Source organism: Kogia breviceps, chromosome 5, assembly GCF_026419965.1.
Source record: "Kogia breviceps isolate mKogBre1 chromosome 5, mKogBre1 haplotype 1, whole genome shotgun sequence".
Lineage (NCBI taxonomy): Eukaryota > Metazoa > Chordata > Mammalia > Artiodactyla > Physeteridae > Kogia > Kogia breviceps.
The window spans coordinates 132,064,007-132,124,954 of record NC_081314.1 but is presented as its reverse complement, the minus strand read 5'-3'; the positions used below and the strand labels follow the sequence as shown (position 1 = coordinate 132,124,954).

Sequence of the window (60,948 nt, the reverse complement as noted above, 5' to 3'; positions counted from 1 at the left end):
GCCAGATGGACAAATAGAAAGTTTCCTGGAATCATTACTACTTCCTTGAGAAGCTGACAAGAATCATCCCCTCTGCTATTACTTCATAATTGACAAGCACCACCAAGTCCTTATATACTGCAGCAGCTGGAACTGTTCTGTTCTGGCTATCACTTCCAGACCACCAGAATTTCCTGTCTAGCTAACTGCAGATACTCCAACAGTTCATACTATGAACCTTAAAATAATGCACCTATGCATTTTCACAATGAAGATTTTGTTCGTGATGGCAACATTTTCACAACAGTATAACAAACTGTTTTATACTGCCTAAGTCTGTCTTAACCAAATATTGATACAATTTGACAATATTACTGTTATCAGTGAAATGTTTTTGGATACTATTGTTGCTGTTTTTTATTAATTTAGAAAATATTGGGGGGCCATAATTTGCATGGACAGTTTTTCTTCAAAAAATTTCTTCAAGAACAATTTTTAACTTTGCATAAGAGACTGGGAATGAAGGAGATGGGGTAGATATTGAGGAGGGCAAGATTACTTTTGAGAAGCTCTTGACTCTGCTGAGAACTTTACAGGCAAAAGGAAGCTGTCTTGCTGTAGCAAGGGGGTGATATCTGTCTCTGAACATCTGGAGGGTCCAGGAGAATCTGGGAGTTCAAGATTCTCAGGCTCATCCAGCCAAATGTCTCCATCTCACGTCGCAGGTTCCACACTTTTTCTGAGGACCCTGATTTGGAATAAGGCAGCTGTACGATTACGTATTTTCAGATTTTTCAGCACAGTCTGTTCTCTGGCTGCAGAAGATAAAGGTGACTTTCATGACAGGCCTTGAAACAAAGAGTTAGAAAAATATAGAGCTTCTCTTTTTAATTTTTTTCCCAAGATTTCCAAAGCCAGGGTCAATAAACTTTTTTGTAAAGGACCAGATAATAAATATTTTGGACTTGTGTGCTCAACTCTGCCTGGTAGCACAATGATACTCAATACATAAACAAATGTTCCAGTAAAAATTTATTCACAAAAACAGATGGTCAAGCCCTCAGGCCGCAGTTCACCAAACCCTGCTCTGAAGCAACTATCAAAGCCGTCCAACTACACACTTTTTAAATTGCTCTTTTCCTCATTCTGTTTAAGTGTCACTGCTGCTACATAAACCTGCACCTCATCCCATAGCAAGAGTCTTCACAATTGTAATGCCACTGCCTGCTGTGGGCTGTTCCACCTACTGACCACCAGCAAAGGGACCCTCATCGCTGTGTGATCAGTGAGTGGTCCCACCTAAAGGATCCTCTGATATTCATTGTTTTAGACTCAGTTGAGCCCAGGAAGCAGAGCCTGAGAAAAAAGAAAGAAAAAAAAAAACTTATGTGCAGACAGCCTTGAGGTTTTAGGCAATAGAAGGAGCAGATAAGTAAATTTAGGAACAAGAGAAGGGGTCTGATAGAGGTTCCTTAAAAAACTAAAAATAGAATTACCGTATGACCCAGCAAGCCCACTCCTGGGCATATACTCAGAGAAAACCATAATTCACAAATATACATACACCACAATGGTCATTGCAACACCATTTACAATAGCTAGGTCATGGAAGCAACCTAAATGTCCATCGACAGACAAATGGATAAAGAAGATATTGTACATATTTACAATGGAATATTACTCAGCCATAAAAAAGGAATGAAACTGGGTCATTTGTAGAGACATGAATGGACCTAGACACTGTCATACAGAGTGAAGTAAGTCAGAAGGAGAAAAACAAATATTGTATATTAACTCATATATGTGGACTCTAGAAAAGTGGTACAGAAGAACCAGTTTGCAAGGCAGATATAGAGGCACAGATGTAGAGAACAAACGTATGGACACCAAGGTGGAAAAGTGGGGTGGGGGGGATGAATTGGGAGATTGGGATTGACATATGTACACTAACATGTATAAAATAGATAACTAATAAGAACCTGCTCTATAGCACAGGGAACTCTACTTCACTGTACAGTAGAAACTAACACAACATTGTAAAACAACTATACCCCAATAAAAAAATTATAAAAAAAGAGAGGGGGGCTTCCCTGGTGGCGCAGTGGTTGAGAATCCGCCTGCCGATGCAGGAGACACGGGTTCGTGCCCTGGTCCGGGAAGATCCCACATGCCGCGGAGCGGCTGGGCCCGTGAGCCATGGCCGCTAGGCCTGCGCGTCCGGAGCCTGTGCTCCGCAACGGGAGAGGCCACAACAGTGAGAGGCCCGCATACCGCAAAAAAAAAAAAAAAAAGAGAGGGGGCCTGGCAAGAGTAATACAGAGAAAGGAGGAGCCAATGCCAGGGTGCGTTCTCAAGCTGGTCCTTGTTAGGGAAAATTGGGGCTTGATTCTATCAAGATTCTCAGAACAGACATGTATCACAGTCCTCTCTACTGTTTCCGAAGGAACAGAAAAGGACCCATTTAATCACTGACTCTTATTCTCGTCAAGGGCTGTCACATGGCTGTTAATCAACTCTACTGAGCTTCCCAGTACCCTTTTTTTTTTTTTTTTTTGCGGTACGCGGGCCTCTCACTGCTGTGGCCTCTCCCGTTGCAGAGCACAGGCTCCGGATGCGCAGGCTCAGCGGCCATGGCTCACGGGCCCAGCAGCTCCGCGGCATGTGGGATCCTCCCGGACCGGGGCACAAACCCGTGTCCCCTGCATCGGCAGGCGGACTCTCAACCACTGCACCACCAGGGAAGCCCCCCAGTTACTTTTGAAGGATTGTGTTCTGCAGCTTCAAGGAGCCCCAGATGAGGAAGCATTCAAAATACAGCGTGTGACTGAAGGAAATTACTATGAGTCTATGCCTGCCTGAGAATGTTTAGAACACCAAAGGCCAGAGAAAATGTGAAGAGGGCAGCAAGGTGTTGACACAGGTGTACAGAATTGTCCACCCATTGGAGTAAGTTGGTTTATACACTGATCAGATGCAAAAACAATGGCAAAAAGGCAAAATCTATACAAAACTCAACAACTTTAGTTTGGAGACAAATCATTAACTGATAACCATGGAAAGCCATCTTGCATATCCTTTTTTTTTTTTTTTTTTTTTTTTTTTTGTGGTACGCGGGCCTCTCACTGTTGTGGCCTCTCCCGTTGCGGAGCACAGGCTCCGGACGCGCAGGCTCAGCGGCCATGGCTCACGGGCCCAGCCGCTCCGCGGCATGTGGGATCTTCCCAGACCGGGGCACGAACCCGTGTCCCCTGCATCGGCAGGCGGACCCTCAACCACTGCGCCACCAGGGAAGCCCGCATATCCTTTTTTTAATCTGTTGGCCTGCACTTTTGAAACTCTTTGGCTGAGTTCTTCTTACCCTGTTTTTTCTCCTACATCCCCAATGATCTTTGACTTCGCTTTATTGTTCTACATCATTCCACCACAAACATCCTCAAACTGCATTCGCCAGCCATTTCTCTGCGTTCGTGTGCCACTCAACAATCAAGGTGATCTTACTAAATGGAGACTAACCTGCCTCATTCATTTAAAAGTGTGTGCCCGGGGCTTCCCTGGTGGCGCAGTGGTTGAGAGTCCGCCTGCCGATGCGGGGGACGCGGGTTCGTGCCCCGGTCCGGGAGGATCCCACGTGCCGCGGAGCGGCTGGGCCCGTGAGCCACGGCCGCTGCGCCTGCGCGTCCGGAGCCTGTGCTCCGCAACGGGAGAGGCCACAACAGTGAGAGGCCCTAGTACCTCAAAAAAAAAAAAAAAAATGTGTGCCCACCTCCTGCTCATCTCTGAATTGAGTGTTCCGTGGCAATGAGACAAAACTCTTGGTCAGAGTTCAGTACCTGCAGTCTCACCGATCTCTTTGACATTCCTTCCCCACCACTTCCAAAATCTCCCATAATCCTTAGTCCCATTTTCCACTGATAATTCTATGCCAATCATGTCTCTAATTCTTGCAACAATGTTTCAGGTCAAGGATTGTTATCTCTTTTTTTTTAACTGAAGTATAGTTGATTTACAGGACTGTGTCAGTTTCAGGTGTACAGCAAAGTGATTCCTTTATATTTTATTTCCAGGTTCTTTTCCATTATAGGTTATTACAAGATATTGAATATAGCTCCCTGTGCTATACAGCAGGGGTCCCCAGTCCCCGGGCCACGGATGAGTACTGGTCCGTGGCCTGTTAGGAACTGGGCCGCGCAGCAGGAGGTGAGTGTTGGGTGAGGGAGCAAAGCTTCATCTGTGTTTACAGCCACTCTCCGTCGCTCGCGTTACTGCCTGAGTTCCACCTCCTGTCAGCAGTATGGTGAGATGTATAATTACTTCATTATCTATTACAACATAATAATAATAGAAATAAGGTGCACAATAAATGTAATGCACTTGAATCATCCTGAAACCATCCCCCCCGCCATCTGTGGAAAAATTGTCTTCCACGAAACCGGTCCCTGGTGCCAAAGATGTTGGGGACCCCTGCTATACAGTAAAACCTTGCTGCTTATCTAATTTTTTTTCAGGATAACAGAAATAGAATTTATTAGATGGCTTGTTTCATGAATATATAAGAATGTGCTATATTCTTATATTTCAATTGTGATTTTTTTTTTAATTTTTATTTTATTTATTTTTTAACTTTTTATTTTATATTGGAGTATAGTTGATTAACAATGTTGCGTTCGTTTCAGGTGTACAGCAAAGTGATTCCATTATATATTTTTCAGGTTCTTTTCCATTATAAGTTATTACAAGATATTGAATATAGTTCTCTGTGCTACATAGTAAAACCTTGTTGCTTATCTATTTTACGTATAGTAGTTTGTATCTGTTAATCCCGAACTAATTTATCTCTCCCCCAACCATTTTCCCTTTTGGTAGCCAGAAGTTTGTTTTCTACGTTTATGAGTCTGTTTCTATTTCATATACAGATTCACTTGTATTATTTTTTAGATTCCACATATAAGTGACATCATAGGATATTTGGCTTTCACTGTCTGACAACTTCACTAAGTATAATATTCTCTAGATCTATCCATGTTGCTGCAAATGGCAATATTTCATTCTTTTTTATGGCTGAGTAACATTCCAGTGTGTGTATATACATATACACACACAAACACCCCGCATCTTCTTAAGCCAATCGTCTGTTGATGAGCACCTGGGTTGTTCCCATGTCTTGGCTATTGTCAATAGTGTTGCTATGAACACTGGGTTGTTTTTACACATCAGGACGCTGAGGCTCAGGGAAAACAATGCCCTGAAGCCACAAGATAAGTATGTGGCCACGTGAGAATGCAGATTTTCAGTGTGGACTTGCCTCCCAGCTATCAGTGTATTAAGTGCAGGGGATAGGAAGGCTTCCCACACTTGGACATCATGCTTCTCTAGAACAATTTCCAAATCTCATGTTCTCAACAGCCTATTACTTAGAGAGACTGCCTAGGTCACAGCTTTGCAACAGATACTGCATGAATACACTAGTCTGCCATCAACTGGTTGCAGGTGTGCTGAGATAGCTCTCTCCTCCGCTCACAGGATGGCCTGAGAGCCATCTGGGATGAGAAATTTCCCTGAGCCAGTATTCTGGACAGCAGGAATCCTTATCCGTTGACCCAAGTAAGAGGTGCAAATATAGTTTTCTATGGGTGAGAAAGATTAAGAAGCATGACCCTGGATTCTGAAGATATGCAAATGTAGAGATTCTGAGCTCTCCATTCTAATTGTCCTAGTGGATTGTCAATGAAGTGCAAAACATAGTAACTCAGTCATTCCCTATCCATAAGATACAAAGGAGTTTTGTGAAGTCTTAAATTCTTCGTGTAGGGAGGAAGCTTAGAAATCATCAGATACTGCTCTTTACCATTTGCAATAGTCACTTCCAAAATATCTGGAAAATTGACTTCCACCCTCTGTTCAGACAGCTGCATTATGGAGGGAGGGGAGGCGGGGGGAGGACCAGTTCCTCTCTCAATCAACTAATCAATATGTTGTGAGCTGAGTGGGGGAAATTTTGTTTCAAATTTCTTCTTCTGTGGTCTCATGTGCCTCCTAACTAAAAGTGTCCACTTCCAATTTTAGACTTTATTAAACTAAAGATATTGTGTTAATTCATTTTAAGTTATCCCCAGAATACGGTTTTAAATTCACATGACTCTAGGAAGTCACTTTTATTGGGAGCAGCCAAACATTTACAAGTACAAGAACTCAAGAGCCATTTTAAATTTTATCTTTTGTCACCACCTGGTGGTAGAACATTTTCTCACGTCTCTTTTTTTTTTTTTTGCCCTTTAAGTTTTCTTTGGTTGGTGGTGGAAAATTTCTTAACCAAGAAAATGAGTTAACTTTAGCATTGATAGTCAAGTATTAAACTTTAGCATTGAAGTCAAGTATTGATGCAGACTAAGCATGTAAACACTTAATAAATATATTTAATGAATGAATTCTAATTTGTTTTAGTGAATTGTAATGTCTATGATTTTTTTCATTTGAATTACATAAAGCTCTCATATGATGAATCAAAGTGATCCACAGTATTAGCTTCGAGGTAGTTTTCTTTCTTTTCTTAAGTTTAATTGATTTTTGGTTTAAGCTAATAGAGCTACATGAATGGAAAAAGTCGGCTAAGGCATTTTATTATTATTTTAAGAATGCAAATACACCTAAATTACGTTTAAAAGATATTTTCTATGACACAAAAGTTAAGATTTGGTAAAAATTTATGAAATATGATTGAAAAAGTGTAAAACCTTTGCAAATTCCTGAAGAACTACTGTATTACGGGAAAACTACGAAAGAACAAAACCTGAGCTCTACATCATTTGCTGTAGACCATCGCCACCTCGTGGATTGAGAAAGAAGTACTTTAGGCTGTGAATCTTTTAAGGTGGAATTTTTTATTGATAGAAGACTCCCACACGGAATTTAAATTAAATGCAGTAATTGGAAACAACATCAATAACAAGTCTGAAAACAATTAGATAATTAATTAGACCTACCAGACAATTAGATAATTAAAATTCCAAAAAGAATTTGATTAAAAAATGAGTCAGAGTCATTTCTTAGCCCCCAATTTGGCTATACCATCTTAGGCAATAACAACCACTTTGAGGTTCACTTCCACATCTGCCAAGCAAAGGAAGTGGATTGGACAGACTCTTGAAAACGCAGGACTTTGGGATCATAGCAACTGCAAGTCCAAATGCAATATACATTCATTTTTCTGTTTTCAATATTTGTTATAGTTCCGGGTTTACAACCTGCCTGAAAGAGATGTTTTCTATTTTCTCATTGAAAATCAAATAAAATATCCATTTGTCCATCATTTTAGGCCATATGTCCCCAGAAGAAGCACTAATGCTAAACAGCTTTCCTATGTCTAATTGGTAAATCCTATGGCATGAAAATATGAATAAATAGCATTACATGTTTATGAAATAGGTACATTAATCATTTCTGTACACAACGTTTACACTAAAACAATGTTAACAGCTCATGTATATGACCAGATTCTCTCATTTCATGGCTACTTGTTGAATACTTAATCTGGTATAGAATTCTCGAGAATAATCAATCCAGTATTGTGCCTTTAAAATGTGTGAAACTTTTCCTTTGCTCTGTTAACAGGGGACAAGAAAGCTTTTAAAAGGTCAAACTGCTTGTTGTAAGAATATTTTTATGTCAAATATTTTAACTTTTATTAGGTCATCTCTACAAATAATAAAAATTGTTAAGGTCAGTATATTAAAACATATCAAGATTTACATTTATATAAACTTACATGTAGTCTAGAAAAAGAAAATCAGAAATATGGCAGAGTTTAGAGCAGCATGAGATCTTTTGGATGCATGTTTAAATCAAAGAGCAATCATTTTATAAGTGTGAGAGTGTGAAACTTATTTACAAGGACCCAATATTTCATGTCACTTTTACTAGTGCCATGCACAAATTCTGCTCTGTTGGTCTTGTTTCTACAGCAAGTTAATTTTTCAATTCACTATTTTCTTTATAATATACATATATGTTATGTGTTGTGTGTTACCACAAATGCATAAAGAGTGCCAATCTTTAAAAAAAAAAAAAGAAAAAAGTAAGTAGATTAAATGTTCTTCTGAGCATGGATGAAGTTTTTCAAGCTTAGTAATTGGCAACTCCTACATCCATGCCTCTGTTGAAGTGATTAAAAAAGAATCATTTCCCAGAACTACAGGTGCACAACAGATTGGAATCATTATGCAAAAGAACAGAAATCTGGAGAGAAACCCAGTGAATAAAAAAAGCCATGTTCCTGGCCACTTTTGCCTTTAGCTCTCTGTTTTTTTCAGCTCTATTTGGATATACAACATGAAATACGTAAAAATTATAATAGAGTAGAAGTAAGCCATTCAAGATTAGCAATGTATGCCATGAATTAAACAAACTCCAATCAGAATGCACTGGAGGCGGAAATGAACTAAAGGCCAAACTTGCATTGATACATTTTAAAAGCTAAAGTTTATGTAGGGGGGTTGACAGATTGGAATGCATTACATGAGTTTTTAGAAAACTACACATTTTCTGCTGGTCTTTTGAATTTCCCAACCTGTACCAATTCAAGAGAATCACATTTTCCCTTATGGATGTGTTAAGCCTCTCAGACCCTGGGCCACCTCAAGTGTTTGAAATCTCCATCTCAAAGCCAGTCTGAGGCTCCAACTGCTGGTCACCGTGTGTTGTTTCCAGAGCCCTCTTCTGAGCAAGAGATGTGAAAATTTATTGATGGCTTTGTCATCATGTTTCCATAGTCAAGATCTTGTAAGTGTAAAGTGACTTTTCCTCAGATGTTCCCCTAAGAATCTCATCTTTCATCTAGCTGGAGAGAAAAAACAAATGAAATGAAAAAAAAACATTAAAAAAATACTGTAAGGGGGGGTGGAATGTATGTTTTAAAAAGGTCTGGAAATCAAACTGAGGAGTAGGGATATTTGGGAAATGAAACCTGTGAAGCAAAGAGGAATAAATCTTAGTTCAAAGAACAACAGAATGAGTTAGGCTAGACAGTATAGACATGAATGGGGCCACTCATTAATGTGTATGTCAATACTAAATTTGAAGGAATAATGGAATGGGGTGAGAGACTGGGTGAAAGGGGGTGTGCAGAAACAGGGTCAAATAGTTAGAAGGTGGGAGAATGGACGAGCAAAGAAAAAAACTGGTCATTGAGTTACTTTAACCTGCTGTTAAAATATATGTAATTTCTGGGTTACTCCTTCAGCATTTGTCATTGTCTATGACAATGACCTTAGGAAAGGACAATTACGCTTAAGAAAGCATCCACGCCTCAGTGTATGGGGACCAGGGGTTGCTTTAAACGATTTGCTTCCCTGTGCCATTCTTTCTCATTTGTTCTTTCCTAAAGAGTGGGAAGCAAAGATTTTGTTTTTGTTTTTCCAGTAGGCGATCTAGAACTCCGAGAGAAAAGAGGAAGTTGGAAAGCTTTTCTGAAAGCAAAAGTTGTAAGAAGGACGCGTTGGAGGCCTTGCAGGGGACGCTTTTGGCTAGGACAGAATGAAGTTGGGAAGATCTGGGGAGGCGTAATGAAAGGGACGAGATCAAACTTGGTGAAAACTGAGGGGCGGGAGCGGCCGAGGCAGGAGACAGGGCCGGGCGAGGGAGTGGGAGCGCGCGGGTGTGAGGGACACGGGTCTCTGCCCCGGGTTTGGGCCGGTCGTTCTCACCATTGTCCCCGTGGCTTTCCGCCTGGGGAAACATTATGAAACATTTCCTTCCTCTGTGTCATTGAACCCCTCCCTCTTTTTCGATGGAAATGCTGCTCAGCTTTTGCTTAGGGACCTATCTAGGTGGAAAGGCTCCACTTTTCTCGCTTTCCTAACGCGGAGGCAGCCTTTTCCCTTCCTCGGGGAAGAGGAGGGAGGGGTCGGGGAAGGAAACCGACTGCCTCATTTCCCCACTGCACACTTTCGAGTCCCAGCGATGCGGCCGTTCCCTGGGTGGAAAAGTGGGGTTCCTTGACGTTTGTGCCAAACCTGGCCTACGTCCTGCAGCTGCTAGTAGGTGGAAGAAGGCAAACTGGGCGGGAGTTGATGATTTCTCGAACGAAGAGAATGGCGCAGTTCCCTCCCTAAGGCTCTGGGGAATTGAACCGCGCGTTCCAGATCACCTATTCCGGAAGTGTGAACCCGGGTTCCCCCTGAGAAGTCTCTAAGGCTGGGGCCGGAGGGGGTCGGCGGGGGGGGGTGGTGGGGGGAGAGAGATGATGGTGGAAGGGGGAAGGGCGAAGGTTTAAAATGCAAACCCATTTTAAAGTCAATGGCCTGGAAAGTGTCTCCTGGCTTCCTCACGCAGGCACGCTTTCTAGGGGACGCGCTGGCCCTCTCAAGCTTTCCCGAGAAAAGTTGGGGCGAAGAGAGACCACGCTGCAGCAAACCGGCCTGTGGCAGGCCAGGGAGATGGAGAGGTGGAGTGGGGTATTTTTCTAGAAAGGGGAGCCCTGGCTCATCTCCCAGACTGAAGAGGCGGGAGCTGGCGGGGGTGGGATGCGGTGAGAGAGGGGGCCGGCGCAGGGACAGCCCCCGGGCAGGGAAATCTTGGAGAAAGGACTCCGCTCTCCACCCCGACCGTCCCTTCTGGAAACTGCAGCCCCACGCGCGAACTGCGCTCCCGCAAGAGAGGGGCGGCGGGTAGGGACGGTAGTCCGGGAAGACGGCGGGGGGAAAGCGCGGTGGCAGGGAGTACCTTCTCCCAGCAGCAGCCCCAGACGTACAAAGTGCTGATCAGACCGCCCCTCCTGCGCCTTCCGCCCCCAGACTGACGACCCAGTGGCGCCGAGCCAGAGAGGAGGCCGCCCCCTCCCCCGCCCAGGCCCGCGGCGCAGAGCGCGGTTTCGCTCCGACTGAGTTCAGGGGGCGGCGTCCCGCGGATAGAAAGGCGGCCAAGAGGGAGGAGAAAGGGGGTAAGGGGGGGTGGGCGGAGACACATTCAAAGACTATAAAAAGGCGGCCCGGGCTGCCCCGTTCTTGCACTCGCTGGAAAGCGGCTCAGAGCCTGGGGCCTTTGCATAGCCAGGGCGCGCACTGGGGCCGAGAGGACAGAGCCCTGCGCAGAGCGAGGTGCACAGCGACCGAGGCGGAGACCGAAGGGGGGAGCTCCAGGCGCCGATCCTCGTGTGGCCCGTCGCCCCTCTCCCGGAGGCGTCCCAGGGCGCTCCGTGTCTCCGCACCAGCCACCCCGCCGGAGCCTGCTGCGCGGTGCCTCCAGCTCTTCGCTAACAGAAAAACTTCCCGCGCGCCGGCAGAACTGCAGCGCCTCCTCTCTAGTGACTCCGGGAGCCCCATCTGCGGCTGGCTCTGCGCGCACTTTCCAAGAATCATAGTAATTGTTAATTTTAACAATCCCGAGGCAGGCCAGCGAGGCTCTGCTCTCCGGACCCGAACAATAGCCCCTTCGCTCAGTGCGCGGCGGCGCGCGGTGCCTCCCGGGACTCGGGTGCCGCGAGCGGTCCCCGCGGGGTTCGGAAGGCGCACGGCAGGAGGCGACATGGGGAACACGGCGCGACGGTCTCGCGGCTCGCAGCCTGCGCCCGTGCTGCGGCGGTTGCTGCTCATCGCGGCCTCGGCGCTGCTGGTCGTGCCGGGCGTGCGCGGGCGCCCCACCGAGGAGGACGAGGAGCTGGTGCTGCTGGCACCGGAGCGCGACCCAGGACACACGACCACGCACCTCCGCCTGGACGCCTTCGGCCGGCAGCTGCTGCTGGAGCTGCAGCCGGACCGTGGCTTCCTGGCCCCCGGCTTCACGCTCCAGACGGTGGGGCGCAGACCCGGGCCCGACGCGTCGCGTTCTGATCCCGTTGGCGACCTGGCGCACTGCTTCTACTCTGGCACGGTGAACGGCGACCCCAGCTCCGCCGCCGCTCTCAGCCTCTGCGAGGGCGTGCGCGGCGCCTTCTACCTGCAGGGCGAGGAGTACTTCATCCAGCCCGCGCCCGCCGCCGCAGCCGAGGAGGAGCCTCCGGCGCGGCCCCAGTTCCATCTCTTGCGGCGGAGGCGGCGGGGTGGCGGCGGCGCCAGGTGCGGGGTCCTGGACGACGAAACGCAGCTCGCGGGGGGAGCGGGGTCGGAGGGCGAGCACGGCACGGAGCAGGGGCCGCCGCGGGACCGAGCGACACAGCGCACGGGACAGCCAACAGGTATCAGTCCCAGAAGAGTGGCTCTCACTTGTCTCTCCATTCATCTCCCTCTCCCTACCTTCTCTGTGCTGCGCGACTTGAGGGTAGAGTCCTGTTCGCAGGCGAGAGAGCCTGTGTCTGCGGGCAGGACGGAGACGTGGTGTGGAGGGAATGCGGCTTAAGATTTGGGTTGGTGAATTAACCAAAGCCTGCTGGAGCAGTTAATTCCATTTGCCCTAATAATGAATGATCGAGAGAGGACAGACGTTATCAATGATTTTTCTGCTAAGGAGAAGCGTTCCGATCCGGAAGGGAGAGCTGCTAACCCAATGCCTCCCACTTTAGTTGAATGTGAGCTTGTGCGACTTCTTTCCACCTTGTTAATTTCTTTTTAACACTTGTGCATGTGTCCTTTGGTCGAGGGGCAGCTTCGCGCTTAGTTTTGTAACCGCTGCCTCTTCGCGCACCCTGAGCCCAGAGGAGGGCAGAGACTTGGGGCGGAGGAGGGATAGTGACCTCAGAATGAGCAGCCCGCGAGCCTGGACAGCTGCGCTACGATCCCTGTTCTGCTGGCCTCTGTTCCCTTCCCCCCTTCAAGAGTCTGACCCCGACCGGCTGGCGGTGGCGGGGCCCCTCTGCAGAACCTGCTTGGGAGGTCTCTGCCCAGCTCGCCCCGCCTCTCCGCGCCTCCCACCAGCCTCCCACTTTGCGCTCCCTCTCGCGGCCATAATTCTGCTCGGAAGCACTGTTGAAAGTTAGTCACCGGTGATTCTTCCTGCTCCGCCTTCCCCTGTTTCTCTCTGTTGTGTGCAGTGCTTCCTGTCTAGTTCTTTTCATTCTGTCACTCACTGGGGTGCCTTGTTTCTTTTTTTTAACTTTCTCACGTGGCTTGTAAAATGCTCCTCTTCTCCCCTGTACGTCCGCTCCTTGAAGAGGTTACGTAGTCAGAGCCCAGCGTAGAACTTCCCTGGGGGCCGGGTCTCAAGTCAGGAGTCAGAGGGCTCATTTCGAAACAATCAGCCGCGGCCCCGCGGTCCGAAGCAGGAACTTATTTCCTTGGGGCGGTGGAAGTGGGGCAGTAGACTGCTTGGCAGGCTGGGTGGTCCTTGTGCCCGGATTTGGCAAGAGCACAGCACCGCAGGGACCCGTGGAACGAGCGAGCAGCGGAGCAGTGCAGGCTGAGATTCCTTCAGGCCCGGCCCCTCGGCAGAGGCCACAGCCCTGCCCTGGGCCTTCCACGTGGAGCCCGATGATCTCATTCAGGATTTGATTCCTGGCCTGTGAAAGAGTGACTCAGGGGCTCTGCCTGCGCCCCTTGCTCCAAGATTTTACTACAGCTGGGGAGAATGATTGCAAACGCTGCCCTTTTCAGATTGTATGATCTCAGAGAGGACAAAAGAAATCCTGCTTAAAAAAAAAAAAAAAAAAAAAAAAAAAAAAGCCTGACAACCCTCAGAGGAGCACATGGCCTTTTTAAAATTTACAGTCAAGGAGAAAACTTTAAAAATAACATTTCCAGTGAAAAGAAATGCAAATATTTTTGTTATTGTTGCTCCGGGTGTATTTTTGTATTATTTTCTTTGACTGGTTAGGCTTTCTTTATATACTCCGGGAAGGTAACTATCCTTGGCTAGCCTGCCCCTGAACAAACTATCTTCCTTGTGTCTTTACAGGAACCAGAAGCCTAAGAAAGAAGCGATTTGTGTCCAGCCCCCGCTATGTGGAAACTATGCTTGTGGCCGACCAGTCCATGGCAGAGTTCCACGGCAGTGGGCTAAAGCACTACCTTCTCACCTTGTTCTCGGTGGCGGCCCGGTTGTACAAACACGCCAGCATTCGGAATTCAGTTAGCCTGGTGGTAGTGAAGATCCTGGTCATCTATGAGGAACAGAAGGGACCAGAAGTGACTTCCAACGCCGCCCTCACTCTGCGGAACTTCTGCAACTGGCAAAAGCAGCACAACCCGCCCAGTGACCGGGATGTAGAGCACTATGACACGGCGATTCTTTTCACCAGACAGGTGAGAGGGAGACATTGGCAATTATGAGAGTATTCTTGCGGGAATCAGTTTTGTAATAAGCAAACGTAGGTAAGGCATTTTACCAATATTTTTGCACTTATATTTCTTAATTGGCTAGCATGATTAATCTTCCTTATTTCTTTTAATATCTTAATATCTCCAGTTTCACAGTCTTTTCTGAATAGCATTAGGGAAAATCTTCAAGTCACACAAAGTACTCCTAAAAGAACTACTCAACAGCAATGAATGTCGATACCCTAAAGCACACGTGAAGTTGCACCCTGCCGAAGAGTTAGATCACAAGGTTCGTGCTCTGTCTCTGTTATTAAGCACATACCTTTGCTCCTTGTAGGACCTGTGTGGCGCCCAGACATGCGATACTCTTGGGATGGCAGATGTTGGAACTGTATGCGATCCCAGCAGAAGCTGCTCGGTCATAGAAGATGACGGCTTACAAGCTGCCTTCACCACAGCCCACGAATTAGGTAAGTCTGTTTTAGAGTGACAGTTAGCCCAATTCATGAATTCAAATGGATAAACTATGTATTAATTTAAGAGGGAGAGTCTGCAGGTTATATTGCTATTTGAGGTGCCAGAGCTCCCTAGAAACTGCAGAAAACATGTTTCCACTCTTCTCAACATGGTCGTTTTTATTAGAATTCAAAATAAGATAGTAGGAGCTATGGACACATTTGGAAATGTACATGTTTGTTTACACTCTGTGAAAAGTAGACATTGTCTCTAAAATAGATTATCTCCAAAACACATTTCTTCCCCTAGAAATATCACTTTGAGACAAATGAATCCCTGTTGGGGGAAACAAAGTGCTGCAAATGACCTGTGTTTTAATGTGGGTTTCGGATGTCTTCTTAGGCCATGTGTTTAACATGCCACATGATGATGCAAAGCAATGTGCTGGCATTAATGGTGTCAACCGGGATTCCCACATGATGGCGTCAATGCTTTCCAATCTGGACCGCAGCCAGCCCTGGTCTCCTTGCAGTGCTTACATGATTACATCATTTCTGGATAACGGTCATGGTAAGGTGCTCAGCTACTCTTTCTAGATGTTATCCAACCATCCACATGTAGGATACTAGTGAAACCAGCTCGCTCTTTCTTTTCTGTTCTTTTTATTTTCCCTCCTTCAGAATGACTTTCATTGTCAACCGCATGCATTTTTAGATCTTAACTTCCAGTAAAAGATAGGGCTTCGGGTCAGGTAAGCTCCCAGAATACATTAACTTGAGTTTTTAGCAGAACAATGATCTCCTGTCATTGTTAATGCAGAAATATCCCATTGAGAATAATATCTTAATGATAATTTAAATCTTTCTGGCATTTCCCCCTCAAACTCTTCAGCTTTCAAATCACTTTGCTATATATTATCACTTTTGGTAAGTATTTTCTGAAACTGATCTACCCCCTGCATGCTTTAATTTGCTATTTCTTAATAGTCATTGGCATTTTTCCTTGCAGGCGAATGTTTGATGGACAAGCCCCAGAGCCCCATACAGCTCCCCTCTGATCTCCCTGGGACCTTGTACGATGCCAACCGGCAGTGCCAGTTTACATTTGGAGAGGAGTCCAAACACTGCCCGGACGCGGCCAGCACGTGCACGACCCTCTGGTGCACGGGCACCTCTGGCGGATTGCTGGTGTGCCAGACCAAACACTTCCCCTGGGCCGACGGCACCAGCTGTGGAGAAGGGAAATGGTGTGTCAACGGCAAGTGCGTGAACAAGACTGACAAGCATTTTGATGTGAGTTTTCCACGGCAACACACGCTCCTTTAAAATTCAGAATTGAAAGAGACCAAGTGATGCTAAAACATTAGATACCACGTTAAGCGTCCCTACCCGTGGGCTCTTGCAGGGATACAGGATAGAGTCGTATTATTGATTCTTTGTCCCATGTCTTTCTCGTCTGTTTCCTGAAAAGGTCTCCGTAGAGGTGTCTAACGCTGATCATTTGTGTCTCCATTTAGACTCCTATTCACGGAAGCTGGGGGCCGTGGGGGCCCTGGGGAGACTGTTCAAGAACGTGTGGTGGAGGAGTTCAGTATACGATGAGGGAGTGCGACAACCCGGTCCCGAAGAACGGAGGGAAGTACTGCGAGGGCAAGCGTGTGCGCTACAGGTCCTGCAACATTGAGGACTGTCCGGAGAATAATGGTGAGCAGAGAGAAGGTGAAAAGCATGCACTGCGCACGGGTGGTTGAAGACCGGAAACGGATAACATCATCGTCTCCTTCTCTTTCCAGGAAAAACCTTTAGAGAGGAACAGTGTGAGGCACACAATGAATTCTCCAAAGCTTCCTTTGGGAGTGGGCCCGCGGTGGAGTGGATACCCAAGTACGCAGGAGTCTCACCCAAGGACAGGTGCAAGCTCATCTGTCAAGCCAAAGGCATTGGCTACTTCTTCGTTTTGCAGCCCAAGGTAATGACTTTTCTTCAGACTTTTTGCCTAAGAAACAAGGCCTTAGCTTGCTCCCTTTTCATGCCAGCTCTGTTGTACTTTCCTTAATTTATATATACATATATATATATATATATATATATATATATAGAGAGAGAGAGAGAGCTGAGCTTTTAATTTATTTATTTATCATTTATGGCTGTGTTGGATGTTCGTTGCTGTGCGCAGGCTTTCTCTAGTTGCAGCGAGCAGGGGCTGCTCTTCGTTGCGGTGCACAGGTTTCTCATTGCAGTGGCTTCTCTTGTTGCAAAGCAAGGGCTCTAGGTGAGAGACCTTCAGTAGTTGTGGCATGCGGGTTTCAGAAGTTGTGGCTCACAGGCTCTAGAGCGCAGGCTCAGGAGTTGTGGCGCATGAGTTTAGTTGCTGCGCGGCATGTGGGATCTTCCCGGACCAGGGCTCGAACCCATGTCCCCTGCATTGTCAGGCGGATTCTTAACCACTGCGCCACCAGGGAAGCCCTAATTTATATATTAATGTGTTCAATTTCAAGTTAGAACTGCTTTGCTTCGAGATACATTGGCAACTGCTTGCTTTGAGTTTGGTGCTGTTTGGGGTTATGAATGAAGCTTGAATCCAGCGCTTATGATTCTTGCAATGGTTTATTATTACTCCTATATGCAAAGAAAAGCCCTTTACTCATGGTTAGGTAAATTATGTGTTAACATGGGAACCCTCCAGTGGTTTTGCAAAATAGTTTAGGTGTGGCCCGAAGTACTTGTTACTGGGTGACTAGCAGTAGTATGTGCAAATGGACTTATTAAAATGAAAGTCTGAGCATTGAGAACTCTTGTGTTTGAGAACATATACTGAACTAATGGAAGCATTGTTTTGCTGAGGAGATAAATCTGGCTCTGAGGTAGAAAATGGAATTGAATTTGGTTGAAATTATCATGTGTAATTATCACTGTAGGCTACGAAAACAGTCTCCAGTTGCAGATTCAACATTTAAGTGATTTATTCAGCACCTGTTATTGCCAGGTAGTATTCTAGATACTGGGGATACAGCAGTAAACAAATTGATAAAAAAGCTCTGCTTTTGTGGACCTTAGCTAAAAGTGAGATAGGATACAAATAATCAAAAAATTTATAATATTTTCAGATGGAAAAAAAAGCCAAAGAGAAGGGGATAGTGTGTGCCGTGGTATAGAGTACTGTTTTAATTTTGATAGTCAGGAAAGCAAAGATGTAGTGTTAATGAAGAAAACTTTCAGAACTATCCTAGCATCATCTCTTGCCCTTGTTAATGTGTGACACCAGGTACGTGCCCTTCCTTTTTCAGGTGGTAGATGGCACTCCTTGTAGCCCAGATTCCACCTCTGTCTGCGTGCAAGGACAGTGTGTAAAAGCTGGTTGTGATCGCATCATAGACTCCAAAAAGAAGTTCGATAAATGTGGCATTTGTGGAGGAAATGGATCTACATGCAAGAAAATATCAGGATCAGTTACTAGTGCAAAGTAAGTGTTAAAATACCATACTCCCGAAGGTCTTATCATTTCGATGTAACTTTTTACAGGTTTGGTAAAAATTACATTCTTAAATGATTACCTGGTGTTTCAAGCTAAGTATTGATTATATGATTAGCTGGTGAATGAAAGATTTTTATGTCTGTTTTCCTTGTTTGCAGACCTGGCTACCACGATATCGTCACGATTCCCACTGGAGCCACAAACATTGAAGTGAAACAACGGAATCAGAGGGGATCCAGAAATAATGGAAGCTACCTTGCCATCAAAGCTGCCGATGGCACATATATCCTGAATGGCGACTTCACTTTGTCCACTTTAGAGCAAGACATCACGTACAAAGGTAGTGTCTTGAGATACAGTGGCTCCTCTGCAGCATTGGAAAGAATTAGAAGCTTCAGCCCTCTCAAGGAGCCCTTAACCATCCAAGTCCTGACCGTGGGCAATGCCCTTCGACCGAAAATTAAATACACCTATTTCGTGAAGAAGAAGAAGGAATCTTTCAACGCCATCCCTACTTTCTCCGAATGGGTCATTGAAGAGTGGGGAGAATGTTCCAAGTCATGTGGACAGGGTGTGCAGAGAAGGCTGGTAGAGTGCCGAGACATCAACGGGCAGCCCGCTTCAGAGTGTGCAAAGGAAGTGAAGCCAGCCAGCACCAGACCTTGTGCGGACCTGCCTTGCCCCCGCTGGCAGCTGGGGGATTGGTCGCCATGTTCCAAGACTTGCGGGAAGGGTTACAAAAAGAGAACCTTGCAGTGTCTGTCCCACGATGGGGGTGTGTTGTCTCACGAGAGCTGCGATCCTTTAAAGAAACCTAAACATTACATAGACTTTTGCACAATGGCAGAATGCAGTTAAGCAGGGGCGGGGTTGAGGGAAAAGGGCAGTGGGGAAGGGCTCATGCACTGAAATCAAGAAGGCTGGAGGGATCCAGTGCACCTTGCCGGAGATCAGTGAGGTGTGCCAGTGAGTTGGGAGGTACAGGTAGGTAGAAAAGAAGTTAGATCATCAGAATTTCCTGCCAGTTACAAAATCGATAGGGTAGTTTATGAGGATCATTAATAGCTGACCAATAAGATAGCATGAGAAAGCCCCAGGGCGTTATTATTTCTTTTGTTAAGTCTGTGACACGTTTTTACAAAAATGGAAACAATTGTCAAAGTAAGTTTAAGAAATATTACAATGCCTGTTTCCTGATACTGATGAAATACTTTGTATCATGGAGGCTGGGAAATGAAAAGCAGGAGGAAGGTGAGATTTTTGGTTTAAGATGTAGCTTACTTTACCTCACTACCTATGGAGGGAGAAAGGAATACACATGGGATCTTTGACCATCACTGTTCCTAACTGCTGTGGTTTCAGAGAATGTTTATGCCATCTCTTCTGCTGCGAGTTAAGAATTCAGGACTGTTCAGCATGAGAAATGCTTAGCAACGTCCAGTGACTCAAATGACTGCATCTTTCCTGTCTTGTGCCGTTATTGTGTCTTTCTTTGTGAATTCATTTTGATGAAGAAACAATTCCATGTATTTGTAAAAACAGCATTAAGTCTACAAGGGGAAGAAAAGCAGTGATGTATCAGATGCTGGTAAAAGCTAGGGGAGGCCCGTTGATCTGGGTACGTCCTACATTTCTTGCCTCCTGATGTAAGCCTACTTAAGGAATGTGGATGTGAAAAAAAACAAAAACAAAAAACAGTTTGTGTCTGAAGAAAGTCAGTAAGATCACACAGAAAGAATGTAATGCCAGAACCAGAATGGGGTGTGTACAACAGGGTCCCCAGTGTTTGGGGACATTGAGATCACACATCTCGCGGTGGGGAGGCTACTGAGGGGTAGCGGGTCCATCCCCAGCAGCTGGTCCAACAGTCATATCCTGGTGAATGTCTGTTCAGCTCTTCTACTATGAAAGAGAATGACTTTTTTCCATATGTATATAGTAAAATATGTTACTATAAATTCTATGTACTTTATAAGTATTGGTCTTTGTGTGCCTTCTAAGAAGGACTATAGTTTGTAATAAATGCCTATAATAACATATTTATTTTTATACATTTCTTTCTAATGATAAAACTTTTAAGTTATATCGCTTTTGTAAAAGGTCATATAAAAATAGAGTATTTATACAATATATGTTACTAGAAATAATAAAAGGACACTTTTTGAACATGTGTCTATTTTTTTAATGGGAATTGATTCCTGGGTAGGAAATCTGAAACACAGATATTGAATTTTTGTTTGTTTTGTTTTAAAAATGTTTGGTTTATTACTTTTTAAACACTGATAGAAATGTTTCATTGCATACATTTTTTTAAAACATCTTGATTGGAGTATAATTGCTTTACAATAGTGCGTTAATTTCTGCTTTATAAAAAAGTGAATCAGCTATACATATACATATATCCCCATATCGCCTCCCTCTTGTGTCTCCTCTTCCACCCTCCCTAACCCACCCCTCTAGGTGGTCACAAAGCACCGAGCTGATCTCCCTGTGCTATGTGGCTGCTTCCCACTAGCTATTTCTTTTACATTTGGTAGTATATATTAGTCCCTGCTACGTTCTCACTTCGTCCCAGTTGACCCTTCCCCCGCCCCGTGTCTTCAAGTCCATTTTCTTTTTTTTAGATTCCATATATATGTGTTAGCATAAGGTATTTGTTTTTCTCTTTCTGACTTACTTCACTCTGTATGACAGACTCTAGGTCCATTCACCTCACTACAAATAACTCAATTTCGTTTCTTTTTATGGCTGAGTAATATTCCATTGTATATATGTGCCACATCTTTATCCATTCACCTGTCGATGGAACAGATATTGAATTTGAAGAGAGAATATTTTGTTCAATTCTTTGGAAGTATGATTTCATTCTAATGACATTATTTTATGTATCCTTGTTTGCTACAAAGGAAGAAATCTATTATAACTTTGGTGATAGATAGGTTTGTTACTAATGTAATAATATACACCAGTGGTTGGCCAACTTTTTCTGTAAAGAGCCAAATAGTAAATAGGTTTTATGGGTCATACCATCTCTGTCACAACTACTCAACAGTGCTGTTGTAGCACGAAAACAGCAATAGACAATACATAGGTGAATGGGCATGGAGGTGTTCTAATAAAACTTTATTTATAAAACAGTGGGCCAAATTTGTTCTGTGGGCATAGTTTGCCAACCTCTGATATATAACATATAAAATGAAAAAAGATGGGATTCTGGATGCATTTTGAATTTGTATCTCTTCCTCAATTATATTGCATAAGTAAAATTTTGTGAAAGTATTTAAGCTAAAGAGTAGAAAACGATGCCTCATAAATTACATTTGGGATAGACATGCTTGGTGAGCCAAGCCCTCCAAGTGTTTCAGGTGCTCTTCAGGAATACACGGGGTGTTTTGGAGAAACCTCAGAACACCCAGGCCACCCTCTCGGTAGCCTTTTGTAAGTCACTCTATTTTTAAATACTAAATGGTACATCAGTGACTTTAAAAGTTCAGCCGACTTCCAAAGTAACTACATTTCTCTCAGGAAATAGCTTATTTGCTAGAAGACTCGGATTATGTGGTTAACCACAGACATTTCCAACTTTATATTTTCATCCTTTTTTTCACCCTCCTTTCTCAAGTAGTTCTATATAATATGCTAATTTCAGATTCCAAGGATAATTCTAATTTGCCCTCAGAATTACTCAGTGTTCTTCCCCGGAGCAGCTGAATTTAAGATATTCAGGAGCCAGGTGCATGGAGCAAAAAGTGGGGCAGAGGAGGGGAAAGGCATGTTAGTCTATGGTTAAGTTTTGTTTTTTCCTACCTATTGGCCACCAGACTGAAAGGTGAAAGTCAAATCTCACACCATGGGCAGTGGCCCCATATAACTCAGTTAAACATAGAATTTGGCCATGCAAATTTTTTTTGGCCATGCAAATGTGCCCTAACATGCTCTTTACACCAATAACCTCTCCCACAATTATTTGTTTGCCTACATTATTAAGGTACAAATCCCCACAGTAAGTGACATGGAGGACACACACACACACACACACACACACACGCACGCACACACACAAAAGGCCCTTCTCCTCAATTACTATATAAGCTATTTGATAAAATGAGATAAATGTACCTAGAATGATAACTCAAAAGGAAGTCATTTTCAGATCTTGCCTAATTTACTGATGAATTTTTCCTTTTCAAAGGCTTACATTGATTTGATGTAGTAAGCAAGGAGAATGAAATTCAGGACACAAAGTGATAAAAATAGCCAAAAGATTTTCCACTACTCTCTTTATTCTCAGCTCAAGGCTAATGCCAAACAACTTTCTAAGTTGCCACGTTATTTTCTTCAGCCATCTGCTGGTGAGATTTCCCTTTAATCAATGGAGCCGTTTAAAATACTCTATTTTGGCAGCAAAGAGAGTTTAGCTTAAAATACACATCCGGTTCTGTGAGCTTGACCTGCTCAAAAAGAGGAAAGATTTTGTGCTCACTTCTGTTGCAGGTACAAATGATGAGCTGGCGTGATGTTGAGGACTCATTCAAACACCTAATTTTCAGAACATTCTGCAGGCACTTTCTATCTCTAGTTAATTTCAATAACCACCATGCAAGCACAATTTTTTTTTTTTTTTTTTTTTTTTTTTTTTTTTTTTGCGGTATGCGGGCCTCTCACTGTTGCGGCCTCTCCCGTTGCGGAGCACAGGCTCCGGACGCACAGGCTCAGCGGCCATGGCTCACGGGCCTAGTTGCTCCGCGGCATGTGGGATCTTCCCGGACCAGGGCACGAACCCGTGTCTCCTGCATCGGCAGGCGGATTCTCAACCACTGCGCCACCAGGGAAGCCCCACAATTTTTATATCAGAGCTTTCACACAAAAATCAGCAAATATCGTTTCCAACTTTCACTTTTGTTTAATTTGTCTTCCAGAAGAGGGTTCTGTAAATCTTAATGTAACTTAGGAACAACAGATAACAGCTACAAGTTGCTAATCTCGTTGGTTTTCCAAAGAAACGAAAACCAAAAATGCTTAATATAAAGGTTGGGTGTGCTAGACCTACCAAAGAAATTGACCAAAGCTACTCCAGTATAAAAGTGTAGTCTGTTCTGCCATATGCATACTTCTGTGACATGAATGAGTTCGTAGGACACTGGCAGAATGGAAACAGTACAATGTGAAAGATGCTTTGGTTCGTCAACAAGTTTTCCCAGCCAATAAATGTTTAGTGCCTCCTCTTAAGAGCAGCGGAACAGAAAATATACTAAGTCATGTACATGGTGAGTCACAGAGGAATACAGAACTATGCAGAATCTCCACTCATTCCAGCTCTTTCCATTTGGTCTGCATCTTGGAAGTTCCTAATGTGGTCTGTGTTCAGTTTGCTCTTGTATTCATAATTCAAAAGCCTGAACTTTTCCTTACAGCCCCTTCTATTAATCACATTGCCCTTGTTTTAAGGTAAGTTTGTATAATTACAAACAGCCGTTTGTAACTTAGCATATTTTGTTAGCTATCTTAATTTCTTTTCCTTTAGGGTTACTATTGTTCTATGTTCTACGGCTCTTAAAAGGAGTTATCAACCATTTACTTACTGGGGTTGGAAGGAGATTGAGGGCAATTTTATGTACAATAATATAGGAAGGCTTTTTCAATGAGCTCTTTGGGAGAAAAACAGGGGGACACAAGGGGGCAGCTCTCCAAGGGATGAGATTACAATAGACAGGGGTCTCCACAGGTGGGAGTAAGCTCAACTTCTTGGAGGGGACAGCAAGAGGTCAGTGTGGCTGGAGCACTAAGGAGAGGGGAAAGAGAAGAGGCCAGTGGAGGGCAGACAGCTTGCTCAGAAAACGTAGGAAGTATATTTGGGTTTTGCTCTGAGCGAGACGACGAGACAGTGGAAGGAACAGAGCAAAAGAGAAACATGGTCTGACTTAACATTTTTTTTTTTTTTTTTTTTTTTTGCGATACGTGGGCCTCTCACTGTTGTGGCCTCTCCCGTTGCGGAGCACAGGCTCCGGACGCGCAGGCTCAGCGGCCATGGCTCACGGGCCCAGCCGCTCCGCGGCATGTGGGATCCTCCCGGACCGGGGCACGAACCCGTGTCCCCTGCATCGGCAGGCGGACTCTCAACCACTGCGCCACCAGGGAAGCCCTGACTTAACATTTTAAACTGGAGGAGACCAGACAGGAGCCAGATAGGAAACTATTGCAATAATTGCAATGAACGATAATGATGGTCTGAACTAGGGTGATAGCCATAGAGGAGGTGAAGGAGGTCAAATTCTGCAGTTCAGGACTTAGAGATTTGCAGATGGATATAGATGTGAATGGGGGGAAAATATCATGAATGAGTCCAGGGTTGTTTTTTTTTTTTTCTGTTTTTTGGTGGGAAAAGAGTGTTTTGTGCAACATTGATGCATACTACACTCTACTTAAAGACCAACATAAATTAAAAATACAGGATTTTTGGTAAGTATTGAAACCAGTTAAACCTATAGGTAAATATAAGTCATTGTTGAAATTACGGTTTCAAAATTAACTGGAAATATAGACTAGTAAAGAGAAGATATATAATGTAAAATATTTTCATAATAATAATTCAAGTCTAAAACCGTGTGTCATATTGACAAAATCATAAGAGTAGGATAGAAATTTCTTATGTTAGGAGTTATTAAAGGGCATCATCTTATTCTTGAACTTGGTAATAGGGTAAGTATAGATGAATGATGTTTCTTAAAAACAAAAACCCAAAAAAAATGTCTCTTCATAGTGAGAGGATGTGTGTAAAATATAACTCATAAATAAAAGAATGGAAAGCAAATAATAAGGTAACAGAATTGCAACCACATTATCATGACAACACATTGTTTAAACTTTCCTATTAAAAGACAAATATCTTCAGGATGTGTTTAAAAATAAAATCCATTGACATGATAAATAAAAGGGAACTAAATCAAAATGACATTTCTTCAAAGAAGTCCAAAGATTTATCAGGCAAGGAGTAGGAAAAAAGTAGGAATAGAATATGAAATCAGCCAAAAATGTATTTAAGATGGAAAGGCACTAAGCGAAATAAAAATTACATATCTTATGGAATAAAGGTAGGATCTACAATAAAAAATATGTGTCCCGGATAATAGAACATCTATATATCAATCTTAAATTGTTAAAAATACAAAGAAGTATCAACAGGTAAGGATTATTCTATTTGCCTTTAAAACCTCTCTCTAGGTCAAGGAAGACCAAAAATATAAGAAAAAAAAAAAAAAGGTAAACTTTACAAAGACATAAAAAAAGACTTGAGTAAAGCAAGAGACATGCAAATTATTTTACAGTAAGTCATAAACCTTCTATTTTGTCGAAAAATAATTAGGAGATTTGATGAAATGCCAATCATTAGCCATTCATAAATTTGTGGAACTTGATAACATAATTCTAAAGTTCTGAAGAAATAAATTTGGTGAAGACAAAATAAAGAGAAACACAACTGAAAAACACAGTGTAATGTAAGATACCTGTTCAACCGGATTTGAAAATGCACCATAAAATTACAATGAAAAAAAACCGCAGTACTTGTAGAATTATTGACAAGTATATTTATATGTGAGAAAGATAGCTCACAAATAAACCTTAGTAATCATAACTACAAAATATTAGAATATAATGAAGTTAGCAACATAAGTCTGTGAGTAAAAAATAATCATTCCAAACAAAGCCTTAAATTAAAAACTAGAAATTTACTCAGAAAAAAAATTTTTTGAAGCTTTCTTTCAGATCATTTGTAAACTTAAATTCCAGATATACAAAAAGTTAAAAGATTTAAATGCAACGCTGATTAGCAAATATAGAGAAATATTTATCAGATCTCTGAATGGGAGAGGAAATCTGAACACAGAAATAAGGAAAGGTATTAAACAACCAAGACACACATACATAAACGAATTGCTTTGATTGGTGTAAAAACTTCAAACTTCTGTGTTTCAGAAGAGTCTTTTTAAAAATGTGAGAAAAAAAGAGTATTTTCATGAAACACGAAAGACAACCAAGCTTTCCTCAGAGCTTTCCCAGAGGCCATTGGTTTCACCCCAGGATTCCAAATGGCCACCCAATTAACCTCTGGTCATCCTTTAGAGCTCAAATTAAATGTCACTTTTCCAGGGAAACCCTTCCTAAATCCCTCAGGCTAAATTAGCTCTTAAAACACCCTGCACTTTCCTGTCTTGTCACTTTTCACAGAAATCATATACTCTTTTTAGCTCTGCATTTGTTTTGCTCGATATTATTTTCCCAGCGTTTAGAATTGTGCGTGTGCAAGTGTTATATTTATTTAATGAATAACCCTTAAAAGTAGTCAAACTATTGCGTATAGATAGTTTTACCCCTAAGAATCCATGCTAAATAAAGAATCCAAAAGGTTCACAAAGATTTGTATATGAATGTTACATAAATCTGAATGCAGCCACAAAAGAAGTACACTGACGGCTACTTACGACATAACAAAACTTGAAACTCAGGGGATTCCCTGGAGGTACAGTGATTAGGACTCTAGGCTTCCACTGCACGGGGCACGGATTCAATACCTGGTTGGGGAACTAAGATCCCACATACCAGGGGCTTCCTGGGCTTCCGGGGCTTCCCTGGGGCTTCCCTGGTGGCACAGGGGTTGAGAGTCCTCCTGCCGATGCAGGGGACACGGGTTCGTGCCCCGGTCCGGGAAGATGCCACATGCCGCGGAGCGGCTGGGCCCGTGAGCCATGGCCGCTGAGCCTGCGCGTCCGGAGCCTGTGCTCCACGACGGGAGAGGCCACAACAGTGAGAGGCCCCCGTACCGCAAAAAAAAAAAAAAAAAAGTTCCCACATACCGCCACACAGTGTGGCCAAAAAATTAAAAAAATTTAAAAAAAGCAAAACTTGAATCTCAGATTAGTGATAACGAGGACCAACAGTCTTGGTAGTTCACTGTGTATTTTTCATGATAATTCAATTAATACTCAACCCCCGCCCCAACTATGATGTAGGTATTATTATTATTCCTACTTTATAGGTAAGGAAACTTGGCAAAGAGAAATTGAACTACTTGGTTGAGGTAGGACAGTTAGCAAGCAGCTCAGAAAGGATTCCAACCCAGACATCCAAACTTGAGAGCCTGTAGCCTCTACACTCTTAAGCATTATGTCATATTATGCTACCAAGTTGTACAAACACATACACACAACACTCACACTTAACAATGTATATACACAAAAATAACCTACCTGGCTATTTTTATTTTCTTCTTTGTACCTTTATGTATTTTCCAAATTTTCTACCCAAAAAACAACTATATCATTTTTATAATCAGAAAATGACTTATAAAGGGTAGGAAAATCCTAATTAGAGTGGTTTTCACTGCATGAATTCTTCCTAACCAGACATTTCCAAAAATTATAAACAGTTTCTGTTTTTGTTTAATATGTCCCCAGTAAGAACACTTTAAAAAACTGAAGCGCTTTTGCAGTACCATATCATAAAAGAAAGTCAGTTTTGTTGGTATTTGTATGATGATGGCCATTCCAGGCATGGAGACAGAAGTCAAGATGGATAAATTGGTCTGTTGATTACTAAGTAACTTTATATTCTAATTTAAGTATACAAATTATTTTCTGAGGATATATGTACATATATACTATCTATCACTAAAAGTACTAAAATCACATTTCAAATTCAAATCTGAGTTTTCCAACAGTGTATATTTTTCTACCTCTCTGTCCCTATTCTCAGTGAAAAGCATAAATGAACAGTAAATCTTTAAGAATTTAGAGTTACTGACCCTTTAATTTTTTTAAAAAGTGTGTACCTAGCAACCAGAGGAGAGCCAGGAGAATCAAACTCATAAATTCCTATCAGGCATAAAATCCACAGAGATTGTGTATCTTCGTATGTGAGGTTTGTTGCATTATTAAGTTCTGTAATTCATAGCTGTCTAGGGTGCAAAAGTAGCCAAATGTCAGCACTGAGGAAAGGCTGGACCCAAGCTCCACACTGACATTCTCAGTATTTTGAGACTATCTATGAAACAAAAGGATTCACCAAAACTAAGAGCAAAATAATAAACTACAGTCTTCCTGGTAGATACATGTATAAAGAGTAAAGCCAAGGTGTGACAATGTTATTCCTCTTTATTACGGAAGTTTTGTGAAAATTACTTTTAAAATTCAACTGTCCTTTTCAATTGCTCTCATTTTCTTTATGGAAACTGCCAGAGGGGCAGAGAAATGCTTTTCCTTTAAGTAAGAAGGAGAGAATAAGCACTAACATAGTAACATGTTAAGATGGAATAATGGTCTATTAATGCAGTGGTGTTTATTTCCTTGAACAGCACATCAGTAAAAAGGTACTGTCACCTCATAACCAGGGTAGATATTTCTAAAATTGTCTCTTTTTTCAAAAAGTCAAGCTAGGTACTGAAGTAAAATGGTACATCTGGAATTTAAAATTTTCAAGCCAAAATAGAAAACGTGGGGATAGAAGAAACTAAGTCAGGAAAATGATGATAATCATTAAAGTCGAGTGATAGATAGAGACTCATTATAGTTCGTTCTCTGCTTCGGTGTAAAGTAAAATAGAAAAACTGAAAAACTAAAGAGAAGTTGTAGTTCTTTTACACAACTTACAAATCAATGTCAGTACTTGAAATAATTTAAGATATGACTTACATTAGTGTCCTTTTCTACTCTTCCACCTGTTTGGGGGAACAGAGAATAAATGTATGTAAAGTACCCATACTTAAAAACACAGAAGCACTCCTTAAAACAGCTTGATACAGAACACAAGAGCAAATCATGTAACAGAAAGAAACAAGGAAAGAAAGAAAGGAAGGAAGGGAGGGAGGCAGGGAGAGAAGGGTGAAGAATGAAGGAAAGAAGGAGAGAAAGAAAGAAAGAAAGAAAGAAAGAAAGAAAGAAAGAAAGAAAGAAAGAAAGAAAGAAAGAAAGAAAGGAAGGAAGGAAGGAAGGAAGGAAGGAAGGAAGGAAGGAAGGAAGGAAGGAAGGAAGGAAGGAAGAAAGAAAGAAAGGAAGGAAGGAAGGAAGGAAGGAAGGAAGGAAGGAAGGAAGGAAGGAAGGAAGGAAGGAAGGAAGAAGAGAAAGGAAGGAAGAAAGAAAGAAAGATGAAAGAAAGAAAGAGAGGAAGGGAGGAGTGAGGGAGGAAGAAAGGAGACGGGAGGAAGGAAGGAAGGGAAGAAAGAAGACGGAAGGAGGGAATGGGGGAGCGGGAGAGAAAGGCATTCTTTTTATTTGCAGTGCTATAAAACATAGAACAATTAAATGAGTTTTCTGTTATAAAAGGCTTTGAATTTATCACTTTTTTCTACAAATGCCTGATTTAAATATTATCATAGGCTATAAAAATTTTACTACTTTATAGTATAGACTCCTAGAACTTCTATTTTGCATCAAGAAGTAAACTAAGCAGAGAGAGTGAAAATGGAAAGTCACTTTTGCTTGCATATATTCAGAATTCAATATTAAGGATTAAAAAATTATTATGGCTAATGAAGTACATACCAAGGGATTTTAAATATATAATGTATATATATATATATGTAAAGCATATATATATATATATATATATTTTTTTTTTTTGTATATTTGAAAGTAAAGCTGAGTAAAGAGAAAGGAATTAATAAGCAGACACTCAGGGATTTCTCAATTCCTCAAGCTGAGGGAGACAGAACCATTGGTGAAGCAGGAACACAATGGTCGGCCCAGATAGAGGTCACATTTGGCAACCTTGAAGTTGCAGATGAGGGAGTTCAGCTGAAAGCTTAGATCAATAGGCAAGGATCAAAGATCTCTGATTTCTAGCTGAAGCTCTTCACCAGATGTATTAGATTAGTTGAGTACAGAGTTTCTCTCCATTTTTCTTCTTTAAAGAGAGCTAAGGATTTACCAGTTCCCTGCTGCATCTTGCATAAAAGCAGGGAAGCTGACCAAATAACAAACACAGGAGCCAAGCAGCTGCCAGAAGTAAGGGCCTTTATAATATTGTCCTGGTTTTTCACTTATTTCAAATTGGTTTACTCAGTTCTGAATGTTCCAGAACCTTTCACCTTCAAAATTTTCACCAAAGTTGTTAACAAGAGTAGAATCATCAGGCTTGGCTTTCATCTCCTGACTTCTCAGAGCATGCCAGAGGTAATGATAAAAATGGGACTCATTCCAAAGGAACCTTGAGGGGAAAGGGAAGAAGAGCAGGGCCATGGACCATCCATCAGCTAGATAAACAAATTCTGAATAAATGGAAGTTGGCTGGAGGCCTCTATCTCTAACAATAAGGACACAATCTGAAAAGCTAGATCTCCAAGTCTATGGGCAAGGTCCTTTGTTCCTAAAGAACGCAGAGGTGATATCTAGTTATCAAAGTACAAGATATTCTGGAGTGTTCTCCGTGGCACTAGGACAATTTCTTTCAGAAGTTGGGTATTAGTTAAAACCTGTGCTTTTCTAATTAAAATGCTCTTACACTAGCACTAATATTCTAATACTCTACATTTTTAATATCCTATAAGAAAGCAGTAGTGATAATAGAGTTTCCTTGTATGGACCTTCAGTGCAACTTTAGGTTGGAACTCTGAATTGAAGACACAACTATACAAGATTGCTAAAGAAATCACAGAATATCCTGTTTATTTTTGAGTCTATGCTCTCTTTTTCCTTTCTTAAGACAAAAGCCATTGGCTTTTCTACCAAAAGTCATAATAGTATTGCATTTTTTTTCTTTAAGAACCATATGCATGTGAAACATTAAAAGATTAAACTGTAAACAAAGTTGAACACCTGGAAAAGTTTTTGATCCCATAGAGTTGTAAACAGTCAAAAAACCTCACTTTGGGCTACACTAAAAATTGCAGGGAGAATTGCAACACAGTAATACTCAGTTCATAGCATGATGGGAAAAAGGGAAAACATATAATTTTACAAAAGAAAAAAAAAGGCATCGTTGAGAGTCCAGAATTAGGTAATTGAACATTTATTTCTCTGAGGGATTTTGCCATCCACAATTGTGGGACTTTAGGGGAAAAAAGTACCATACCATTAATTCTTTCTAACATATCTGACTTAAATTATCAATAACCACAAAAAAGATACAATCAAAATGTGAAAGTTTGTTAATTGTAGACGGTCAATAATAAATTCTGTCTTCAGGTTGCTGGATATTACACTTATTCATATTCAGAACCCAAAGGAGAAAGGAAACTAATACTGTTAAAACAAATGCTTACTTTTAAGTAATATTTTGACAGAGACTGCTGAGGAATCAAATTGTCAATTCCAAAGGTTTTATGGAGCAAGAAGAGGCCATTGTATTTTAACAACACATCTTTAAGAAAAACATCACCCGTTAAGAATATAGAGTCCACTAATGAAACTTAAAAGCTTTTGCACAACAAAAGGAAACCATAAACAAGATGAAAAGACAACTCTCAGAATGGGAGAAAATATTTGCAAATGAAGCAACTGACAAAAGATTAATCTCCAAAATTTACAAGAAACTCATGCAGCTCAATATCAAAAATACAAACAACCCAATCCAAAACTGGGCAGAAGACCTAAATAGACATTTCTCCAAAGGAGATATACAAATTACAAACAAACGTATGAAAGAATGCTCAACATCACTAATCATTAGAGAAATGCAAATCAAAACTACAATGAGATATCATCTCACACTGGTCAGAATGTCCATCATCAAAAAATCTACAAACAATAAATGCTGGAGAGGGTGTGGAGAAAAGGGAACCCTCTTGCACTGTTGGTGGGAATGTAAATTGATACAGCCACTATGGAGAACAGTATGGACGTTCCTTAAGAAACTAAAAATAGAACTAGCATATGACCCAGCAATCCCACTACTGGGTATATACCCTGAGAAAACCATAATTCAAAAAGAGTCACATACCAAAATGTTCATTGCAGCTCTATTTACAATAGCCAGGACATGGAAGCAACCTAAGTGTGCATCAGCAGATGAATGGATGAAGAAGATGTGGCACATATATACAATGGAATATTACTCAGCCATAAAAAGGACCAAAACTGAGTTATTTGTAGTGAGGTGGATGGACCTAAGACGGGAATAAAGATGCAGACCTACTAGAGAATGGACTTGAGGATATGGGGAGGGGGAAGGGTAAGCTGGGACAAAGTGAGAGAGTGGCAGGGACATATACACACTACCAAACGTAAAATAGATAGCTAGAGGGAAGCAGCTGCATAGCACAGGGAGATCAGCTCGGTGTTTTGTGACCACCTAGAGGGGTGGGATAGGGAGGGTGAGAAGGAGGGAGATGCAAGAGGGAAGAGATATGGGAACATATGTATATGTATAACTGATTCACTTTGTTATAAAGCAGAAACTGACACACCATTGTAAAGCAATTATACTCCAATAAAGATGTTAAAAAAAAGAATATAGAGTCCATTCTCAGCAATATATTTGAACTTAATCACTTTGAACAAATAATAAAAATGTTTAATTCATGCAGTTATTCCCTGAAATATGATTACACATCCTTCAAGATGTATATGCTCAAAAAAAGATGAAAACAAAAAGAAGAAAAGAACAACCATATTTTCTTCAGAAACATAATAAACAGATAAATCTGCAGAATGAGTGGTATTAGACCATCATTCTGCTGCTATAATAAATGTAGATAAGAATCAGTAAATATCCCTGAGACCCTATTTTGTGCGAAGCCCTGTCTGCGGAGCTGAGAAGGACCCACAAGAAAGAAAAAAGAGAGAAAGAAAAGATAAAAGGATGGAAGAAAGGGCTGGAGGGAGAAAGGAAGGATAGGAGAAAAGACAACCTTACCTTCAGGCTTACAATATAGCTGGAGAAATAAAATGTTTACATGTGAAAAGTTAATTAACAAGACAAGAAAGTGAGTCCAATGAGTTGTATACACAATCTGGGTTCAGAAATACAGGAGAGAGGTTACTGCAGATCAAAAGGTCAAGGAAGATTTCGGGGAAGGAGTGGAGACGTAAACACGAAACGGAGTGAATGGAATTGAAGCAGCCAGGGGACCTTGTCTTAGTTCGGGCTGCTATGACAAAGTACCATACACTGCATAGTTTATAAAAAACAAAAAGGTTTTTTCACAGTTCTGAAAGCTGTCAATCTGAGATCAGAGTGCCAGCACAGTTGGGTTCTGTGAGAGCTCTCTTCTGCGTTGCAGACTAACTTCCTATTGCATTTTCACGTGGCAGCAAGAGGGCAAGAGCACACTTTAGGGTCCCTTTTAAAAGGTCACTAATCCCTTCCTGAGGGCTCTACCTTCATGACATAATTACTTCCTAAAAGCCTCATCTCATTGAGGGTTAGGATTTTAACATGGGTAGAAATAAACATTCTGACCATTGCAGATGTGCTCCAGATCCAAGTGTTCTAGTATGTTCCAGCTCCTTATAATGGCAAGTGGCATGTATATCTAATACCACTAGTTGGATTTGGTAGAGTGAAAAGTGGGAATCCATTCCAGCATGGAGCAAAGAATAAGAACTGTGTGTAACAGACCCTGAAAAATGATTACTGCCTTATAGCTTCATTCCAATTCACTCAACTATATAGGTCAACTTAACTTGTTAAAAAGTTACCTAGAGAAATTATTAAATATTTGGATATTATAAATTTTAAAAATGAATCCAAATTACAGTGGCAAATGATGTGATCTTTGAAGATAAATGTGCCAAAACTCACATATCTAAATTGACATCCTCCTCTCCCAAGTCTAATCACTTTGGACAGCAAGTCATGAGCCCAGAGCAGCCACTGCTTCAAGGACTAGAGTTCCTCCTTGGAACAGTCTTCAGATCGAATTCAGAAAAGCAACCTGTCTCATTGCCTCCCAGCCATGTTTCATTTTTGACCAAAAATGGCATCACCCAGCTTCGGCACCCACCTTAGTCATGGTATTTGGCTGCAAAGGACTTTGGCTGCATCCAAAATAAAATCCTCCTTCAAAGAGAGATTTGCCACCACAAGAGATATTTGAAGAATGAGCTGCAGGCTCTACAGGTAATTCCAATGGATCCATTCCAGAAATATTAAAGTCATGGCAACATTACTAGGAAAAGAGTATGTACTTCCCAAATGACAGCCTTAAAGGGCCAGAGTGCTTTGGAGTGAGCATTCTGTTTTGTCTGTTGAAAAAGATTCAGTCATATTGAGAGGTTGTTCGACATAGTGGCTGAACATGCAAAATCTGGAATCACACTGCTTGGCTTTGGATCTCAGCTGTTCCATTTACTTGCCTTACCCTTGACTGCCTTACCTCAATGTTCCATCTATAAAATGGTAAAAGTAACTAACTTCACACAGTTTGTATAAGGATCCAATTCTGTAATACCTGCAAAATTACAGAATTGGGTACCTGGTACATAATAAGCAGTACTAATGCTCAGGTGGTGGTAGATATTAAAGTAACAGTTATGGCATCAGAAAGTATTTCCAAGAAAAGATTAATGTGAAGGCAGTGGAGTACTTAATGATGTACATACTCTGTCCTGTTGACAAAGACGGTTGACACCAGCTTTGTTACCAGTTACATACAACTCTCGTCACCATGGTTGACTGTATACTTCTTCTCAAGGAACCATCTGCATTTCTGGACTATGCTCTCCATACTGACCCATGTGTTTCTGCTTGACGACAAAATCTACATCTAAAACATCTCTTTGGTCCAACCAAAGGACAGTATAAATTTGTGAGCAGAGAGAGTTTATTTAGCGAATGCATAATATGCATGCATATCACTGTATCTGCACTAGAAGGAGACAGGGGTAGAAGCCACAAAGAGCCCAGAGACCCTTAGATGTATGCATTAGACTGCTTGTTTTCCCCTATAACCTGGCGCTCATTAAAGCTCTTGGTAGTAAACACACAGTATCCTCAAAATCTTAGAAAGAAACAGTCAGTCCTTGTATGTAATAGTTAACTTTGTCTGCTAGTACAGTTTCCCATCGTGAAGATCTTGCCACACTTTCATGCTAGAATTGAACGTATTAAAAACAAGCTATTCTTCAGTTCCTTTCTGTTTGCAGTCAATGGGTTTGAAGTCCTGGATCTTTTACTCATTCAATATGTGACCTTGAACGAGTCACTTAATTTCTCCAGATCTCAGTTATCTCTTCAGCAAGGTTAGAGCATTGGATTAGCTTATCTTTGTGGTCTCAAATCTTTTTCTTTCTTAATATCTCATGTCACTGGTGGACGACTTGGAAGGCCATCTGTCATTCATTATATCCTGATACTGAACTTCCACTCACAAAGATGCACACAGAGGAAGATATCACTGTGACGGCCCAGGCAATTTCCTTTAAAGCTTTTTTGCTATGTTTTGTTTTAATCCAATTTGTTCCCATTATACTGTCATTTTAACTGTGTACTAACATCGAAATATCAGATTGGGTTTAAATGATCTTTACTTAGAATAGAATCACTTGGAGGTTTTCACTTTCAGTTACATCGGTTTTCATGGGCTAAGCCCTCTAGCAGGCATTCCCCATAAAAGTGTTCATCTGGATTTTATGCTTTTTTCTGCCTCTTTCTGTTTCTTAACCACACCTTTTTCTTTTATATCTCTCCTTCCTATAGAGTTCCTAGAATTGTAGCCCGCACATAATAGAAACTCAGTAAAAGTTTTACTCACTGACAAACATACGGGCTTCCTGCAAAGAGCAGCCACGGTTTCAAATATTTACAGCACCTATGGCTAAAGTAGTCTTACAGGGGACAGTGCACCCTTGCTGCTACTGAAGTGGACATACCCGTGGTTCTAAATTTCTTTGGAAGCTTGCATATTACCTAAGCTCTTTGAGTTTTAGTTTCCTCATTTGTAAATGAAGATCTGCCTAAGGATGGCTCTTCAATAAATGAGATTTTTATATGTAAAGCTTCTAGCACACCAAAGAAATATTATTATTCTTATTGATATTAACATCTGGATCAGCTGGACTCCAACTCCAACCTGACTGTTGGACACAACAACTCAGTTATTTCAGAAAGTTGCTCTGTAATAAGAACTGATTTGACTTAAATTGGCCTTCAGAAGATTCTAGAAACTAACAAGTTTCTCAGCTCCAAACAAAGCGTAGACAAATTAGGGTTATCCATGCCCTGGAGTGTGATGCATTGACAGAAAGCAATATTAGTGACAATTCTACTATACAGGGTAAATCTATTTTTCTAGATATTAAATTAAGAGTAAAAACATTTTTGCTTCTACTATTAAACTTGACCAATTCCCAACTTCATAAACAACCTTTTGTGGAATCTTACTTTCCTTATAATTGCGACTATTTTGATGGTGGCAATGGTTATCTTAGATGACCAAGGTCCTGAACTATGACTTATACCAAGTGCTTGAAATAAAATTTCCATGTTCCCCATTTCCCTGGTTCACACTTCAGAATAAATTATGAAATAAACAGCACACACTCTTAATCAATCAGATTAATGACAGAAAGTCAGAGCTTCTAGAAATATCAAGTCATAGTCATAAGAAAGAGTGAGCCTGTGGTTTATTTTTTTTTTTAAGTTCGTTAGAAATGACCCAAAATACATTTCTCACTTATTGTGAATTTTTTCACATACAACAAAATAATGTTATCGCTATTTGTTCATGTACACAAAAAGTATTGTGACTTTTTAAAAAGGTTTTTGTTTTAATGATGTTATTGTGAGGGGAAATGTACAGCAAAAGTTTAAGCCATGGAAAAAAGAAAGGTACTAGAACGTGTTTTTATTTATATTGGATTCTAAAAAGTACTGTTATTTCTATGGTGATTGTGCTTTTAGAAATATTTTGCTATCAAAGCATCCACAACAGCAGTGTTTTAGCTTTCCCTGAAAAAAAAATAATAATATAAACTGAGACCTCTAGTGGAGGAAAGTGGGAACTGTCCCCCTGATCCCTTGTTCTAACTTCACCACACTAACCAATACTTTCCTAGAAAATGTAGGGGTTTTTAATAACTTTTAAAACCTGAATATTCACCTCTTGAACAATTAGTAACTTTCACTACCTCTTTATATTAAATACTTAACAATGAAAATGAATATATATAGATATAAAACATACATAAAATTTGAAAAACCAGTTGTTTTGATTTAAATGGTTTAGGGAATTTAACATAGAGTTTGAAAATGAAAACATCATTTGGATCGAAAACTCTTTTATTCCTTAGTGAAATGACTCACTGTGATTTTGTACCCTGGGGATGAAATGTGCACTGGGACTCTGGAATCCTGTAACAAGGATGATGCAGAGACTAAAAATACTTGACATTTATACATTGTTTGACATCCTGGGACATGAAAGCAGTGTTGAAGTGCTGTATCACTATCCCAGCTACAAACAAAATGATAAACACTGCAATGTGCTGCCTGAAATATGAGGCCAACTTGACAAGGAGAAATGGCTGGAGGAAGGTTATACAAAATAATAATAAGACAGTGAATGGAACCTAAAGGTCTGCAGAGATTTAAGTTCTGCAGCTGTACATGAGTTCCCTGCAGAAATACTTTAGATCCCATGTTTTTCCACATACTTTAATTTATGGCTTTATTTGCGTTGTAGAACAAAAACCAGATTGAGTCTGTAAAGAGGATCCCTAAGGTATCATTTATAGATAACTCTGGTTGGAGATTGTCCAAGAGGACATGGACTCTTTAGCTTGGTAAACCCTGTGATCAAATGAAACAACTCTGAATTCAAGTGGGGAAAAATGCTCAGAAGATAAGGTTTTGACATGGTCATTAAAATGTCAGTAAATCAAAATGAGAAAAAGTTGTTCCCAAAGACACACATAAACAGAAAGTCTAAAACACTTACCTAACACACCCATTTTACTACAAAATCAAGGTAAAGGTAAGAAATATACAGGATTGATCTTAGACTGAGCAGGATTACAATATGTTTTATTTTATTCATCCTTTTGAAAATATTTACTAATTTTATATCCTGTGTAAAGCGTTTGATTTACTTTTAAGGGATAGAAGAGGCAGACAAAAGAGTGAGTTCCTCCCCACTTCTGTTCTCCTTTGGGAAGTCAACTTCAGATAAAATCACCGAACAATAAAATGTAGTACAGGCTTTGCTACCACAGTAAGAGTTACAGATAAAATGGGCATTAGAGTAAACAGATAAAATGGACGTTGGAGAGAAGAGATAGTAATACAGAGTGGGATGCTTGAGAAAGTCCTTGCAGAAGAAAAGGAATTTGAGCTATGCCCTAAACTATGGGTGGGATTGGGATAGGCCTAGAAAGGCATTCCTAGAGGTACGGCAGGAACTGAAGCAAAATCTTAGAAGTAGAAATGAGTTTAGGACAGGAGTTTCTTTTAGGGAAATCATGAAGAGAAAAGGTAAAAAGCAGCTCATTAAACCATTCTAGGCTTGGGGTAGAATGGAGATAATAACTGAAAGCAGTAAGGATTGCATGAAAACCTGATGGATTCCATAGGCAGTGTCCAGGGGACAACAGGAAGGGAGTCAGCATTAACTTGAGGCTTCAGGGGCTGCATATCAGTATTTGCTGAACACTGACTATTGTCTGAGAGCGATAAGGTGGTATTGGTAGGATATTAAAAAGAAATAAATCTTGACCCAAGCTTAAAGGAAAGTGTAATTCAATTGTCAAGATAAAATTTAGGCTCAAAATATTTGGAAACACATACAAAAAAGAGTAATATGAAACCTGATTAATGGCTAAGATAAATCAGAAGCTGGGAAATGATGAACCAAGGAAGTTACAGAATTTAAGTTTTCTATAAATCCATCCTTTTTTTTTAAGGAAGTGCATTATTATGATGGTTAGCTTTATGTGTCAACTTGGCTAGGCCACACTACTCAAATATTTGATCATATATACTTGGATGCTTCTGTGAAGGTTTTTTTTTTTTTTTAATTATTTATTTATTTATTTATTTATTTTTGTCTGTGTTGGGTCTTCATTTCTGTGCAAGGGCTTTCTGTAGTTGTGGCGAGTGGGGGCCACTCTTCATCGTGGTGTGCAGGCCTCTCACTGTCGCGGCCTCTCTTGTTGCGGAGCTCAGGCTCCAGACACGCAGGCTCAGTAGTTGTGGTTCACGGGCCCAGTTGCCCCATGGCATGTGGGATCTTCCCGGACCAGGGCTCAAACCCGTGTCCCCTGCATTGGCAGGCGGATTCTTAACCACTGCGCCACCAGGGAAACCCTGTGAAGGTATTTTTTAGATATGACTAACATTTAAATCAGTGGGCCTCATCCAATCAGTTGAAGGCCTTATGAAAAAGACTGACTTCCCCCAATGATGAAGAAAGTTTGCCTACAGACTGCCTTCAGACTTGGACTGCAACACCAACTCTTCCGTGGGTCTCCAACCTGCTGGCCTGCCATGCAGATTTTGGAAGTGCCAGCCTCTATAATCACATGAGCCAACTCCTTAAAATAAATATCTGTTTCTGTCTTTCTGGCTCTCTTTCTCTATATATATACAAAATACACACACACACACACACACACACACACACACATCCTATTGGTTCTGTTCTCTGGAAATCCTGACTAATACAACTATGAACCAGGCTGATATAGAGAATGTTGTGACAGATGTAAGCAGCAAACAAATCTCCGCATGTGGAGAACTTCATCAAATGTTCAGATGTGTTTGGTTGGGCTGCTTTTTGTTTTGTCTTCTTTTCCTTATAATGGAAAATTCATTTCAAAGCATGATCAAAAATAAAGTTCATTGGAATTAGAAACTAGTGAGCAAATAGTCTTCAGCTCTAATACAGGTACTGATGGATTGGTCTAGGATCAAACAATTCACGTTAGACATTAACATAAGGTGAATAAAACGCAACCATTAGAAAAAAAAAAAAAACTACATCATTTTTGTGTCACCAAATAATATATTCACTAGGAGGCTGCTCCTCCTTCAAAGTACCTCCTTTCCAGTACGATGGTTGCTCCAAAAGCAGACGTATTTGCCATATGATCCAGCAATTCCATTTCAATGCCCAAAAGAATTGAAAGAAAGGGCTCTAACAGATATTAGTATGCTAACATTCATAGCAGCATTATGCACAAGAGCCAAAATGTAGAAACAATACAAATGTTCATCAGTGGATGAACAAACGAACAAAACATGGTGTATACATATGATGGAATATTATTCAACCACAAAGAGGAATGAAATTCTGATATATGCTACAACATGGATGAACCTTATGCACATAATGCTAAGTGAAATAAGCCAGATATGAGCTCAAATATTGTATGATTCCACTTATGTGAGGTACTCTGAACAGAAAAATTCATAGAGATAGGAAGTATAATGGTGGTCACTAAGGATAGGGGGAAGGAGGGAACAAAGAGTTATTGCTTTGTGGGTACAGAGTTTCTGTTTGAGATGATTAAAAAGTCCTGGAGATGGATGTTTGCACAATAATGCGAATGTACTTAATGTCACTGAACTATATACTTAAAAATAATTAAAATGGTAAATTCTGTGTGGTATATTTTACCATCATAAAAAAGTACCTATTTTCTGGGCAGGCAAGTGAGCTTGCAATAGGGACTGAGGAAAATTAGTAGCTATCAGAGTTAGGCAAAGACATCCTGAATTTAGGAAGAGAAAGATGATTAGACTGGGGCTAATATTGGAAGGAGATAAAGAAATGTGCTGAATGAGAACCCTGAGGGTCTCAGGACAATGATAGCATCTGTATGCTGAGCCAGTAAGAACTGGGTGAGCCAAAGTACACATTGTAGAGAGTAGCATAAGCCCCACTGAGGATACACCCACACAAAAACACACATAAGACTTTTCCACTAAATATTTATTCATGAATAATAGTGGTGACTGCAAACAATCCTTCCAAATTTGTTCTTTAAATGGCCCTATGATTATAGTCAGAAAAATATTTATTGAACTCCAACTGAACCCAGAAGTATACCGTCTCTCAATTCATATGGGTAAATTTGATACATTATAGTCATTTCCTAATACTTCTTTACTAGAGAAGTTTTAATTCATTAGAAAGATTCAAAATGCAAATTTTCAGAAACGTGATATAGCAAGACATGTTGGTTGTTCGTTGCTACAAACAAACCACCTAAAAACGTAGTGACTTCAAACAACGTTTATTTAATTAGCTCATACATCTGCAGTTTGGGCAAATCTTCATAGGACAGGCTCAGCTCTGCTCTGTGAGGTGTTAGCTAATACTCAGAACCTGAGGAACCACTTCCAAGATGGCTTACCCAAACTACTGGGAAGCTGATGCTGGCTGTCAGCTGGGAACTCATCTGAGGCCGTGGGTTATTCCTCTTCACATGGGCCTCTCCAGCTGGGCCTCTCTCTAGCTACTTGGGCTTCCTCACAACATGGTAGTTGGATTTCAAGAACAATAGTGACAAGAGAATGCCTTGTATGATACAGCCTTGGAAGCCATTGTCATAGGTTCACCTAGATCAGATTCACAGGAAGGAAGGGGACATAGATTCCCCCACTTCTCAATGGTACAGTTGTCAACACCACACTGTGAGCAAAGCATGTGAAATAGGAGATATCGTTGAAGTCATTTGGGAAAATATAATCTGCTACCCTAGATATTATAAAGGAGAGATACAGCTAAATCAAATTTTAAAAGTTAAGTTCATTTAAATTTAAAATGAATATCATACTCGAATACATGGGGTCTGCTAAAAGTGATGTTATGATATTAAGTTTACTTTTGGTACCTTATCAATTTACTAGTCCCTTCCTCTACTCCAGCCATTCCCCTTCAGGCCTCAAAACGTCTATAGGTCAATTCTAGAAGCTTCATCATCTCTGCCCCTGAAGGTGGCCTTCTGACAATCATGTCTGACAGTGTCATGTTATGCTACCCTCATCTTTTTCTCCCTGATACTTATCTTGAACCTCATCTTGAACTATCAAATATCTGTTATAATAAATTAATATCTGTTATAGAAAACTGGTGGAGAGCTTGAGATATATACATATATTTTAAAGGATGAACTTTAAAAGAATATAAAATTATGATTCCCATACAAATATAAAATGGATATGTGTCAAAGACTTTATTTAACTCATTAAAAGAATGAGGGAACAAACGAGGTGTTATAACAGATTCAAAGAACTCAGAGGACCACACATTTATGGTAGAAATGCTGAAATAAATTTACAAAATGGATGCAAACTGGCAAATCTGCTCAATATCCACAGGGTCATCAATTGCATTCCAAGGAACATAATCTGCATTTTCATGGACAGGATCTATTTCCATTTCTATTAATTTATACAAGTTAGCTTCTATCTCTACTAAGTTATAAAAGAACATAATTAAAGATAAAGACACACCTCCCCTCTAGGATTACATAATCCCCAAAGGCTCTTGCATTTCACTGAAAGGATATTCAATAATCTCTTCTATCCATTTCAAAATTTTCTACACTCTTCCCCAGATCTTAAAGTATCATCATGATTGACTTAACCAATCAGGGCCCATTGGTTTTCTAATATTTTAGTGGTTAAAATAGTAAGGCTATAAAATCAAATAGAAAGAGTAGAAGGAACAGCAACAAGGTGTAAATTAGAGGTTTAAATTGGCTGATGGATTATTTCTGGAGCCTTTACATCTCAACTCCCTCATTCATATGTAGATTGGCTTGCCTGATGTAGAAAATGTGGGCCCACTATAGCACCATCCAGTGTATGCAGTGAGAAGAAGAGAATTCCAACAGATGAACTGCCAGCTAGTTATCAGTCCCTATAGATGACCATTTTTCCATCCATGCCCAGAAACAAACAGGAGACCATTGTGGAACTCCCTACTCAGCTGTTTAGGGCTTAAGATGAACTTCTCTGGAAAAGCCAAGTCCTACATAAACAGGACTTCTGGGTGGTCATCCTGGCAGCATGAAAGTATGATTCACTGAAGTGCAGAGTATTCAAGATGACAAAGGCACAAATGACCCCTACAAGGTTCAAATTAGAGAGAATCCAGGAGCAATAACAAATCCAAAGAAAAACTGAAGCTGAATATTATTTTGTCCAAAATCAAACTTCTCTCTCAGCAGGGAACACATCGCATCAATAAACATCTCTTCATTTTATTGGGCTTGACACCAAACCAGATTTCCTCATTAAAATGTCTGTTACACTGAGACTCCATGGCCGGAATTAACATGCAGCGTTTATGTTATTTATTCCTGACTCTTTTGCTGAGAACTAAAATATTTGGATTACATTATCCATGACAATGAGAGTTCTGGTGGTAAAAGCATGATCACATTAAGTCACCAAACTCATCAAATACAATTTTGCCGTGAATAAAAATTTGCTTAATGGGTTGATGTTTGTGTTTGTTTTCTCTACATGCTTCTTTTTTAAAAAGAAATTATTTTTATCCTCATAATAATCCCTAAAATAATTAAAGCAGGTGCTATCATCTTGTATAATAGAAAATGTAACTGAGGCATAGCAACTTTAAATGTGTTTTTCTTATCATACAGCATTATGGTGATGAATACTTGGGCAAAAATCATATGTGCGTATCACAGGGACCAGAAAGAAATATTTAGACGCCCAAACCTGGTCACAATTTATATGAATAATAAGTGACAAGATTAGAGCACAGCTGGGGAGAAGAGACAGTGTCACTCAGATGATTTTTTTTTTCTTTTTAACATCTTTATTGGAGTAAAATTGCTTTACAGTGGGGTGTTAGTTTCTGCTTTATAACAAAGTGAATCAGCTATACATATACATATATCCCCAAATCTCCTCCCTCTTGCATCTCCCTCCTACCCTCCCTATCCCACCCTTCTAGATGGACACAAAGCACCAAGCTGATCTCCCTGTACTATGCAGCTGCTTCCCACTATCTATTTTACATTTGGTAGTGTATATATGTCCATGCCACTCTCTCACTTTGTCCCAGCTTACCCTTATCCCTCCACATGTCCTCAAGTCCGTTCTCTACATCTGTGTCTTTATTCCTGTCCTGCCCCTAAGTTCTTCAGAACTTTTTTTTTTTTAGATTTCATATATATGTGTTAGCATACGGTATTTGTTTTTATCTTTCTGACTTTCTTCACTCTGCATGGCAGACTCTAGGTCCATCCACCTCACTACAAATAACTCAATTTCAGTATTTTTATGACTGAGTAATATTCCATGGTATATATGTGCCACATCTTCTTTATCCATTCATCTGTCGATGGACACTTAGGTTGCTGCCATGTCCCGGCTATTGTAAATAGTGCTGCAATGAACATTGTGGGACATGACTCTTTTTGAATTATGGTTTTCTCAGGGTATAAGCCCAGTAGTGAGTTTGCTGGGTCGTATGGTAGCTCTATTTTTCGTTTTTTAAGGAATCTCCATACTGTTCTACATAGTGGCTGTATCGATTTACATTCCCACCAACAGTGCAAGAGGGTTCCCTTTTCTCCACACCCTCTCCAGCATTTAGTGTTTGTAGGTTTTTTGATGTTGGCCATTCTGACCAGTGTGAGGTGATACCTCATTGTAGCTTTGATTTGCATTTCTCTCATGATTAGGGATGTTGAGCATCATTTCATGTGTTTGTTGGCAATCTGTATATCTTCATTGGAAAAATGTCTAATTAGGTCTTCTGCCCATTTTTGGATTGGGTTGTTTGTTTTTTTGATATTGAGCTGCATGAGCTGCTTATAAATTTTGGAGATTAATCTTTTGTCAGTTGCTTCATTGGCAAATATTTTCTCCCATTCTGAGGGTTTTCTTTTCGTCTTATTTATGGTTTCCTTTGCTGTGCAAAAGCTTTTAAGTTTCATTAGGTCCCATTTGTTTATTTTTGTTTTTATTTCCATTTCCTTAGGAAGTGGGTCAAAAAGGGTCTTGCTGTGATTTATGTCATAGAGTGTTCTGCCTATGTTTTCCTCTAAGAGATTGTTAGTGTCTGGCCTTACATTTAGGTCTTTAATCCATTTTGAGTTTATTTTTGTGTATGGTGTTAAGGAGTGTTCTGATTTCATTCTTTTACATGTAGCTGTCCAGTTTTCCCAGCACCAATTATTAAAGAGGCTGTTTTTTCTCCATTGTATATTCTTATCTCCTTTATCAAAAATAAGGTGATCATATGTGTGTGGGTTTATCTCTGGACTTTCTATCCTTTCCATTGATCTATATTTCTGCTTTTGTGCCAGTATCATACTGTCTTTATTATTGTAGCTTTGTAGTATAGTCTGAGGTCAGGGAGGCTGATTCCTCCAGCTCGATTTTTCTATTTCAAGATTGCTTTGGCAATTCGGGGTCTTTTGTGTTTCCATACAAATTGTGAAATTTTTTGTTCTAGTTCTGTGAAAAATGCCATTGGTAATTAAAGATGATACAAACAGATGGAGAGATATACCATGTTCTTGGATTGGAAGAATCAACACGGTGAAAATGACTATACTACCCAAAGCAACCTACAGATTCAATGCAATCCCCACCCAGATGTTTTTAACATACATTTCAAGCTCTTGCAATGGTTTGTTTAGGTTTGGTTTGGATGTTTTTTTTGGTTTTTTGATTTTTTTGGTGTGTAGTTTGGGAGTTTCCATGGGAGTGGTTTGACCTTGGACATAAAGATAGGTGTAGATGAAAGGCAACTTTTACAGCATAAAATAGTGATGAATTTGTTGACTTCCCACCATACTTTGCCTTTTAAAGAGCCTAAAAATGTCTGTGAGTATCTGCAGAATGCATGAGAACAGTGAAGGAAATATTTTTTTTGTTGTCTTGCAGAACAACTGTAAAGATATACTCTTTATTGGGAATGGAGTTTTAATCTCTTCAATCACACAACCTGTACAACCAATATTGACCATTTGGGAAGTCTTCTTCAAAAGTGAATTTGCTATATGGCACTTCAGTGAACGAGAAACAAATTACACCATGATGAGAATATTCTTAGAAGAAGAATCTAACAAGTTGAAGGAAATACTTTTATGTTGACTTTTTGTCATAGAAAATTCCTCATGACCCACTAAGCAAAACACAATGAATAGAGGCTATTGACTTAGATATAAAACAACTACTAAATCTAATAAATATTTCTTGTTGTCCTATATCAAATTTTGTCACCATAGGATACACGTATAGAAATAAAATCATGTCTTTTGCTTTTTTCTTCCAAAGTAAATAAAAGCAACTTTAATATCTAATACATTCAGCAAAAAAAAATTGTGAAATAAAAGTTGGTTTTTGTTTGTTTGTTTGTCTTTTGAACTAAGTGGGACTTTCCAGCAGGGCCCTTGGTACCTTTATTCAGATCCTAAATGCCTATGGTAGAACAACACTGTCCTTATAACAAAGCTAATAACAAATAAATTTCAGGCATTTTTTTATCACTTAAAAAAAACAACTATTGTAGTTTTCCTCTCTGTCTTAAAATCTGAAGATTAATGAATCTTCATAAATAGATTTGGACAGGAAAAGCCCATTAAGAGAGCATCATTTAGGTAAGTTCAACAAGCTTTGTTTCTGATGTAGACAATGGATTTTTCCATTCTATTTTGACTGCCTCAAAGTTGAATATTGAAAAAAAAATGAGAAAGAAGTTTCTAGTCAAAGAAGGAGTTTTAACCAATTCCATAGTAGTTGTCAAAGTAAGAATATTCTTTACTAGCAAATCAGGAATTGATGATCCATCCAAATGCATAAAAGTCCTTTGATGATGAAAGCAAATTCTCAGGACAATTTGATTTCTTTTTTTCCAAACTGAGCCTCCACCCTAAATTTCCGACCAAAATACTTAATTTGGCAAGGGGACAGTAGCATAAAAATGAGTTTTGGTCATGAATTATATTTTTTCCTGTTCTTCATGACATTTATGTGTGCCAAATATAAATGACCACACATGTATTAAGTAACAAAGGTGTCTTTCCTTTCCAGTAGCACACATTTTATTAATAAGGATTTGTCCCAATAGTTAGAGTAAAGAAAAAAATTTTAAACTGGTTTCTGGAAATAAATAGTATAGTCCATCTGAGGTGAATTATCTATTTCTAAGTTCCAGTTTTGTTTTTAGCTTTTTTAGCATCTCAGGAGGTTACATGCCAAAAAATAAAAGTCATTTCTTGAAGCAGTAATTTACCTCAGGTGGAAAAAGAGCAAAGGTATGGCCCTTGACCTTGCAAAGTCTCTAACCAAGGTTTGAGAACTCAGTTGTTGAATGGATCCCAGTAGTTCAATACTGAAACCAAATTGTAAGGTCTAGAGACATTGTATTATACTTAGTGTCCTATTTCAAGGCTCTTCTCATTTTAAAAGGGCTACTTAAATGTGTTATCCTAACAGCCATTTACCACCACCACCCCACCCCCTATCTCAAATTAGAGAGTAAAGATTTGGTTTTAAATTGGGGAGGAAAAAGGTGTTACCACAGAGCCCACATCCTCCCAAAACTCAATATCGTCACATTTTACCACTTTACATGCAATTTCCGATCTTTCTGGAGGGATTTGAACACAGAAATGAGACACAGCTTGTTCAGGAGTATTTATTGGTATGCTAAGTTCAAAAATAATTGTCTCATTTGTTCTCATTCTAGGCATAGATTCTCCCAGGTAGCTTCCCTTGGGTCAGGAAAGCTGAAAATCCAATTTATACATGTAGGTGAGAGCTTCCTGAATATCGTGTTAATAACTGTCTTTATGTTACTTGTATTCAGTTCATTCTCTATGTGTATTTTTAGCTTCAGTTTAGATTCTCTTGTCTAGGTTTAATGATAGTATTAAGGCATGTGTGTTCAGCACTGATCTGCACCAGCTGTTTTATAGTTGTGTTTATGTGGCATCAGGTACAGTGGGGCTCTGGTTTCTACTTCCCTTTTGTGCTCATCTCTGAACCCTAAGCCTTGGTTCTACAACATTACCAGATATTTCATCTGGGACTTCAAATTCCAGATTTGGGTGTAGGAGGAGAAACAAGGGTACAGTTTTTCTTTGTCACTTTGTCAAACACTCCCTAGTGAGAGCATCTTGAACTGGCTTGAAGGAGGTGTTCAAAAACAAAGATGTCTTAGATAGACATCTAAGTAGCTCATCAAGCTTCTTCTCTGTGAAGAGAGGCATAAACAGATCTAAAACAGTAAACCGTGAATTTCCGTGTAAGTGAACGTTCTGGATCTGTTGGGCTCATCATTTCAGGAGTATAACTATATTGATTTGACATAAGATGTGGAGAGCTTAAATGCAAATGTGTGTGGAAGCTAGAGTTTGAATAGTAAAATTATTCTGACAACTTGAGCTATGAATAGGTGTGGGTGGCTTGGGAGGATGGAATTACGATAAAGAAAGATACATTGCACTTAGCATTTATTATTTTTGGTCTATTGTTCCAAGTCTAAACTAAATTTCCCTCTTGATGTGGATAAATCAGAGAAGGTCAGGTATCTGTGGGAAGTTTGCATGAGGCTTAGGCAGCTTACGAGAGCTTTCTATGATGAAAAATCACCCACAGAGGAAAGTTAAAGTATATGAAGTTCATCCAAGAAAACTGTCCCAAGAACTGAAAGGCAGGTAAATTCGAATATGGCAGGCTCTCTGCTACTTGCAAGTTTCATGGCCAAGTCTTATGCAATTTTACTGGAGCTCTATGGAGTGGCCCAAACTAGAAATGGAAAGAAATTTTCCAACCAAACCTCTTCTCGGAGAGTGCAAAAGAGGATGACATGACCCATGGAAATCAAAGGTGAAGAGAGGGATCCTCATCACTCTTGAGGTATGTCTTCACCACATGGACTCCAAAAGAAAACAGTTACCATTAGTTGGACCATGGTTTGGGTGCTGTGGGACCACTTCTGCAGAGAAGATGCACAGGACAATCTTGCCAATGGCAGCAGCAATAAGAAATGATAGATTATAGTGGCGTTGACAGTGGCTTGTAGTGCTTTCAGAAATATCAGACACCTTGATCTCTAATTACTATGTGAAGCCAGTACAGGAAATGAGAAGTATGGACATGCATGATATATGTCAGAGCTGGGCTTGTGAGTACTCACAAGATATTCTCTGGAGACTTGCAGAAAGATTTAGGAGAGACAATGAAGGTTCCTGTAAGACTGGAATAGATTGTGGGGGAAAAGTCAGAGAAACACTCAGGAAGACTTATTCTGACTCATATTTTTGCCCTAAAACCTGTGTGGTCTGAGGAAGCACATTTTAAATCCACAAAGAGCTGCCTATTGCTGGTCAGATACATATGTGGCAAATGTTATGAGCTGGTTAATTTAACTACTGTTTCTAACCCTTTCCTTCCTGATTACCAAATATTAAGAAAAAATTCTCATTCTTGCTTCTTTTTAGGGGGTGACCTTATAAAACAGTTTTGGCCCATGAGACTCACAGAATTCTTCTCAAATGAGAATGATAAAATCTTGTGAGAAGAAAGCGTTGACCCTTTATACTTGCTCTCTTCTTTCTGTCTGGAATGAGGATGTGATGGCTGGAGTTGTTAAAGTTATTTTCTGACCATGAGGTCAAATGCAGTACCAGACAATTGAAGGAGCCTGGCTCCTAGATGGCATTGCTGACATCTACAAAAACTCTGGACTGTCAGTTCCTGGACTTTGGAGCATATGAGAAAACTTTTACTTATTTAAGCCACTATTTGTTTGGGTTTTTGTCCATTTGTAGCCCATTGGATTCTAAATGGATATGTTTGGAACATATTCTACTATTCTAAATAAGCTACATTTTCTTCCTTAACTAAATTTACTGTTTTTCAATTAGTCAAAGAATGACCTAAAAAAAGAGCCCCCAATATTTGTTCGATCATCCTGTTGGCACAGAACAAAGATGAAATACTCATTAATTACTTGGGATCCTGGAAGGGAACATGTTAATCTGAAAGACAGAACACCAGATTTGCAATTTTTGCCTTTTATTTATTTATTTTTTTTATAGCAGGGCAATAGACATGGGGATAAAAATATCCTAACATATTAACTGATTGGCACCTGGTAAATGTGATGTTTCATCCCTTATCTAAGTTATAAACAAGAATAAGAGAATCCAAATTCCATAGCTTTAGTGACATTAAACTAGAAACACCAAAAAAGAGATCTTTTAATACCGCAGTTGTCAGTTTATGTTGGCCAGTAACTTTATATTTTCACATTCATTGTACTCTATTGATCATCAAAGTTGTTTATTTACATGTGCATGTGAAAATATGTAGGTATCTGTGTAAAAAAATCCTGGAAATCAAGCATAAAGAAAAGTTGCAAGCTAAATTGGGGGCCACTGGTCTGCAGTTTGACGTGTATCCCACATCCAAACTGGAGCTGAAACTTTTCCTGATCATATAATTACCTCCAAGTAGGAAGGGTTTTGTTTTTCACTTTAGCCCCTCCCTCTCCCCAGGCTTAATTGGTATAAATGGGGCAGCAATTTTCAGACAAGTGTGTTATGCAGAAAAAAAAAAAAATTTATTGTAGTTCTATTTTTTAATTTCAGTAAAACCATCAAATACCCATTTAGCAGAGATAAAAGAAAGAGAGAGGTGAAAGGAAAGGGGAAAGCACATCCAAGAATGAGGGAGCCTGACCCTACAGTGGAAATAGTGTCTGCACCTTGTATGCGCCACGCACTCTGATTAGGATAATACGATCCAGATGGCCACTCCAAGATTCCTTTCATGAGGAAAGTTCTGGGTGGGGTGGATTACTGTGATCAATGGAACAAACTGCAGCTGGGTGAACTCTAGGTTACCTTTGAGAATTGCTAAATTAATGATTCAGATTAGATTTTGACAAATCTCCCAGGAATTTTTCTAAGATGGCTTGTAAACAAACAAACAAAATGTTTAGGGGCTAGATCTTTTCAAAGCAAGGAACAGCAGCCTCTTAGAGATCTGTGGACATCCAGGAGGATTTGATATGGTAGGGCTTATAAGCATTGCTGATTTTTTAGCCGGTAAGGCCCAATACAGCTGTCCTCGTTGTTTATAGCCAGCGCTGATTCCAACTGTTTGAGGCACACGCAGTACCAACTGATAAATATTTTGAATACTTATCCCCTGCTTTTCAGCAGAAGTTGTTGGCATTAATTAGAATCCCGTGATAGGAAAAATGTTGAGTCAATAGGCTAAAGACATCTAAGACGAAGTCAGGATGGGAAATAAGTTTCATCCGTCAAACGTTCATGGAACATTTACTGTGCACTCATCTGTGTAACAGGCGCTAGGTATTCGGTCAATAATATCTCATTTTGTTTGACTCGAGAACTTGAGCTCACTAATGCCAGAACGACTCAGATGCACACCAGAATTGTTTCCCTGAATGAATCGAAATCAGTTATTCACTCGGTATTTATGTATTGAGCCCTTGCTACTTGTCTGATAGTCAACCAGGGACTAGAGTTGAATGCATTAGGTGTGCCATTACTGGCTTCATTAATTCTTTTAAACCATTACATTTTAGAATACTCAGCAGTAATTTGCTTAACTAAATAGACATCTTAAGTCTGCATCTCAGGAGCTTAGCTTCCTACCAAGAGGAAGAAAGCCAAAATAATATAGGCACAATTTTCTACCTGAAAGTCTGTGAAGAGACTGAGTAAGATCAAAGGAAGACTCTTGATATGGTCACTTTGGAGAAAAAGTGCCATAGATGCCATATGTAATATAAAAGAAAAGAATGAATTCTAAAAATTGCACGGTGGGGAATCTGAGAAACTATGATGATTTTTTTAAATGGCCAGAATAAACCCCTCCAAAAATCTTTATTCACCTTTGCATTTATGGTTTGTTTCTTATGCGATATTCTTTGCTAAGTTAGAGGAAGACATTTGTGGGAAAGTGTGAAACAGTGAGATAAAGTAAAGGAAGGAAATTAAAGGGCGGCCACGCAATATTACAAAAACAACTTCTAAAATATGATCACAGATAAATAAGGGCAGCTGCACAATACATTCTGTGGCTGCTAAGCTCAACTGTACCTTGTCAAATTAAAAAATGTTAATTGGTCTCAGAAGAAAACAAAAAAGTTTCTCCGAATTCAGGAAGCAACTACGGAGCAAGTTATGCCAAATCTAGAAGGGGAACTAATGAAACTTAAAAGCTTTTGCACAACAAAGGAAACCATAAACAAGACTAAAAGACAACCCTCAGAACGGGAGAAAATTGTTGCAAATGAAGCAACTGACACAGGATTAATCTCTAAAATTTATAAGCAACTCATGCAGCTCAATAACAAAAAAACAAACAACCCAATCCAAAAATGGGCAGAAGACCTAAATAGACATTTCTCCAAAGAAGATATACAGATTGCCAACAAACACATGAAAGAATGCTCAACATCATTAATCATTAGAGAAATGCAAATCAAAACTACAATGAGATATCATCTCACACCGGTCAGAATGGCCAACATCAAAAAATCTAGAAACAATAAATGCTGGAGAAGGTGTGGAGAAAAGGGAACACTCTTGCAGTGCTGGTGGGAATGTAAATTGATACAGCCACTATGGAGAACAGTATCTGTTCTATGGAGAACTACAAATAGAACTACCATACGACCCAGCAATCCCACTACTGGGTATATACCCTGAGAAAACCATAATTCAAAAAGAGTCATGTACCACAATGTTCACTGCAGCTCTATTTACAATAGCCAGGACATGGAAGTGACCTAAGTGTCCATCAACAGATGAATGGATAAAGAAGATGCAGCACATATATACAATGGAATATTACTCAGCCATAAAAAGAAATGAAACTGAGTTATTTGTAATGAGGTGGATAGACCTGGAGTCTGTCATACAGAGTGAAGTAAGTCAGAAGGAGAAAAACAAATACCGTATGCTAACACATATATATGGAATCTAAGAAAAAAAAATGTCATGAAGAGACTAGGGGTAGGACGGGAATAAAACACAGACTTACTAGAGCATGGACTTGAGGATATGGGGAGGGGGAAGGGTAAGCTGTGACGAAGTGAGAGAATGGCATGGACATATATACACTACAAAACGTAGGGTGGATAGCTACTGGGAAGCAGCCACATAGCACAGGGAGATCAGCTAGGTGGTTTGTGACCACCTAGAGGGGTGGGATAGGCAGGGTTGGAGGGAAGGAGATGCAAGATGGAAGAGATATGGGAACATATGTATATGTATAACTGATTCACTTTGTTGTAAAGCAGAAACTAACACACCATTGAAAAACAGTTATACTCCAATAAAGATGTTAAAAACAAAAAAGAATAAAGGAATAAGGAGTGGGGAGGATGGTGGGGAGCTTAGGGATAGATGTCTGAATTGTATTATTGATGATATAATTGTTGAGTTTTACAAACATTCTAAGATATTTTTCTAATTCCAGAATTAAAATGGTGCTGTACCAGAGAACTGTATAAGATATTCTGCATCTGGGCATATTTGTTAGATTCAAACATGAATAACAATGTTATAACAAACATTGAAACAACGTTTCAATGCTTGTTATAAACAATATAACAAATATGAAAACAAAAATCATAATATCAAAACTCAAATTACGTTGTCAATTATATTTTACATGATATTGCATTTCAGCAAAGAAATGATCTCCCCTCAAGAAAAATCTTTATACTTAATGGCTGCATACCCGCAAATGTCTAGACTAGTTTCCCACAGAAACATGTCTTCAGTCCATAGGGATTTGTGATTGAGTATTCATGGTACCCAAGATCCGGCTGACTGGTAAATGATACAGTTTTTCAGTTTTCATTCTAATGGTTAGTGTGTTAAGTCTGATCTAACTTGAAATAACAAATGTATCTGAGAGATTAAAACTATGGAATATTCACCAAAGATAAATCAATATGTATCCACCTCATGGTTCTGACTCAATCTGCCATGCATCTGGTGTTAACGGATGAATTCCTATTGGAAATATTGGTATTTTAGAAAACTCAGTTGATGAAAAAATATTGATGAGCAAATAAAATAAAATAGAAAAGCTTGTGCTGTGGAAAGAGGTGACTATCAAAAACATGTTTGAAATCCTGGTGAAAACGTCATAAAACCAAAATTTCTCTGATTCCATGATACTAAGTGCCTGGGTGTGGAAAGAGCCAAAAAAAATTCAAAAATACCCTCTCTGAGGTATTTTTCCAGCTACTTAGAAAGGTAAACATAGTGAAGATGTCGAAAAAGTCACTTGAAATATAATTCATTTTCTCACCTGCTTAAGCTTGAAACCTAGCTTAAAGTCTATGATTTTGCATATATTGATATTTCTGCTCATTTACTATGGGAAACAATGTACACAAATAATAAAGACTAAATAGCTCGGTGTAAGTCTCTTCTCCCCTAACTTTAAAAAATATATATATTTATGGCTTAAGGACATTTATTTGCTTGATTTAAACAAGTCTTTAATGTCTTAGATTTAGCTAACAGGCATGAAGCCTGCAGCATACACCCAGCAAATGAAGACAGATGTGAGTGAAGGAAAAACCCTTTCATGGTTCTCATAAAAGCTCTCAAGTTGCAGCTGGCGGTATTTTCTCCTTAAAAGGTATTAAGAAGTTACAATTACAAAACTTTGCATAGTGGAAAGTTGCATAATTCTCCCCACCAGAACTTGTAAAAAATTCCCGTCATTTTCTTTCTCTTTTGATAATCTCTAGTTTGCCAATGCATTCTATTTCAATCGAGATTTTTTTCCTTGTACTATTTCAAATCAGGAATTATACACGTAGGAAAAAAACATTTTAAAGTTTGGGACCATGACATTTTCCTTTTAAAAGTTTTTTTTTACTGGACAGAATATACGAATGGTAATGAATCACCAGAGCTTTCCAATATGTCCTGAAGCTTTGGTGATGGGGACACGAAGTTAATCATGTAATTGCTTTTAATTTGAGGTAATTGCCTCCTTGTTTCACAGTAGTTTTCTCCTGAAGCTTCGCTCTGGCTCTCAGCAGATGTTGTGATGTTTGAAGCGCACGGTTCTTCTCTAGGGCTCTGTCATGAAAAGGTCACTGATGAGAAAACAGAATTCGAACAGAGCGTGGGACCCTGACCTGGTTGTGTACTTATCTGGCTATTTTCACAGATCTATTTTCTACGGGTTATAAAACTAGATGATATTCAATAAACTTCTGAGTTTGCTTTTTCTCTTTCTCAGTGTTCTGGAAACTTTCCAGATGGATTAAAATGAAAGTAACATCACACGTGATCACGTGATCGTGAAGACAGAGGAAGATAGTAAGGAGAGGTCATAGAGTGGATCCCGAGCCCTTTATAAAAATGAATTCATCCACTATGCACACTCAATTCTTAATAAAAATGCAGGATATAACCCATCCCTTTATTTTTGTAATCCTCATATGCTGTAAAATCGTGGCTATTCTACAAATTGATTGCGTTCATCCCTTCAACTAGGTCACTTAGAAACCAAGCTCAAAAATGACAGCTAATGGTCATCTAACCTTCTCTGTGTGTCTTATTCTGTCCGTTCCTGATACCACCAGCCCAGTGAAAGAAGATGGATTTTAAGTCATAAAATGAATAGGCAAAGTCATAGCTCCTCCTCATGTCAATTTCAGGGAATTTAAGTAGCTGGTGTTGGGTGAAAGGGGAGGAATATGATGAGCAATGGAGTGAAGCTTGAATCTGGGAAGAAGAGACAAGGGAACTCTTTTAAAGCAGCAAAAAATACATACTAAAGACATGAATTGGCTTGGCTCACAACCTGGGTACAGTGCATATGAGCGCACGTACCTACATACTTCCACACAGCCCGTCACCCACCCAGCTGCCACCCACTTTTAGACTTCCACGGGCTAGGCTTATCCAAGAGCTTGGGAGAGGCTCTTAAAAAGCAGTCTGGCTTCTTCTGCTCTGGGGTCTGATGGAGGAAGGGCTGCCTGGAATGGGTGGCAGCACCTTCCACCCAGGATGACTGAAATGTCCAGAAAGAGGACTGCCCGTTCTATCCTCATGCTTTTCTCAGAAACAAAGGGAAGGAGGGAAGAGTAAACAGTGAAGGCGATGGGTCTGGAGAGTCTGAATTGGAGGCGTTCCTAAATGTGAACACAGAACAAACTACCCGCAGCTGGCCTTGACCTTCAAGAATCAAGTGTATTCTTTGAAAGAAGTAATGCTCATTTCTAATGTGCAGCCTTAAAAGGGGGATGGGAGAAGGAAGTGCTTCTTTATTCAGTCTATATAGAAGAATGTCATTTCATTTACTTCTCGCTTCAATTGATTGATATTTTTTTAATGTAAGAAGCGTAGGTCCTTGCTTTAAATATGGTCCTCACCCCACCCCCTTTTCTGATACCTTTTTCCCACACGTGATTCATAATATATAACTCAAAGGAGATAACTGATGGAGTAAGACTCTCAAAAGGGAAATTTTGCAGCCTCAGAAAAGCAAAGGAGGCTCCAGAGCTTATCTTCAAGTTCTGCCTTGTCTATCTCTGAATCTTCCTTTGTCACATGGTACCTGGTTGGGCCGAAGCAGTTGTGAGCCTTCACGGCATAAGAACTGAGTGGACAGAAGAGAATTCATCATGACAGCGAGTGAGCAAGTGTGATGCTGTGACAGTAACTCGAGAAATGAGCCCAAGTAATCGGTGGCATCGTTCACTCGGCCCCATGGTAAAGCCGCTTGTGCCAAATGCAGAAACGACGCAGGCAGATCCCTCGCATTGCAAACTGCAATACCCTGGAGTTTTCATGCTTCATCTTCGGTGGATCATTGACTCCTTTTTGAACTGGATAAAAACCATGAACCCTCTCCCCTCTCCCACAGACACACTGACAGGCACAATTTTGCATGCACTTGCCAGGAAGTCCCAGACTCCTGGAGCCGTTGCACATGCCCTAGGTTAAGAACCCTTCTCCAGAGAAGCCTTCCTGAAGCCTCTTCTGGGATGTTTACAGGAGTTGGTTTGTTTGAGAGAGAAGGATGTCATAGCTCTTAGTTTTGAACACTTGTCAGAAATTGAGATTTCCTTTTTGGGAGTGGCCTTTCCATGCTAAGCACTTGATAAGTATTTGTTGAGTGACTGAAAAGACAAATCAGTGAATGTGCAATATCTAGATCTTATAATTATATATATCTACTCTATTTCAAAGGCTAGTCTGATTTGCTATACATTTTGGATCGGGGTAGTGGCACAGACTTGCTCACCATAAATCCTGGCCTATTATAGTGTTAAATGAACAGATGAAGGGACACATATGGGACACAAAGTGATAAGAACACATTCACATTTTTCATTCAGATTTATTATCATTAATACTTCCCACTGTGGTAAGCATCTCTCCCAAAGATGCTCATATCCTAAACCCAGAAGCTGGGAATGTGATACCTTACAAGGATAAAGGAACTTTGCAGATGTGATTAAGGCTACAGACATCGAGAGTGTCCTGGATGAACCATGTGGGTCCAATATGATCACAGGAGCCCTTAAAAAGCAGAGAACCTCTACCAGATGTGGTCGAATAAAGATGTGAGGATGGAAGAAGGGTCAGAGAGATGCAATGTTGCTGGCTTTGAAGATGGAGGAAGGGAGCTGTGAGCTAAGGAATGTGGGTGGTCTGGAAGTGGATTTCTCCCTAACACCTGCAGAAGAGAATGCAGCCCTGCTAATACCTTGACCTTAGCCCAAGGAGATCCATGTCAGACTTCAGACCTACAAAAATGTGAGATAACAAATTTATCTTGTTTTAAGCCATCAAGTTTGTGATAATTTATTACAGCAGCAATGGGAATCAAATATGGTCCCCAATAATGGCAGGTGGTATTTCTTGAGCTCTGGCACTGTTTTAAGTACTTTACATGGAATAGATGGATCTTCACTAATCCTTTCAGGCAGGTACTAATATTAACAATACTTGGCAGAGGAGCAAATGGAAGTGACTTGCCCCAGGCTATCCACACCCAGCCGGTCTAACTCTGGGTATCATGTACTTAACCAGGGACCACTGAAGGGAAGATGGTAGCTCAGGCCAGAGAGCTGATGGACATGAGAAAAATGCATGGATTGGAGTTTTTGAAACTCTCCTGTGGAGGGTGTGTGTTGTGAGTGTGCGTGGGTGGGTTTGTGTGTTTGTGTGAACAGTGTGTTTACCTGTGTAGCTGTCTAGGCATCTTTGGGTAGGTCTGTGTCATCTTAGGGTTGATGCTAAGCACATAACAAAATGTCAGTTTATAATGCTTAAAGACATGGCTTACATATTTCCAGGTCACTACTTCTTAAAATAGAATAGCATATCCCTACTACTACCTCTTTGAGGCAGTGGAGATAGATAGCACATCTTGGTAGCAACTAGTCTACAAGAACAAAAAAGTCATCAAGAAAAAATAAAATCCTCAGGCTGTTTAAAACAACCCCTCCCCCTGCTCTTTATATTTTTAATAGAATCTCCAAGGTGGCGTTTTGAACATGAGTTGCTAGTTTGGAGTACATAGAGGCCATAGAATTCACACTATGTTTGTCAACTCATATTCCAACTCCAGGCAAAATGAGAACAGAAGGCATCACGAGTATTTACTGTACTCCTTTCCTAGAAAGGACCTTTGCTTTCAAGCTCTGGAATCCTTTCTCAAACTGCTATGTAATTTCTTGTTTCCAGTCCTGACCAAAGGAAGGAAAGTCCTTCCACCATCAACCCCAAACCAGTGAATTAATGAGTATACATCAGGGCACATTTGTGATTTTTTTCTTCTTAAAATTTGGAACTGTTCTAAGGAAGGACTTAGGTCAAAGAAAGGACATCTCTTGATTAGCTTGAGAGAAGGAAAGCTGTCATTTTTAAATGTTATCCTATGACGTCAAATAAATGTCAATAGAGGAAAACATTTGCAATCATGACATTATTTCTTATTTGTACAAACTCCAAAATCTATTTCTGACATAATTTCATGGGGATATTCTGAAACAAATGGAAATATATGCTGCATTTACTTATACAGGCAATGTCAAAATATTCTGTAACCTTTGACATATACTCTCCTTAGATAAAGAGAGAGAAAGATATGGATGGACTATGTTGTAGATTATTTTATTAAAAACACAATGTCCTTCAGGATATAGCTTGCATATGATTTATTTGAGTGAATGAGAAACATATGTCCTTGCTCAGAAATCTTCAGTTAGAAACACCACGTGTTTCAAAGATTGAGAAATTAGTTAGATAAGCATTTCCTTGAAAAGCTAAAGACCAATTTCTGGATACTGCCCGCCATCTCATCTTAGTTTCTGTTTGTCTTAAGTGTATATGGTTTTCTTTTTAAAGTTTCCCAAAGAAAAGAAAACTGACAGTCTTAGGAACCGGTAACAGGAGTCAAATTAGGACTTAATCCAAGAGTTTTTCTATGTTCTCAGAAACAACTGGGTCGCAATAAGCCTCTCTCCTACGTAAATAAGTCTGGCTGGACAACGTTTATAGCATCACAAAGAATGAATCACTGTTTTATTTATTTATGTTCTTTCTAGCTATCTCTAGAGAAAGAATTCTTTTGGCAGCCTTCCCATTACTTTTTCACATTCTCTCTCCACCAAGTTCCTCCAGCTATGCACACTAGCACGCATGAGGATATTATGCTGAGTGTGATAAGCCAGACAAAGACAAATACCATATGACATCACTCACATGTGGAATCTAAAAAAGGTGAACTTGTGAAAACAGAATAGTATGACAGTTACCAGGGGCTGGGGGTACAGGAATAGGAGAGATATTGTTAAAGGTTACAAATTTGCAACTAGTAGATAAATAAGTCCTGGAGATCTAATACATTGCATAGTGATTACAGACAATACAGTATTATAAACATCAAACGTGCTAAGAGACTATGGCTTAATTATTCCCACCACAAAAAAGAAAGGACAATTATGTAACGTGATAGAGGTGATAGCTAACGTGACAATAGCAATCATATTACAATAGTAAGTGTAGCAAATCACCATGTATACACCTTAAACTTACACGAAGTTGTATGTTGAATATATTTCAAGAAACCTGACAAACAATAAAACAAGAAATGGAAACAACGTAAATGTCCATCGACAGATGAATGGATAATGAAGATGTAGTACATATATATAATGGAATATTACTCAGCCATAAAACGAAATGAAATCGGGTCATTTGTAGAGATGTGGATGGACATAGAGTCTGTCATACAGAGTAAAGTAAGCCAGAAAGAGAAAAACAAATATCAGATATTAATGCATATATGTGGAATGTAGAAGAATGGTACAGATGAACATATCTGCAGGGCAGGAATAGAAACACAGATGTAGAGAACAGATATGTGGACAGAGTGGGGTAAGGGGAGGGTGGGATGAATTGGGAGAATAGGTTTGACATAAATACATTACCATGTGTAAAATAGATAGCTAGTGGGAACGTGATGTATAGCACAGGGAACTCAGCTCAGTGCTCTGTGATCACCTAGAGGGGTGGGATGGGGAGGGAGGTCCAAGAGGGAGGGGATACCTGTATACATACAGCTGATTCACTTCACTCTATAGCAGAAACTAACACAACATTGCAAAGCAATTATACTCCAATAAAAAAAATTAGTTAATTAAGAAAGAAACCAACTGCCTCTTTATATTCATGGTCAACCTTGTTTTCTTCAAACATTGTGGCAGTTGCTTTGTCATTAGAGAGTTTCCATTGTCTTTATGGCTATTCCTTCATAAAGAGGTGACTTGCAATTACTAAGTCCTTTCTAACCACTGTGTTTTTTTTAAACATCTTTATTGTAGTATCATTGCTTTACAATGGTGTGTTAGTTTCTGCTTTATAACAAAGTGAATCAGTTATACATATACATATGTTCCCATACCTCTTCC

At 40.1% G+C, this 60,948-nt stretch overlaps 1 protein-coding gene across 1 annotated transcript; it reads left to right on the top strand.

The window, feature by feature from the left end:
* The first annotated feature begins 6,850 nt into the window (after positions 1-6,850).
* On the top strand, positions 6,851-21,224 carry ADAMTS1 (ADAM metallopeptidase with thrombospondin type 1 motif 1). Its single transcript, XM_059064706.2, has 9 exons — positions 6,851-12,145; positions 13,798-14,144; positions 14,497-14,629; positions 15,018-15,185; positions 15,624-15,907; positions 16,132-16,318; positions 16,408-16,583; positions 17,902-18,077; positions 18,248-21,224. Exons 1-9 carry the CDS (start codon positions 11,497-11,499, stop codon positions 18,945-18,947), a joined length of 2,820 nt encoding a protein of 939 aa, XP_058920689.1. The 5' UTR covers positions 6,851-11,496; the 3' UTR covers positions 18,948-21,224.
* The last annotated feature ends 39,724 nt before the right edge of the window (positions 21,225-60,948 follow it).

What these genes read in the sequence shown, in the direction of transcription:
- ADAMTS1 (XM_059064706.2), top strand. Translation starts at nt 11,497, where the DNA reads ATGGGGAACACGGCGCGACGGTCTCGCGGCTCGCAGCCTGCGCCCGTG. An exon ending in GCGCACGGGACAGCCAACAG is followed by an intron (nt 12,146 to 13,797) that starts GTATCAGTCCCA and finishes GTGTCTTTACAG; the next exon opens with GAACCAGAAGCCTAAGAAAG. An exon ending in GGACTGTCCGGAGAATAATG is followed by an intron (nt 16,319 to 16,407) that starts GTGAGCAGAGAG and finishes TTCTCTTTCCAG; the next exon opens with GAAAAACCTTTAGAGAGGAA.